Genomic DNA, 60,948 nt, shown 5'->3' with positions numbered 1-60,948 from the left:
CATGCTGTGGGGGTGTTTTTCAGCTGCAGGGACAGGACGACTGGTTGCAATCGAGGGAAAGATGAATGTGGCCAAGTACAGGGATATCCTGGATGAAAACCTTCTCCAAAGTGCTAAGGACCTTAGACTGGGCCGAAGGTTCACCTTTCAACAAGACAGTGACCCTAAGCACACAGCTAAAATAACGAAGGAGTGGCTTCACAACAACTCCGTGACTGTTCTTGAATGGCCCAGCCAGAGCCCTGATTTAAACCCAATTGAGCATCTCTGGAGAGACCTGAAAATGGCTGTCCACCAGCGTTTACCATCCAACCTGACAGAACTGGAGAGGATCTGCAAGGAGGAATGGCAGAGGATCCCCAATCCAGGTGTGAAAAACTTGTTACATCTTTCCCAAAAAGACTCATGGCTGTATTAGATTAAAAGGGTGCTTCTACTAAATACTGAGCAAAGGGTCTGAATACTTAGGACCATGTGATATTTCAGTTTTTCTTTTTTAATAAATCTGCAAAAAATGTCAACAATTCTGTGTTTTTCTGTCAATATGGGGTGCTGTATGTACATTAATGAGGAAAAAAATGAACTTAAATAATTTTAGCAAATGGTTGCAATATAACAAAGAGTGAAAAATTTAAGGGGGTCCGAATACTTTCCGTACCCGCTATATATATATATATATATATATATATATATATATATATATATATATATATATATATATATATATATATATAAATTTTTTTAAAACCGCAGCAAGCGATTTTCATGTTAAACACTTTGATTGGGCTCATTCTTCCGTTCTCTTTTTCTCCTTTCTCCCCCCCACACACACATATATATTCTAGACTGTTCCTTTGTGAGTGAGAATTACGCTAATTTAATGTCTCTCTAATAACTGCTTCTTTACCTAGCATGCACTAGGTCTAATGGCACTCATCATCCTCAATTCCTAGGCTTATTTCCTGTGATTAAGAACTTCCATGGCATCATGGTTGCTTCTATATAATTTTGTCCCAATGTTTTTCAATTAAAGTCTGTCCTCTGTCTTCAAGCAGCAGACTAATTAGTCAAGCACTAAACTGAAATGGAAGTGAAGCTACACTGATGGCTGTATTGTTTGGAAAATGATGTGGAATTTGTGAGTTGTGTTCGTACCACATTGTGTAATTACTAGAGGCCTTTGCTGCTCGGACAATCCGGATCTGAGTCAACAGGTTGAGGAAGACATATGGACGCTCATCGGGAGGGTGAGTCATGATGAGGGGGTTATTAAAGTAAATTAATAGCTGCTCTTAAAAGCTGTCTTTGGCATCTGGAAACAAATGCAAAGTGGAAGAAAGTTTGCTTATCTGTGACATGAGTTGTTTCTCTACTCATTAACATTAATCTGCAAGTAAAAAGAACACGTTAATGACAGTGGAAATCTGATTGATCATCCATCCTATAGTGCACATCTATGTGATTTTGCATTATCGCTTTCCAAAAAATGCTTTTGTTTGGATCAGAGATATTCATAATCAAATCTGTGTATTTTCTTTTATGCCTTTGAGTTTTGTCTTATGTTTTATAGCTCCTTGCTCCATTGTCATCAACTGTAATATGTAAATCTATAAAATATGTCCTGCTTGGACAAGTTAAAACAAAAGCCAATATATTGTAATTTAAAGGGGTCATATGATGCAATTTCAAGTTTTCCTTTCTCTTTGGAGTGTTACAAGCTCTTGGTGCATAAAGAAGATCTGTAAAGTTGCAAAGACTAAAGTCTCAAACCCAAAGAGATATTCTTTATAAAAGTTAAGACTCGTCCACACCCTCCTAAAATGCCTCATTCAAACAAGTATTTACATAACACTGCAGCCGCCATGTTGTGAAGACGCTGTGTGTGTTTTGTTGTGAAAGCGAAAATACGTTGTTTGGCCTTCCAAAAAGAGGACACGACTAGAAATCAGTGGTTAAGCTGGATTTACAACACTGTTCCAGAAGAGTTCAACCCAAATATTCAGATGTGTGCAGCACATTTTATGGAGGACTGTTTCCTTATCCTGGGAGAGTAGACTACAATGCTGGCCGTTCTGACTCACAGTCTGTAAGTACGTTTTCATATTTAAAGGATTTGCCGCTGATGATTCAAACGTGAATTCTGAGCAGTGTAGAGTAGCGCTTGTTGTTTGTCATTTCTCTGATCGCAAATGGAGACATGGTTTTATGTTTATGTGGCGCGGTGCAACACAGCGCATAAAAAGACAGTATAAGTCATTATAATCAGTAATTCATCAGTAATTATGTCCCAACTGGATGCAACAAAAGTCTCGTTTGTAATGGGTTTTATGGTTTTGTCTCATTGCCCCGGGACACGGCATCACAGTGTTAAGGGGCGATTTCCATCACATGCTTGAGGTATTTGGCCAATCACAACACAATGGATAGCTGGCCAATCAGAGCACACTGTGCTTTTCAGAATGATGGGCTTTTTAAAAATCAATGCATTTCAGAAAGGCGGGGCAGAGAGGAGAAACTATAATGTACAGTATGTGGAAAATAATGGGTTTTTTGAACCTCAAACCGCATAAACACATTTCATTACACCAAATACACAAAATAATGTTCTTTTTAGCAACATAATACGACCCCTTTAAGCATGAGCTGGAAAATAATAGTTTCAGTTGCAATGAAATGTTGTGTATGTATGTTGTGATTATCATTTGTTACCAGTAAAATAATAGCTATAATATTTGATATTATAAATAATAAGCATCATAATACAGTACAATGTTTCAGTTTTAACAGTAGCATCATTTTATAAAATGATAACTATTTTGATCAGAAATTGGCACCATACAATTAAAACAGTATTACATACAATTAGTGTTACATCTATTAACTGATGACAGTTACTGAAAATCTTAAAGAAATAATGTCAAAACTATCATATGTGAGGTGTTTCATATATCTAGACAGCTCTGTGGCAAAAATTATTTAAAATGACCCCTGTCATCATTCATTTCACAGTATTTTAAATATATTTGCTGTAGCGCAATCACTTCAAGGCCAAAGACACATACTAAACATACTTGAATGTGTTATTTAATAAAATGAGAGTGAAGTACCAAATTTTTTTAGGTAATTGCTTCTTTAGTAAGTCTTTAGCTCATAACAACTGGTACTTTGCAGACCCACATGTGCCAATGGTGGCCCACTAGGTGGTAAAATTGGAATAATCTACAGGGGAAGCTAGGTGAAGTCCAAATATAACGCAGAGGGTGGGTTATCATCATCATCGTGATAAATATAATTAACTGCTCCAGCAGCAACCAGCTCTCTGTCTTTCTCTTCCATTTCTGAGATGCGTCATATGGCTAGGTCAAATCCATACAAGTGCCAGGAAGCGAAAGAAAGCAAATTAGGAAAATGAAAGCAAGAAACGGCATAAAGCCTTGAGTCATTCTAGCAGTCAAATCCTGTAACTCTTATCAAGGGAGAGCTGAATCTTGCCGTTTGTCCTTCTGAAAGTTTTAAACACTGCACTGTATGTGTAATCTTAAAAAGTTTGACAAAGCCTCTAAATACCTACTTGCTATTGTTCCTCGAATCTTCACCAGAGAAAGCACTTCATAGAACTGTGTCTGTACACCACACCCCTGCTTTTCCTCATCGCCAAACATACACACTATCACTTCTCCTGTAACAAAGAATATACAGTACACTGTAAAAAAAAAAAAATCTGTAAAATTTACGGTAAAAATGGCAACTGTGGTTGCCAGAATTTTATGGTAAAAACATCTCGGTTACGTATTGTAACCCTCATTCCCTTGCGTAGGCCCCGTGGCCAGATGTGTGCAAGTGTGTCTGTGCTGAGTGTTCACTCTGTCACGGAGTAGAAGGTTTCAGAAGAGGCAAACAGGTCTACCTGAGCGGCTCCAAAACGACTCCAAATCAGCTGGACCATCTGGGGATGGAGTCCCCATTTTCCCAGGGGAGCACAGCTCGTGACAGCTCGTCAGCTGTCCGGTTGTACAGACCAGGAATGTGAATGGCATGAAGCGACCTCAGATGCTTCTGACTCCAGAGGAGGAGGTAGCAGGCTAGTTGCGATGGGAGCGTAGACAAGCTTGTCGGTTGATGTTGATGTACAGTGTTGTCCGTGCGGACTAGTAAGTGCATGCCTCGTAAACGCTCTTTGAGATGGATCAAGGCACACAACTGATCCTGAGACTGAGCTAGTACGAGCCAGTCATCAAGGTAATTGAAAATGTGAACACCTTGTTCTCTCAGAGGAACAAGGGCTGCCTCCGCAACTTATGTGAAGATACGGAGCGACAGGGACAGCCTGGAGGGCAGGATTGACACATGAATGTACGTGTCCTTCGGGACGATCGCTGACAACCAGTCTCAGGGACAGATGCAGCGAAGATGCATTCCTGCATCAACATCTTGAACAGTAACCGGTGAAGGGCCCTACCTACGCCCAGCTCCAGGGTGCCATTTGAGTAAGGCTGCTGCGGATGTGGCACGGGAGCGGGGGTGGTCGCATGGGGCCACCCTTGGCGACGAGCAGGCTGGGGCGCTCCGGCCGGCGGACAGGTGGAGGCAGCAGCTGCCTGGTGGACAAAATGTCGGACTGCTTCAGTCTGCTTCTGTGCAGCCGAGAACTACTAGCCCATGTTCTCGACCGCGTCAGAAACACAGAAAGAGACAGAAGAACAACGAAAGAGAGGTCAAAGTGGAATAAAAGAATGCAATGTTGGGCAATTCATTGCAAAAACATTTGACATTTTTGCAAAGTATGTATTGATTTGGAGAAGGGGGTGGGGGCCTTGGAGTAAAAAAGGTTGAGAACCACTAGCTTAAACAAATGTTTCACATGCTGAGAATGATAACCTAACATATAAGTATATAAACCATAAATGTTTAAGAATCACTTAGGCTATCTCTGGGCGATTCATGATCAGGTAGATCATGCCAGAAAACTACTTATTAGCCAAATTGCTTCATTTGACTTTTCGAAGATCATCTACTCTTCCCTGTGGATTACCTCTGACCTACAATCTGATTTTCTGCTGATTGAATTTTAGAATATTGAATCTGATATTCCAAATTTCCTCTTCATCTTGAAAACTTGAAGCTGTATTTTTTGAAAAAGGATATTTGCTGTATAAGATTTCAGAACCAGAACCAAAAAATTGCTGTTTGAAAATACGTCTATAAAACTCTGCCATAAGAATGTCAAATGTTTAATATTCATGTAAAAAAAAAAAGAAAGAAAGAAAATCAAATTCAGAGCTGTGTTAAATGCCACATAATATTCAGTTTTGTTAAATGACACTTGCCAAAAAATCAAATTTACACAATAAAAATTCAGTTAGTTTTGTCATATTGTAAGTTCCATAACAGAGCAGCATTTCATTGAGCCCGAGATGCGTCTCAGTGCTGCCTACTCTTGGTGGAAAAACGGAAGTGCAATCTTTCCTGCTAGAAAATCGAGGTATTAATTCCAGCACCCGATATTGTCATAAATGTCTTTACTGATGCATTGTCTGCGTTACTGGAGAAACTACAGTCATGTATTTGCAAAAACACATACATTGAGTCCCCCAAGGTCATATATGACCCACAAAATGCAATTTAGACTGACAGAAATTGTTATTGTGATCCATTAGGTGTCATCTTTCTATGATTATTAGACAACTGACCATCTGCAGCTTAAACCTATTTTTGGTTTGTAGTTGTGCTGCTGAAGGAGAGAGAGAGAATTACTTTAGAGGCCCTACAGATCCTCCAGAGAGATAGTCATAAAGCAATCAATGATCTTATTTTTGACTCAAGGTCAATAACTATGACTGACCTTGAGCAGAATTAATTTAAAGATACTAATTAATTTATAAATATGTGCACGATAATATTGACCTTTGTATTATAGCAAAAAAATTATTATATATATTTTAATGTGCTTTCATTATTTCGTTCATAAAAAGCAGATAGACATAAATATTTAATTCTTCTATCTAAAAGAATATATAGCTACCAATATATAAATCATGCTTATTTTCTTGTCTTGCTTTTTCAGAAGTGTTAGTATTTTATTTAGTATTTCCTGCTACATGCTGCACAATCCAGAGAAAATCTTTCATTTTGCATCACATATTCTTATATATTGGGTCCACAGGATAATGCATGTTTATCTCAGCATGTTGGATGCCTTGTGTACTGAATTTCATTCATAACAGCTTTTCGAAAGAGGACTTCTTTGTGACTGCCTGCTCTGTGGCTGATAGAAGCAGACTGTTTCTCAGACACAGATTATGTCAAATCCAAGATTCCATTTCATTGTCAGTTATAGCAGTTTCTTCCTTAGTCCAGGCCTTGGTTTAATCTGTGTGTGGAAAAAAAGCATTTCTCATTCTAGCATCAACTTCACACACTTCTGGTTACTGTTAATAGGTTACTTATTATTTAATATAATTTGAAATACAATTTGAAATATTTAAAATATTATTTTATACAACTGAACATTTTAAATAAGAAAACAATATAAAATATTTTTACAATATAAGACATTTTTTGACTGTGCAATTTTGTACAAACTTTTACCCCAAAAATATGACTGAAATCAGAGTGATCAATTTAGCAACATTCTTAATGCTGAATTCAGGTACTTTAATCTCTCAAAAAATGGAAAAGAATAATAACTTGTCATTGCAAGAATCTTTCACTAACATCCTTTTTTGTTTTCTCCACTGTGCTCCGCTGAATACCATGCAGTCTGTGCTCTGAAGTGACAGCTAAGTTGTTAATGAGTTAGTCAGTGATGCAGTAGTGAAATTATGACTAGGCCTTTCTCATGTTAATAATTCAGTCTCTCACTGTCCATGTTAAAATATAATGTATGTTAGAAAGGATTTGACAATATAAATGTGACAGAAGTTACAAATTAGAAGAAATCTGGATAAATGTAATTTAAGCTTTTCATAACAGCATGCATGTAATACAGTATGCACCTCTTCTGCAAGACTGTGTGAGTGCACAAGATGTCTCCACTAATTCCATGCATTTAATGAAGTTGATGGATGGGTGTCTTCATGCGTGCTCGTGAAAAGAATAAGGGAGAAGGTGATCTGCTCTGTCATGAGACGCTCTGTAATAAGGTCTGGTACGAGGAACAGATGGACATTATTTGAGAGACAGAACTGGAACTAAATGAGTGTAATGACAAGCCAAGTGCTTCAGCAGAGCAAGAGTGACGTGAAACTAATGGAGGAGGAGAAATGAAAGGAAAGAGGTGGAACAGTGAGAACGATGGAAGGGCTGACCATGACGGAACGACATAAATCATGGTTGCAAAGTAAAGAGAGAGTATTACGGAGAAGAGAGAAACAGAATAGCAACAGGATCTTTCTGTGATAGAGAAAGAGAGAAAGATGAACAACATGGGGAGAGAGGAGGGGAATAATTTGCTGATGGATAGATTCTCAGCACATCCATTACATTGTTGCCTGTTTCTCAGACGTCACACATTTTCTCCAAGGACTCCTCGTGCGCTTTCCCATCATGAAAGGCAATTACAAAACACCCTAGTGGAAAAAGAGGCTGATTTTCCACAGTGTTAACCTCCTTTTTTCTTGTCACTGCCGTTACCAGTTGCCTAACAGCTGTAATGTACCGTACATACAGTAAGTGACTTAGGATTTTATTGTATTTAATATTTTGAAACAAACAAACAAACAAACATATGATTAATTTTGAAATCTTTGTTTATACAGTTAAAAGTATTTATTTTTTGCAGTAGTATTAGATACAGAATTACATTATAAATGGATAAACAGATCATAGATAGAAAGATAGATGCTTGACTTAAAATTAAGTTTAGCTCATTTAGATTTGTTAAATTTAGTTGAGTTGGATTTTTCAGTTATCGCAACAAAATTTATGTAGTTGTAACTACTTGCAGCAGCATTTTTTACAAGTGCACTTTTCCACAAATACATTAAGCAACACAAGTTTTCAGCATTGATAAAAAAGCCATTCTTTTAATTTATTATATTACACATTAAATGCTTAAAACAATCAGTTTGAAGTACTTTTCATTTCAAACTTTCAATTCATAAATCATCCTGTACTGTACTCATGAGGCACAGAGGAACAAGTACATGCTTCATGTTTCTGACATCTGCATCTGTTTAAGTAATGAGTTCACAGAGTTTGTTTCACTGTGCCTCATTTCACTCAGGCACAATATAGTTGTACAATGGCTTAAACCGATTTAATTTGTTGAACAAATAGTTTGTTTAACCAAAGCTGACAACTCCATTATGGCTAATACAACATCAATCACCAAAAAATTAAACAAGCTTTTCTTTATCGCCAGCATCTTTTTTCTTCTCTCCATCCTCTTTAGATATCATTATGGCTCTCTTTCCAAAAACAGCTGCTCCCAGTAATCCCGGAACTGCTTCACTGTCTCATGGCCCTCACAAAACTGCTTTAAATCTTCCCATAGAGTCTGATGCATATAAATATGAACCAAAACCAAGCCTTGAATCTCACTTTTCACGATGTTCAGGTGAGCTGTTAGTGCCTTCTTTGCTAAAGAAGTGTCTGTCCCGTACAGGTCGATATTAAAGCGTAGAGACCCTCCATTAAAGGGAATAGGATAGGGAGGTGTGTGCAAGCTCATGAACAGGGGTTTCTCACTGGAACCATCTACAAACCACGTCAAGTTTCGCCTTGCCAAGATGTGAAGGTTACTCTCCATGAGCTTCAATGGCTGCCAGTCCTGGATGATAGCACCGCCTGGAAGCTGAAGTCTAGAAGACAAGTCTGAATCCAAGAGAAGGGTCTTAAGAGCTTCCAAGTCCTTTACTGGCACTAAACGACTGCTACTGTTAGACTCATCTGACCCAACCAGTTTTTCCTTCAGACCCGAGACAAAGCCATCAAAACCTTCAGAATCCCCCAGCAGGGAGAGAACAGCCTGGTTTATAAAGACACAAAGAGAAAAAAAAAATTATTAATTTGGTAAATAGTGGTATTACTATTACTATTCATAGCTCTCATGTGACGTCACGCCCTTATAGGAAAGCCCACCTGAAGGGCAAAACAAGGCTTTCCTCCACTGACCGCCAGTTTTTTTTTTTCTACAAGTATGCAGTAAATATAACAAAGTAAGATACTGATATTATAGGCCAAATTCAGTATATTGATGATGCATACTTTGTACAGGCAAGTGTATGAACCCTATATAACGTATGCATCATCAATAAGATGTGTACTGAATTAGATCTTTTAATATCCTTATTTTAATACATTTAGACACTTTAAGTGTTTTTCACATTAAACATTTTATAATGTCACGCTCTTTTTAACGATTGAAATATTGCGGTAGGTGCTTTATGTGGATTGCAAATGGCCAAAACTTGCATTTTGTTCACATATCTTAATTTTATTTTTTTGAGAGGTCATCTAAATATTTGTGGATTGGAAGGAAAGATGTGTAAACCCGACAGGCTTGTTCTGCAGTTTTTTGGATGTTTTGCCCTCCAAGTTTTCGACCCGGTCAGGTGACTGAAAACTATGAATTAGTGGTATGGATCAAAAAGTAGTGAGAGGAAGTGAAGAAAAAAGAATAATTCATTTAAAACAACTATCAAAAATAATAAAGAGAGATACAAAATGCAGATTACAAAGTATTTTGATTAGCAAACAATTTTTTTAATGAATAACTTACTTTTGCAGCTGATTTAGAACATATTAAAAGAAAGATATGATAAAGGTATGATGCTACTACACGTTTTCCATTTAACTTTTTAATACTTTGCATTTGTCTGTTAATAAATTAGGTGTCATAAATTATTTATTTAGTCTAGTGATCATTTATAAGTACACTATTATTAATTGTTCATTCATTTTTGTTCATGATACATTAAATAAAGTTAATTTATAGAACTCTCTTTTCCAGTTTTAACTCACCCGTCTGGCCAGAAGCGTGAACTTGCTCAGTTTTTCAGGCCCTGGGTCATCTCCTCTGGTGAGGCGCTTGATCTTCACATTAGGGTAGACCCTCTTTATGTAGCCATCAACAAATCTCTGGATCACTCCAGCCAGACCACAACCCCTTTCGTTTGGACACACTCTCAATCCCTCAACTATAACAGTTTCACCTCCATCAACCAGCAGGCCTGACTCCAAAGCCACCTAAAGGCACACAGAAATAATTATTGCAAAGGTTGAAATAACTGGAAAAAAACTGGTAAAGTACCAGTGTGATTATATGATTGCGATCATTAAATAATATGACAACAAATACCAGTTTACAAAATCAAGCAGCATAACACTGTTTTTCGTACTGGAAGCTGCAGGACTAACTAAAACCATTACCTCATGTTTCAAATCATGAGGAATCGATTTTCCTTAATCTTTGAGATTATAAATATTAATATACTACTTATAAACTCAAGTACTGTTAGTTAACAGTAAGAGTAAAAGTGGTCTGCTTTTCTTAATATTCAATATGCTAATTACAAAAATGTGCTCCTAGTAGCTTAATGGAGCTTTTAGGGCAGCCAGTAGAGCTTCAGTAGGGTGTAACAGTACAATATAATACTAGTGAGATGATAGAATCAAACAATTAGAATGGTGCTGCTGGCCTTGTCTGACCACCCTAGACTGAGTATATGAAGAGCAAAACTGTCCAGTGTTATAAATGTCAGATACTGCATTCAAGTATATGGGTCATGAGTCAATCATTTATGTGCACAACAGAGAACACACGCATAGATGTGGTTCAATTAAGCCACAAGATAAAATGTTGTCTTTCTGAGAACTGCAAGATTGGCATTTCTCGATAGACACATCATGACTTATTTTACCTATTAACCTTTTCTTATCATAACAGTTAGTGATTTGAATAGTCCATTAATTATAAAACCTGTATGTTAAATGTTAATGTAATTTCTTGGACATCCTATTTTGAGTTTATAACAGAATATATGTTAATGATAAAGTGTGTGTCTACTTGCAAAAATCAAAATAGAACTGAAAAATAAATGCAACAATCGTGCAATTTAAAAATGAGAATTAATATTTCCTCACAGCTTTTGGCTGAGGTTAAAACTAAAATCTTTTTCCTTTTGTATCTCTTACCAGCTTCCTATCTCTCCGTGCTATAATAACCACTCTTCCTGGCTCAGTCATCCAGGAGTGATAGCGATGTGGAAGGTAGTCATTGCCACCATATATGTCTTGTGAGATGGCCATCACGTCATCGTAATCCTCTGGTCTGGCCAGACAGAAGGTCAGTCCATCACTTTCACCCACACAGTGTGAAGCCATTGTTACTGTTGTAAAACACAGATATTGTGTGCGTGTGTGTGTGTCTAGTTCCAGTAACAAATAAAAACAGATTAAAACAACATTATATTAAAAATATAAAATACATATTATATTAAAAATTAAAAACCATTTAATTATATTACTGTGGATAACATTAAGCAAAAACTTATTTATATAATTCTAGTCTGGATGACAGTCTACTACTAAGAAGCAGCAATTTGGTCTTGCTTTGATCATGTGGTCTTGTCACATTAACCACTTATTAAAGGACTGTTAAAATGCAATTACGTCCATACATCCTACTCTCAAAAACGCATCATAAGCATGGCTAAAATAAGTTTCCAAGCGACGTTAACCTCAAATATCTTTATAAACTAAAAACGGTGCAGAAGATTTCTTCATTAATGTGCTGTTTTGATAAGAAATGTGTTTCAGTCTGCAGGACTTACCGCGTGGCGTACTTGTATCGACAGTCATGTGATTTTGACGATGTGTTATGTGACAAGTTTCCCCCCTCGGCCGAGCATGGACTTTAAACTCTTGCAGGCTTGTAAAACTGTTTAAAATCATGTCCCAGCCTTTAAACAATCTGGGCATTTCTTTTGTTTAGCTAACAAGTAATGCATGTCATCTTTAACCGTATGTCAGTAATCATCAAAACATAAGAGTGAATTTTTATATAGTGGGCACAAAGATCTTTCATACGTTTCGAGAGCATTAAAAAATAATTTAAGAGATAAACACACTAGCCTTCTCGAGATACGAAATGAAGCCATTTCCTGTGTTTTTCTTTTCAATAACAGTATCGTAGCCCCACCAAGCGGGTATAAGGCGACATTGCAGTTTAGTTTAATAGGTCTCGATTTAAAAAACAAAAAATCTCTAAAAAAAGTTTATGCCCGCAGGTTAAAATGTTGTGGAAACCTACAACTGCAAGCACTAAGAATAAACCAGAACAAGAGCTAGATAACGGAAGTGCATACGGTAAATAGCACTGATCATAAATGCTAAGATAGGTACAACAGATTTACAAAAAGAAAAATGATCATTTGTTTAGTGATTTTTTTTCTTTCTCTCTTTCCAACCAGGATAGTGAAACTATTCAAATAAATTTATACCATGCAATTTTAGTTTTAGCATAACAATAATGAATGAATTGACTTGCAGCATAGCTATAGAAATTGTTCAAAATTATTTTCAACTTGGCCTTGAAAGACTTGACTCATGACAAAAGACTTGAGACTTGCATGTCTGTTAGATTCTCACATGAAAGTTTATTCAGTTTTAGAAACATTTATTTACCTTAAACTAAAGAACAAAACAAAAAAAATATTAATTAATTTCTTTTAAAGTCTGCTTTAAGCTATTTTACATTACACAAATATGACAAGGTTCCTCTCAATCACACTGGAAAGACTGGACTCTAACAACTACTGAAATGTTCTTCTGAATTTTCTGTTGTTTCTGGCCTCAAGGGGCTGCCCTCCACATTTCTTTGTGGTACGGGACTCTGTCCTAACAGGTGGTAAACGTGTCCTTGATCAGTCATGGTACCTTGGGTCCATGGTTTGGGTTGGCCTTGGTAAGACTTCCACAGCCGGCCATAGAAAAGGTCTTTTTTGATCTTGGCATAAAGTTTTGAGGGGTCAAAGCCATTTGCAGAACTTTGAGAAGCTGGTGCATCATCTGATTCTTCAGCAAATGTCTAAAATGAGAGATTTACTGTTTAGAATGGTTTTATTATTGTTATTAAAATATGTTAAAACAGTATATATATATATATATATATATATATTGTAGAAATCATAATGTTGCCACATACAAGGGTCATGAGAATTAGCAGCGCTCAAACTTTAACCACAACCACGCACATTCTTAAGAAAATAACAGGAAACTGATACCTTAAATGCAATCACTGACTATAATAAAGTGCATTTGAGACTGAAAGGAAATGGCCCAGTTAAAAATTCACTATAATGCAGTTCTCACACTTTTACTCTGCAGTACCTTTTACCTTTTCAACTGTAACTGGTGTTGAAGTTTTTGTGAATAGTCACATTTAGCGTTTATAATATATAGCATATAAATGTAACATTTAATTTATTCATCAGATTTTTTTTTTAAAGTGTATCATTTATTTAAACTTCTTTATAGCTGATATGTCTTACCTCAGCCGGTGAGTCTGTCAAGTATGTTCGTATTTTAAAAGACTTCTTCCTGCAAGGTCAAATTTCCCATGATTTTTCTCTTGGATTTTGTAAATACGTTTTAAAGTGTTTAATATATAGGTTTTGCTTTGTTTTGTTCTTAAATATATAAGTATAAAAATATTAGTCTTTTATTGTTTTGTGTAAATATTTGTAAGACGTGACCCCTACCTTCTACAGCTGTTTTTTCTGCATAAATAGAAAAGGATGGTCAGGATAAAAAGGGAGAGAATAGTTCCAATGATCATTGCACCCAAATTTCCAAATAATCCCAGCCTTGGTTCTGGTTCCACATATGTAAAATCTATATAAAATTAAAGAAATAAAAAAATCACACAAAAAAAATCAAGAGTCCCAAAGCAATTGCAAGGTATGTGTAGGACTACATGTGTACACTTTACCTTTCATAATAGACTTGTTGACACTGACATCTTTCTTGCTAATATCAGTACACTGCTCAAGTTTACCCGAAGGAAATGTTATGAACGCACAACAGATTAGCACGCTCTCATTTGATGCTACTTTAATGAGAAGGGATGATGATGGATAAGGAGATTTTTTGCCCTCCATCTTTACTTTAGTCTCATATTCTTTCATTATGTAAATTCCAAAATGTGGGTGATACGTGCCCACTTTCGTGCGATTCGGGCCTCTTAGCATCTCCCAGTTGATTTGTGTCATGTTTTCGTCTCCTGAGAGGACACAGGTAATGGCCTGGCCATCTCCATCTCGACTGTGACTAATAGATACACCACTGTTTGATTTGCCTGTTAAATAACACAAATGAAAACACACAGAGATATTACATGGATCATTGAAACAAAATACTAAAAATACTGCATTATAATTTGTTTAGTGTTGTTACTGATGAAGAAAAGTTATTACCAGTAAATCTTTATGATAATAAACTTGTTATCTACTAAAAACAATAATGCATTACCTTCTTTAAACATCTGAAGCTATTATGGAAGCTTTTGTTTTCAATTTAGCTTCAGAAGTGGTTGCTGCAATTTATATACTGCCCTCAAAAATGCTTTAGAGAGAGCAGCTAATGACGCATGTATGGTGAAACTACCACACAAGCTGTGTTTAGAAGCGAAAAAAGAAACTTGCTCTACAGTAAAAATAAATAAGGTGAAGAAACAATTTTCACTCAGTCTCAGAATGCTACTAATAAACATTTACAAAGAAACAGCAAGTAAGTGAATTGGAACTGAATTAGAAAAGAAATAGTATTTTTTTGTCAAATATACTACAATAAACTTACACATTTTATTTACAACTTGGAGAAATCCTAGTTTTTTTGTACAGTGTGTTTACATTTGTTAATCTTTGACAAAAAAAAAAAAGAATTTTGAAATGTCAAATCAGAATCAATCAATGTGAAATCTAAAAGTGAATCACAATATAAAAAATGAAATATGCTATAAAAGCAACCCATTAATGAAAATGTATAATACTATATAATATGATAATACTAAGGTACAATACTAAGAAATATGATAATCAAGTGATCGATGACTTGTTTGTGTAAGATGTTATCAGTGAAAGTGCAGTTAGTAAGACAGCAGTCAGCAGTGCACGTGAAGGCGTTTGCTAATGCTTGTGTGAGTATATGCATGCTATAATGATCAAGATATATGATGTCTTGATTTACCATAGAATATTTTTTGTCATTCCATGGCTTTAACCATTCTTTTTCTGAATGCATAAATGAAATTTAGCGTCGTATGCTCAAACTAATAACCACAGACTTTTTGGTTGTCCATACACTTTTTTAAATATATACAAATGAAAATGTTTTTAGTTAATTTACACAATATGCACTTACCTGATTCCAGGAAGGCAAGGATGAGAAGAGCGCAAAGAAAGTTGCTGCTCATGGTTGTCGAGGTAAATCAACATAGGCTTTATGTAACGCCTGTTTCCTGCTTTGTCTGTTGTTTTTTCTTTTGTTTTTATCCTGTTGTTATAGTGACTTCACACTAGACCTCTCTACCTTTAAGTCTTACCATCAGCTAATCTAAATGAGCATTTACTTCATCTTCTTATTTTTTTTCTTTTTTTTTACTTTTATTGCCAACTCAGTCAGATCTTTGATGTCTCTAAAAAGGAAATGATGCTTGAACGTGGGAGTTTCCACCAAGCATATCTTTCTACCCATAAATGGCTGTCGCCTCAAGTTTAACAGTATAAAGCAAGTAGTGTATTATATGATATTTAAAAATGAATATGCCAAAACTGTAAGCAAAGCCATGCTCTCCACATAAGCTTAAAAAACACACACAAGAACAAGGGAAAAAAATATTACAAATGGTAACTTTTACGTTTTCAGGAAATGGAAACATTTAATGGAAACTGCAAGGGCTGGCCATATCAATGGAAAGATCCATCAAATATGTTAATGGAAAAATACACTGCCTTTAATTCTGAGAGGAGCTTTATATCATAATGTAATGATACCTTTCTTGAACTGTAAGTGATATATTGCTGAGCCAAGAGATTAAATAGTTTTACTACAAGGTGAAATCTGAGACGACCAGACATGCACACACATAAACGTCAAGCTAGGGCTGTGTTGACATGCTAGAGCAGTGCTTGCTTATTTTGTCTTACGCTCCCCACAGCCCCAAGACCGTTAAGAGGTTCCTTGTAATGTTTAATGTCATTTAGTATTATCATTTGCGCTTGTGCTTGTAAAATTACCAACACTGATAAAAATGATTCTGTGGTAAATACTACAGAAAAACAAATGTAATTTCTACATTAAATAATTTAGTTCAGACAAGAATTTAAAAAAAGAGTAAATTCTACATCAGTACTCAATTCAAGCTTGTAGAAATTAAAGTTTGAACTCATAAGTATATTTTACTTGGAATTGTTTGTTATGTTTACATGGATTCTTTGAGTAAATATCAAAGTTATGATACTGGTGTTCCCATGAAGGGGCATTAATAATTAATAAGGTTGAATTTTTCACTGTTTTTGAGTTGCATTTACACTGCTTTATGGTTGCTTTTGTTGTTAGGTTTAGTAACTTGCTGTTTTTTTTGACATTAATTTTCTACTCAAAATGACCAATTTATACTAAATATAAATACTATACTAAGTACATTTTAATCTTTTTCACTGCAATTTGATGTTCCTGTTAAAAAAATAACTGCATGGCCTTTTAAAATGTGTTTGTAAATCTCTCATTCTCATTAAGCAATATTATCACCAAATCTTGGATTTAATCATTTTGTCAACTTGTTGTCTTTCAGTTTTAGCACAGGTTTTGTATTTCTTTTTGAAAATGATTGATTGTAGGTGAAAGACTGACTCACTGTGTCATTTCATTTCCTTTCAAGACACTTTGCTGTAACTGATTACCACCTGAAAAAGAAAATGTTAAAGGAAATGAGAAAAAGTAGGTATAAGGAAATGACTGGATTAGATGTTAAAACTCTACAACAATTTTATTTTGTAGCAATACTATAACACTGAAAAATGTTGCATATATCTGTTAAATGTGACATCAAACTTTTTTTTTTTTTTTTTTTTTTTTTTTTGCAGATGAAGATTGGATTGTTTTTTTTTTTTTTGTGAGCCATTCAAATATTTCTTGTAAGTCTTGTTTGCTTAGAAATTAGTAACTAACTAGGGGTCAACTATGCAAATACATCTATATTTCCCCATTTATTTAAAAGTTATCAATATATAAAAGGAGCTCATACGACAATGTTTAGACCATGCACAATTTCCAGCGAGAAAAGCTGGTCATTTAGTGAGCGTGTAGGTCACTCTGTCCTCTTGCTATACAGCCACCGTCCCTTCTCTCCTAAAAATGGCCTTGGTCCTAATTTACACTCAGTCCACACCATGTGCTCTGTTGCTCGCTTTCTCACTCTCTCTTCTGCTTTCTTACACAGACACACATATGCATTTACACACAAACCTCTCCCCTGTTCTGACCCTCAACAAATCCATTTGAGTTATTTATGAGCCATTAACATCTGCTCCTCTTAAAGACTATTCAAAGCCTTTGGAAAAAATCTTTGGAACCCAATTGTCTATACCATAGGAAGACACATTCGTTTTGGTCACTCTGATATTGTTGTCATATCTATTCACAATGCTTTTAAGATTCATAGCTATGTGATTATGATTCATCTGATCAAGATTTTTTTGTTTTGTAGTGTGCTTAAAATAACATCTAGAATTAACATAGTCGATGTCCCCCTGTAGCTTTGTGCTTTGTTCTTAAATCCTGTCTGCTTGATTATTTTCATTTCTATTTTTATTAGACATGTGCATCCTTTTTCTGTATCCTCTGCTTCTTCCTCTGACCCATTTTCTCTCCTACCGTCTCTCTCTCTTTCTCCACCCCTCCCCCATTCCCATCTGTCAGATGGACAGGTGTACATAAAGAGGTTTGAGCATTGTGTGTGACACGTGATCCTATAACTAACACAGTTTATTGCGTATATGTTGCTTGAAATATAATTTATGCAATGCATAACTGACCATTTACTGCCACACAGATGTAGATACATTACTGCTTTAATTGATAGGTTTCGACAAACATTCTAACCACTGTCAGCATAATGTAGAATTGAAAACATCCGTGCACTGCTTTGGACTGCACTGTAAGACATTTGCTGTCTTCTTTGCACCTGCCGTTATATATATATATATATATATATATATATATATATATATATATATATATATGAAGTAGAAAGACTGATATAGCTTATACACACACACACACACACACACACACACACACACACACACACACACACACACATGCCTATGTACTATTTCTGTCTTTCTACTTTGTGTGTGTGTATTTACACTTGTTCATATTCATTCACAAAGGAAGTGTTGCATAATGCATCCATGTAACACCATATCCATCACCCTACTTTTCTATATTCTGTGGCTCTGGAATACAATAGCATGTGTTTTGTATGTACACTGAGGAGAAAGATGAAGCCAGCTTGTGTGCTCAATCCAGTTTCCCCCACCTCTTCTCCTTTAACCCAGCCTTACTTCAATATCCATATGGCGTCTTACACCCTGAACCCCCACCCCCACTTCTACACACATAGTCTGACCACAGCCCCCATCTACACCGCATTTTATTACACTGCGATACACTGTGCTTCCCATCCCCCTCAGTAACTCTGCATAGCAAGAAATAGAGTTTGGGTAAATTCCACTTGGATGTTGTCTAGGCCATTTCCATTATATAATTCTTAAAGGACCTTGTCATGAATTGATTTTATTCATTCATTCTTTCAGTTTTTGTAAATACATGCAGTACCATTTCATATCACAATTTTTGCAACTGTAATCCCACCTTATTTAGTATTGTGAAGGTCAAATATGATGATTTTATTTTGATTTGAACACCTCATTAATGTTTTGGACCAAATGTTCAATATAATTACAAGCATAAAAACAGAAAGGATAGGTGTTTATTTATTTATTTATTTTCGTGCCACAGTTTTTGCAGGATTCAACTTCCTCACCCCTTTCTATTTTTTATTTTTTTTTTTAGGTGGGGGGGGGGCACTCAAAAAGCAAGTCAAATATATTTTCTCTTTTCTCTTCATCATAAAATTAGACATTAATCAAGGTGCTTAAGTAAACACACACACACACACACATACATAGGCATGTCCGCTTTCAACCAATTATAATCCAATGTTTCTGATTATTCTCTGCCATCTTAAATGTCACTCTTCTAAAAGCAACCATGTAAGAACAAAAATATCCGGAATTAATTGATTGAGTCGTGATGTCAGAACTCATTTTATTTAATCTCACCTTGATTTACTTAACTGTATTAGAGTGCAATGCATTTCTGAAATGTTCATTGTAATCCAAGAACAGGTGGCATGGGTTTAATTCTTCAAACCTATCTTTAGCAGCTATCCATCTCTCTTTTTTTGTTTAAAGTATGCGTCCACCAATTTTACCAAACATTTGAGACATTCCCATTGTCCTCTATGTGTTTAATAAGAAATGCTCAACTATAAGACACCGTATTGTTCTTGTACAGCAGTAGCAGAATGCTAGAGGTCAGTAATGTGAGGCTGCAGAGACAGCTGCGAAGCGTCTCACGTTCTCCATTTGTCATTCCCTGATACACTGACTTTCGTGGGACTGCATTTGGTTCACTTATCTTACGCTATAATGCACTTCTCTTTAGCTGCTTGTTTGTTGCTTACCAAGCCATAATGTTTAACATGATGTGCTGGCAGTGCTTGGGTTCTCTGTAATATAATGGTGCAATCGTTTTTATGGATAATATAGGCCCAAGGACAGTCTTATATTTTGAAATGGTTAATATACTGTCACCGTGCAGCACAGGGTTCATATTTTGCGTGGGTTGATTTTTGAGTCCATCAATAATACAATAGCTCATCAAAGATCTAAAAACCCCATCAACAAAATCCTTTTGGAACAAAACCAATCATACGTAAACAACAAACCTGATTAGTAGCCTCTACCAAGCATCCTGAGTTAAAGCAATTAGTAGGCAAAGTTTTATTAAACCTGCAGTTGTAAGGATTCTCTTCTTGGTGACTAAGGCCTAGCTTGGCAAGCATTGTGTATTGTCAGCTGCTTGTCCTGGTATTTGTCTGTAACGTGATTTGTGTAATGTGTCACTTTGAAAGCATCTGCTGAGCTTTCTGATAATACACTTTGTGATGCATATTAAAAAAAAACTAATGTATGGCTCTCATTTTTCAGAATAACATTCACTTCCTTTTTTCTTAACACTTTGAATTCATTCTATGCCTTGTTTGTTTAAAGGTTGTTTTAGTCTTTTTCTTTTTTTCTTTCTTTTTTGTTTTTTTTCTTTGCTTGTTTGTTTATTGCTAATTGCAGTACAATATACAGTTAGGTAAACACACACACAAATATCTCTAACACTAAGTTTGGATTAACAGTTTGGAAAATAAAACAATTATTCTAATACATCAATTGAAAACATCACTTAGCGCATAACATCTAAACTATGCTATTTAGATACATTTTGTTCAATATGATACTGCATTGCAACTACAGCAAGTGGCTAAAACCTCACCAGTCCTTTTACAAATTCATTTGGTCAACAAAGTGTTAGTCACAGGTCTTCATATAAAGCTGTTTGTTATCTGCCACATTTTCAATCTTGCAAATGAATTACTGCATTATTAAAGATAAAGCTCATTACGCTTATAATGACAAACACTCTGAAAACATAAACACTAGTTAAAATGTTAAAAATGTTAAATGATTATCCACAAGGTAAAGTAATACAAAAACACAACAAAAGGTTGACATTAACCAAGAACCTCAAAAAGACTGCAGTGACTTTGTTTGTTTTCCATCACGTATTGCAGTCATTAAAAAAAAAATGAAAATTTTCCAAAAATTCCAAGTATATACAGAATTTCAACATTTTGGGTCTTGTCAAAGACTGTGTCTTGAACCTATGGTTTTGGGCTTTTTTTGTAAATGGCAAAAAGAAAACATGACTTCTACTGCATTCAGAATGTGATATTTGGGATACTATAAGTAGAATTTCTCGCCACACTTGACAGCAGAGACCAAGCTCTTAATTTAGATGTTATCTAGATTTTTACATAAATTATTTACATATCGTTTAATGTTACAGAAAAACAAACATTTGCATGCAGTAAACCTGTCCTATACATATTAAACATACACATGTCATTGTAGTTTAATGTAACAAAATGCAAAAGAGCATGTGCAGATGGACTAGCTTTATAGCCAGTGGCATATCATTACTAAAATAAGAAAAGGTTATTTCATACCATATACCTAGTCACACTTTAAACTGCTTCTGGATCATCCTGGAAGATCATTCTTGTTCATCCAACCATTTACAATTTCCTACTAACATTCATTGGTACATTTAGTATAGGCGAATTAAAACTTAAATTGAATGAATTAAATTCAAAGAATAGGGTATGAAATTAATTTTGCAAATAATTTGTGACATAGAGTTTATCAACCAGGATTTGTACTCAATTTAACAGTGTAATCAATTAAAAAAAAAGAAAGAAAAAAGTACAAACTACAAAAAAAAAAAAAAAAAAAACATAAAAAGCAATGCTAGCAAATTACAGTTTTTAGTTAAACCACTGTCTACACTTAATGACCACTGTTGTAATGTTGATTTTAAGAAGTGATCGTTTCTAGTTTTGGAAGCATTTCTAAATATATATTGTATATTAAAATATTCAAGCTGAGTTATATGTTAAATATACAAAGATGTAGGTATATAGAGATGCACACAATTACCACAAAATACTGCAAGCAAAAAGAGAAAAAAAATGATCAGCGATTCGATTTTTTAATCCTTTTACACAATTAGCGAAGTATAGCCTATAGCATCTAAAAATTTATATCATGGCTAAAAAAAGAAAAAAAGGTTTACCCTTAGCATTTTAACGTACCCTCTCTAGACTTTTTAATAGTTAAATCATAAATTAATGTGTCAATTATCACCAGTTCCAATTTGACAGGTTCTAAATGTCAATATATTAGTACAAGGTCTTTGTGCTCAGTGTAAATCTAGTCACATGCTCATTGTAAAGCCCTTCCCCACCCACTCACACAACATGCACATTTCAAAAACCTCTCATGGATTATAAGGTTTTTAAAAAATTACTGTATTTAAAATAGTTCTGCATCTCTCACAATCTCTGAAAAAAGGAACAGACAAAGGTAACAAAATATTAAAATATTTTCCATTAGTTGTCACATCACTGCTTGAGAATAAGCAGTCGTATTGGGTAATAAAAAAAAAAAATCTTAAAAAAAAAATCCGGAAAACAATTTATCACATAATCAAAATGCCTTTATAGCATTGAAACTGTATTCACCCTCTTGATTGACAGTTGGCCATGAGTTCTTTTTTCTTTTATTTTTTATCTCATTTACAAGCATTAGTTTCCCATCATAGGATATTTTCAAATATTCTGCACAAACACACAAAACATGACACCCAGTTTGTATCTAGGGCTAATGGGAAGACTCGAGTGAAAACAAACTCAACAGCCACTGCTGCATCAAGAGAATGGATGACATGGACATTCAAACCACCACCTTCTTGAGGTCTGTAAAAATCATGGTCCCTGCTTTGCTGATAGTGGTAAATATGTCCGTCAGCGGTTTCAGACAGGTACAGTGAGCCTTTTTCAGAAAATGGTCATTAAGTAGGAGCTTTATTATGTCTATAAAGTCAGGAGCACACCAATAAAAATATCCTTGAATTTAAAAACGTTACGCAGACAGGCCCACGCTCCTATTCTGATTACAAAAAAATATATAGCACGATCCACTGAATGACCATGACTGTTACAGCAACCCACACTGATGTTTTATGAAGATCCCCACTGTGCTTTGGAATATCTACATATCTACAGTATAAAGTGCAGCACATCAGAACAGCTAGATGAATGGTTAATCCAATCGGAGTTGGATGATTCTGACATGGCATGAGATAAAACACAATTTGCACTGGGATCTACTTGCATTTTACCTCCAAATACTGCATTAGATTTGTAGATTGAATGTAACAAAATAGCTTAGTGCACCACAGGTGAAAATACCTGTGTGATTTAGCCATTTCAGAAGCATCTGTGTATAGACACAATATTTGTTTTTTCTATGGAAAACAACATAGGGAGAAGCAGAGTTGAAGCTCTGATAGTGCAAATCAGCAATTTAACTGATATCAAATGTTCGAATAGTGACTTGGAATAAAGAAAACAAATCTCCCTGGTGGTTTTCCCCTCGTTCACAAAACATACAATACACAGCTGATTCTAATACACATAAAGCCCTTCATAAACATTGCAAAGCAGTCAGGAAAATGTAAAACAAAAGATGCCACCATGAAATAACATAAAAATCAAGATTACATTTAATCATTTTCATCATCAAGATTAGGTATAGAGCAGCGTGGCAAAGGACAAGACTGGAACCCACCCTTCTTATTTTAACCTCTCCTGCTCACTCTTTCCATGTGTCAAGCCGACGGGGATCAGGTGGAAGGTAAAGCGAGTCTGGGGTGAACCCTTGTTCTACGCAAGATGACACTTTCAAGATCCAGTTTCACTTACTCATAGACGAGCCCTGAAACTTTAACTGGCCCACAGTCACACAGGATAACAAGTGTCTGAGTATATTTTTGCCTTCGTATGACTTGGCACTCAAGGTATTACTTTAGTGCTGAGTCTGAGAATACAGATATCCTGCTCTGGGTTGGTCTATCAACGTTGTCCTCCTAAATAGTGGGTTGATCCTAATTACCAATACAAGGCCTCTCTTGCTAAAGACAAATACAGTGCTCCAAATAATTCCATGTCTAACTGTTGTCGTCTTTACCAAACAAAATGAACATTTACTCATTTTTATAGAACGGTAACACGATCTGGATCACATGTCCTCTCCTTGTCACCTATTCCTAGCATAGCCCCGGCTTCATCTCTCATCTCCCTCTGCAACCTGTCTTATTTTTCCATTCCAGGAAAAGAAAGTGAAAAGCCACTTCATAATTGAAAGAAATGGGTTTAAAGTTCACTCCTCGTGTGCCAGCGAAACAAGGGGCAGCATATCCTTTACATCACTCCACCATCAGGTGGTCACATGCCTCTAACCTTTTATAGTCTCGTGGACCTGGCACTAGGACCTGTGTAAAATATAGGGTTACAACCTCCTGCACAATTCACAAATACTCAGAAAGGCAATTAGATGTCCAAAGAGCTAAAAGGTGGAGCTGAAAGATAGAAACAATAAATAAAAGAGAAAAATTCTTAAAAGATTACTGGATTACCAAATGTCACACAAAAGAAAGTTACAGCTAAATATAGGCCCTAGGGAACTTTCCACCTCTAAGGTAAACCCACATAAATCTAAATGCACTGTGCTATGTACAACAGAAAACACATTTTGGGTCTCTAATCCATCATGTCGCATTTTGACGACTGCTTTGAGGCAAATGAAAAATAGCATCTCTTGACTCTAAAATTTTTTGTAGCTTTTTGAAGGCCGATATTTAAATTGAGAAAATGTAATTGTCATGGGAAACTGATGCATTGATGTTTCTTGTGCTTCACGACTGTCTATTTTGAAACCGATTTCCTCTGAAAGCTTGTAGGAGACATGAAGGATTTAGAGAAAAAGAACTTGAACAAAGATTCCCTTTTCAAATCACCCCCCTTCCAAACAAACATAGAAATTTATATATATACTGTATATATGTACACCTATACAAATGCAATAAACTGTCATTGGAATTACAGTTAATAATCTGTAAAATGCCTTGACTTTCAGAATCAAAAAAGACTGCCTGTTTGCCATTTATAAATACTGACCGCAATTCAAGTCCCACGTGCAGCTGTCCAAATGAAGGAGGAGAGGAGGCCTCCTTTTCGTCAGTGGATGTTGAGAGTTCATACAAGGGCACAAAATAAGTCCACCAAATGAAGTCAAACCAGACACATAATTAGTTTAGTGGATACAGATTTGGATTTGGAGTGCTTAAACTATGAGTTATATTATATATTTTCATATGTATATATTAAGCTATAAATTAACTGAATTTGAGTCTGATTCTGCCACAGTGCTTCAGGGAAAAGCACGCTGCAATCTGGGTTTGGGGCAAAGGAACTAAATATGGTTCTGAGGATGTCTAAAGGATTTTTCTGTTCTTCTTTTTCCATATTGATAATACTTCACTTTACTTTCTTCACTTCAGGCCAGTAGAAGGAGATTATGTGTCGTATATGATTTTGTCCATTCTTTTCTTCTGATAAATTGTGTCTGTCTTTCAACTTCAAAAAATCAATTAAAAAACTCTTCATAGAGATGAACAGTTGTCACTTGTTTTGCTCAGGTTTCCAATTGTCCTCATTTGTTTTCCTGTTTCCGTGGGTGAATCACAAGAGCCAGCGTAAGATTTTCAGAGATGATCATTATTTATTTATTTTATTATTATTATTATTTTATTTTATTTTTTTAAATTGGAGCGCCTAATTTGGACGAATTTCCTTAAAGGGGTGGTTGATTGCGATTTCAGTTTTTTAACGTTAGTGTGTAATGTTGCTGTTCTGCAAAGTTACGAAGCTGAAAGTTCAATGCAAACTGAGATATCGTCTTTTACAATTCTGGCAGTTTAATGGCTACAAAAACGGCACAGGTTCTGCACGATCCTCTTCAATAAAATCCTCTGCTTCTCAACCGGGCTCAAACTGATAAGCGATATAGATGATGCCGTTGTTTACAATACAACCGGAGCACATGCTGCTGAGGTGAGGGGCGGGACGTTTAGATGCACACTAGAGGTGGTTTAGCCAATCACAACACACTGGGCTAGCTAACCAATCAGAGCCCATCGACTATTTCTGAGGGAGGGGCTTCATAAAAGCAGGAAATGGTCAGTGCATTTCTCAGAGAAGGGACAGAGCGGTGTGGAATTAAGGTAAATTATGTGTAAAATAATGCGTTTTTTTTCTACGTACCATTAACACATGTTAGACTGCACCCCATAAACACAATCAAGCCTTGAAAAAAAACAGTGAACCACCCCTTTAAGATCATGTTTCTTCTGAATCACAAGTATACGATATAAAAAAATCACTACATAGTGATGTATCAGTTAAATCAAAACAAAATTATTTTTTATGAACTACAAGAACATTTATTTAAACATTTATATATATATATATATATATATATATATATATATATATATATATATATATATATATATATATTTTTTTTTATATATATTTTTTTTCCTGTCTTTTGTATTTAGATAGATCCAAATAGTCCATTCATAATTAAGAACTAAAATATAAATCAAATGATGAATCTAAAACAATTGTACATGTCTGTTTCATTATTAGTTATTAATCATATCTAACTGAATGTACTTCTAGCAATATTCCAGTGTATAATTGAAATTGCACTTCTAAATAAGGTACAAATACTAAAAGAATGTCATTTTAGCAAACAGGTTCAAGTACTTAAAGCAAAAACTTGAGACTGTAATCTAAGTGTATAAGCAAGTTCTTAGCCAGACATTTATAATTTGATACCGAGTTTAAAGCACTGCAAAGTACCTTTAGAGGAAGATTAATAAATTTTTCGAGGAGCGTATAAGAAAGGTGTTCAGTCCGAAATTACATTTACCCCATGTGTAAATTTTTAGTATTTTCAAGTTAATTAAAATTCCCTTTGAAGACCATTTCGATCTCCATATGGGCATCCTGTCATAAAGTCCCAGAAATGTTGTTTATTTTTCCTCTAAACACTCTAGCAGCTACAGTGCCACATTCTGAAAATGCAACAGACACTAAAAGTGAGATCCCTTTTTTTTTCTTTTTCATAAAGTGCCCTAAAGATTGTGCAGTTTTCTTTTCAACTCAGCATGAGTAAATATGCTTTCACTGTCAGCGATGCCAACAAATGAAAGGGCCTGGAACAATTTGGGTCCTTATTTTATATAATCTAAAACTGCTACCCTCTTTTCCAGTCCCTGTCCTGTCAGCGCCACTGTTTACAGTACTGCATATGGAAATAAATTAAATAACCTAAACAAGCGTCTACTACATTTATTCTAGTTTGTTCACTTACATGCATTTTATTTTAATTAGTTGTTGTTAAAATTAATTAATCTTATGAATGTTTTCATTAAGTGGAATTGAGATGAAGTTTTTTCGTCCCTTTAGAGTAGATATATTAGGTGTTTTTTCTTTTAGGTGCCATATGTGAGGGAGATGTTAAATTTCCTCTCTTTAATGTAGGTTTGGTGTCTAATTTTAAGGGAAGGTGTTTCTGAGGCTCTTCGACTAAACAACATCAGACTCCACGACACACTGCTCTGTGTACTCTTTCACCAGCTCCACTTTAAGGGTCTCCCTAAAGAAATCAGCCATGGGCTTCCACAGCGCAGGCTCCAGGAACACCTGACACATGACGTAACCCTTCAGAGTGCCAGTGTGGCACCTCAGGTGGCACAGCAGCTGTTGTATAGCCAGCGTCAGGTCTTTACCAAACATGTCGATGTTGAGGTAGTACCAGTCATCACCGATTGGCACATGGAATGGGAAGGTGCACAAGCTGGCCATGGTTGGGCGCCTGGCATCGTCAACCATCCAATCGATGTCCTTCTTCAGCAGGATGGCCATGTTGCTAGGCAGAGGCTTGAAGGGCTGCCAGTCTTGAACGATGGTGGCATTAGGAAGGACACCCTGCATTAGAACATCGCTTAGGAAGAGCTGATGCACCTCTGCAGGCTCCAAACGGATCGGGATGTTTGTGGTGGACAGACCCTTCCCAGATACAGTGATATTAGGCCCAAGATCAGCAAGGCGTAATTTAAGGTCTTCGGCACGGAAGCGCACCAGAAGGATTCCTTCACATTTGAATTAGGTGACAGAATGAAGACAACGTGGCTTTAGATGTTTTTATTTCAGATCTGAACCAAATGTACATATTTTATTGGAAATGGTTCTTACCTGTTTGGTGATGAGTCTGTACTTCTGGAAGTCTTTTGGCCCCAGTTGGTCATCTCTTGTCAGCCTGCTGACTTTAATGTCGGGGTACTTGGACTTAACCAGCTGAGAGCAAAAGCGAAGAAGTACCCCTGCCACACCTTTCCCCCTCTCCTGTGGGGCAACACGAAGCCCTTCCACCAGCATGGTCTCGCCATCATCGATAACACACACTGACTCCAGTGCAATCTGGAAAATGTGGTTGCATATAAAGCGAGTTATATCTATGATAGAGGAAAGAGAGAGTTTTATGGTGCTCTTTTGGAAGTTTCAATTTGGGATGCACAATTAATCAAAATGAAACGGAAATCATGATATGGCTTAGTGTGTTTATCACATCACACAAAGATGTGATGTAATTAAAAAAACATAGTCCATAAACATAGTGATTCCGAGTGTCCTATAGAAGTGTGTTAATTCATGATCTGATATTTTCGATGTCTCATAGCTACAATAAAAGCTCCATCTCTGCTCAAGCTGTGAATTTATCACGTATTATGTGCATCTGGGAACACAATGTGCACCAGGTTCACTTATTTTCACATTCACAAAATGTACAAAATGCTTGTGCGTTATGCTCAATTTGTAATGATCAACCTGCTTTCAACTAAACACAGAAACTTAAAAGTCTCTCAGCATTTCTCTGCCAAAATAAAGGCTTGATGGTTTACCCTTGAAAGTAAAGAAATTAAGACATAAATATTGCTTTGAATATAAATTAATAAATAAATCTAAATATTACTTTTTATTTTACTGTACAAATGTACTAGTGCAAAAGTAATATATTTATCTTTATTTTTATATAAATATAGAAATTATTATAAATATAAAAATACTTGATCTATTTAAACATTTATTATAAATGAAAAATGTAAGTTCTAATAAATCATTATTAGAATTATTATTATTATTATTATTATTATTATTAGGTGCGATTTGGTTTATGTAAAGAGTGTTCCTAAGCCAGTGTGGTGTCTTTGCTCTTTTGCATGAGGTTTTAGCAGCAAGTGTAATGAGATAGTTTCAGTTTTGGTGACCTGTATGTTCTTTACATGTTTTACCCAAAATAAAGTCACATGGACTTGAATGACATTAAAATGAGTAAATGATTTTCATTTTTGGTGAACTATTCCTTTAAACCACTGAGGATGGAACATGCACTGCAATAAGCTCCTCATATCCTCTTTCTTACCACTTTGCCTTGCTTTCGAGCCAAAATGACAGTGCGGTTGCTCTCTTGCAGCCAGGCTTGATAGCGGGAGGGCAGATAGTCCAGGCCACCATAGATATCCTTGCTCATGGCCATGATGTCATCAAAGTCCTCCTCCGTCGCCACTGTAAAATGCAGCCCTGTCTGAGGAGGGGCCTCAGGGAGTTGAGAGCAGGGCAGGCTGTTTTCAATCTTCATCCTTAGAGCTGCGGACACAGTCAACCATGGAAAGATAATTCCAATGAGATTTCAAATTCTATGATCTGTGACCCAAAAAGAGCTTCCATGTGACATTTTAACCTTCTCCCTTTGTAAATTGAGTTTCCTTTTACATTTCTAGGATGTCAAGATAACACCTTACAAAACAAATCACGTGAGGGTTGTTATCAGCTCAGTACAGTGCAAGGTTTGTGCCTATGTCGCAGTGTTTATCTTCCCGTGCCAACATGCCAGCAGGTTGGCATCAATAGCGGCAACTTGTAACCATGCCCAAATGCGAGACAGCCAACGCACATACACAGACATGTCCACCTCCTATTGCCAGAACCCTTAATCCTTTTTTTAATTCTCACTGAGCAGCACTGCCCTGGTTCCCAGTGGAAAACAAACACATTTTTTGAAAGGACTTGGGAAATAATGGTGCGAGACGTCCAGGGGAAGGTGAAGCGGATGGGTAGGCAGATGTGTGCAGGCACGCATACATGGCTAGTGAGTGTCGGGGATTGAAAGGCTGAAAATCCGTGCAGTGAGAGCAACACCGCGAACAAGTCACAGAGCAAACATTGTTTGCACCCCCTTGGGCCCGTACCGCTTGAGAAAGCCCTAGTACTTTTCCATTGATGCACTTCTGTAATGGGAAAACCCTCAGTGTCTGAAAGCTTATTTGGGTCTGGTAAACATGCATTGGGCAGGACTTTGTGAGGCTGTCACAAAATCTATTCATTCATGGTTCATTTGCCAATTGCTATGCGATATTCGATTTCCAAATTTCCATGTGACTGTCTCTCGTAGTCTTTCATTTGTCCTTCAATTTATAATGAGATAGTTCGCTTAAACTGATATTTCCATTGGGCTGAATCGATGTCTTCCACTAATTTCCCTAACCTAAGTCATGCCCTGTCTATGTCTGGGTAACCCTTATTAACCCCAAATTAATTTAGCTCTCAAAATAAGAGAACAAAATATTGAAGCACCAATTAGCAAATTCCATCAGGTTAGTGCAATCTGTGAGGCTATAACAGTCCCTTAATGAGGTCCAAACAATCTTTTTTAAAATGTATTTATTTTTTTGGTTCCTTTAAAGATGCATGAAAATATACTCAAATCTTATATAACTATAACTCTTGGCATTAGCACCACTGGTTAATTAATGTTTGTGAACATGCAGATATTGTGCATGACATCTTTAAATGAGATGTGTTACATAAATGCCAAAAAAATAAAATCCTTCTCTGCTGTTGTATCACAGGGCTTGTCATTTCTCCATGAGATAGACATTAAAGTTGCCTCAGGCAGAGTTATTACAATTACGTCACACTGAAGGAGAGAACTAATGTCAAAGCGTATAACATCAGAAGGCAAAAAGGTACTTTAAACATGCTTGGGGTAAAACAAAATATGAAGTCAAGAAAATAACCACATTGTTGAGTAGATCATGACAACCCAGGTGATGAAGACTATGTTTTTGAATTTAGTGAACACTTTTACCCAAAACCACTTTGACGTTGGTGTTGCTACCACTGCTCTATACTACTGTACGATACACTTTCCATCTGGGCTGGTAATGTCAAAAGGTTTTAAATTCAGTCAATGCAAAGAGTGATATATGTACTGTAGGGAAGCACTTAACCCTGGTTACACCAGGGGGATTATCTTTTTAATAACTGTATACTGAGCTTTGCTTTGAGTGTCTGTTAAATGAATGCTTACTTAAATTACCACAACCAAGAAGTGATTATTACCCAGTTAACACCTGCTCTCACTTTCCGTTCAAACTGTGATACTGCTATGGTCAAGGTGGCTCTCATGAGATTATTGCACACTGCACAGCTGTAAGTATAGACAACTTAAAGTGCCCCTACAATCTTTAACAAAGATTTGATGGTGTAGTGTCTGACTTGACCAGAAATTTGGTACTTCTAAATACTGGGCTTCTATGGAAAGAAGAGGTTCAGTCTGATTGAGCGTGCACTCATTGTAGACTTGAGTTTATTTTTCACTGCACACTGTGTTTTACTGTATGACCAATGCCTTTGTCAGTTTTAACAAGTTAGGCAAAATGTTATAGCTGTTTTGCATCTTAAAGGGATACTCCACCCCAAAATGAAAATGTTGTCATTAATCACTTACCCCCATGTCTTTCTTCTGAGTCAGCCACGCCACAAGGATATGTTTTCTACGTGAATTTACACTTTGATTTGAAAGAAAACAGCGCATCCTTGTGTCGCGGATGACACAGAAGAGCGTATTTCATCCAAAATATCTTAAATTGTGGTCTGAAGACGAACGAAGCTTTTACGGGTTGGAACAACATGGTGGTAAGCGATTAATGACAAAATATTCATTTTGGGGTGGAGTATCCCTTTAAATGCATATTATAAAAAATATGTCAGACACTGTATAAAAATAACCACATGTAATATGGATATGGGTGTGAAAATGAATTGGGGGAGAATAAGGAACTTCACAAAAATTTCACAAAGAATATGACCATCAAAAGGAGGCTGGCGGAAAGTCAAAAGGATGTAAATTAATATATCTTTAAGGAAGGTTACAAAATGTCTCTGTTCTCTCTGTTCTGTTACAAGCCAACTGTAGAATATTTACATAATCTGAACAGATAAAATCCTATTCAAAGAAAGCATTTATCCTGTTTACCAGCCCTTTGCTTTGAATAAGAACATCATGCATTCACCTGAGCATTAAACATAATATGAATTAAAAAAAAGTATATGATAATGAAAAATAATACTGGATTTGATAAACTATGATACAATATACTGTGCCATCCATTTTCTTGCATATAAGATAGCAATTAATTAATTTTATCACCCTATCTATTCTGCCCTTTTAATTCTTGTCTCGTTTTATGTTCCCTTCTGTCTCAATCTATCTTTATCTAGAGGACAATACATTGCAATGCATTAGGTTCCCCTCCCATCTATTTGTTTATCTAAATTCATTATATCAGATTATGGGAGCTCAGAGGATAACCTTGAAAAATAATGTTGCTTGTTCTCATAATATTAACATTTTAAATACCATCAATACAATTCAGCAAGAAAGATGTTTAACATTTAGATTTAGAAAGCAACCAATACGTGTGTTATATGCAAATCAACCTATGCATGATGTACTAGAGACTCAATCCTATTAAAAAATTCATTTCCCAATGCTTTTTTCATGCAGTCTCAATCTGGTGTATAACCTGTCTTTATATGGAGCACATATTTAGGTCAGTGGATAGTTCTGTCCTGTCACATGTGCATGATAACATAAGTGGAGTCAACACATACAGCAAGCTCTGTGTCAATATATAAAGAGAAAGGTGCATAACAGCATTCTAAAAATACAGAACAGAATAGTTCACCCAAAAAGAAAACTTGTCATTATTTATTCTCTCTCATGTCTTTCCAAGCCCGTATGTGTTATTTTGTTTTGCGGAACACAAAAGGAGTAATTCTGAAGAATTTTCACACAGCTCTTTTTGATACAATGCCAGTTCATAGTTCATTTAAACAACAGCCCATATGACTCATAAGCTATAACTTCAGAGCCATTTGACTGCTTTGATTTGATTTCCATCCTGCATATTTGAACTGGTGCATTACAAGACATATTAGATCCAACTGCATTTCGGCATCATTGACTTCCAACCTGGTGCAACATGCCAAGGTTAGTGTTTGGGGTAATCTCACACAAAGCTATCACATGACACAAGGCATACAAACTATTTTTATGGAAGGGTTTTGTCCTTTTTTGGAGCATGACACCCACGGTCACTATGAATGGATGGAAAACAGCTGTGTAAAGATTCTTTAAAAAAAAAAACCTGGAAAAAAAAACAACATTACAACATGACAGGTTTGGAACAACATGAGGTCGAGTATATTATGACCGAATTTTCATTTGTGGGTAAATTATCCCAGCATTCATCAATCATGCTTGACAACATCATAATGAAAAAAACTATTTGCATGCTTAAAACATTATTCTTGTCAGATAAAAATGGGTTCTGTCAAATTCAGACCATCAGGACTACATACCTCTCTTGTAGAAATACTAGAAAAGCTGTGTGTATGCAATGAATTTAAATTGTGCTCATTAAATGCAGGACTTCAGTATGTGGGGCAACATTAAAAACCCAAAGTAGCACCACAAAATGGGCCAAGCATGACACTGGCACATGCCTTGCACCACTGCAGCAGCTTGCCTGCACACCATGTCCATTAATAATAGGCCATGCCATATGTCTCTCCTACTTCTCGTGGTTATGTCATGTACACTGGAGGTATGGTGCGTCAGCATAGGAATTCACGTGCCAGTGGAAAATAACTATGATGGGCCTAGCTAGTGGCGACTTCACACCGGCACAAACGTACAAAACTGGCACAGAAGGATATAAGCACATTGCATCAGTTAATCAAAAATCACGCCTCGGCCTACATTCGACTGCAACATGTACGTCACGTATTCTACAAAGACAGCCATTAACATTTCTATAAATATGATATAAATACAACAGATATTCAATGTTTTTAACGAAGGGTGCATTCAGCATCTTTAAAGTCAAAGCTGTAACGTGTTCTCAGCATCACTGCAATACGACCCCCATTGATTCTCCCCGCCCCCACTCCCTCGAAAATTAAGGCAAAAATGTAACATAAAGCCTTGCTAAAAAATATTTCTCTTATAAGCTTGCAATACATATTGTATATGCATCCATATAATGTTTCGTTTGAGTTTACAATAAATCATCAGTGAATTCTAATATAAATATATATATTTTTTTATGCATTGTGCATAACGTTTTGACACGTCAAGCAGGGAGGAAATAGACAGGAATTCTTATCCTCTAACTTATTTACAAAACAGTTCCATTGTTATTATTGGATTACGCGCTAAATTTTTCATCATTCCACAAATGTTGCACTACCGGCATCCGGCTAAAAAAATTGAAAAACGTCGCACGCACAGAGAAGACCAAACGCTAATGGGCTACTCGACATGAATGCCAACATATAACGAAACCTATAATGGGGGTCTCCGGCAAACTCTTTGCATTTTATTCATTGCCCTGTCTTATGGTTATTAATTTGGGCCGTGAGACGCGAAAAGGAGTGAGAAAGACAATACACAGCAAACGCGTGATGTTCATGACAATTTGAAGACGCGAAAATCCAAGTACAATGGTTGTTCGAAGGCGTCGAGCGCTTGCCATACATAGATTTCACAAGCAGAATCATTTCTAGCGGACACGGTAGATTTCACTTACCTCTGCGTCGTGCGTTGGATTTGTGAAGGATACAGAGGTCAGATTGACAGATGCTGAATAGATGTAAGCTTTCGTTGCAATGCGGTTAGATTAAAGGCAGAATATTTAGATAATGCCGGTTCAGATTTACAATATATGAAGTAGCCTATGAGGTCACTGTGAAGCCCCTCCTAGAATCCCCATCCCCATCCCCCAGTAGGGAGCAGACAGCTATGCCAACCCCTTAAACCATCACCCAATCATGATCGATCTCTCTCTCCTCTCTCTTTGCCGGCCTCTCTCTCCATTTCTCTCTCTCACTCCCAGTATGTCCGAACTCTACTAGGGCTGTTCTGTTGACTCAGTGCATGCTTTGCTTCCCTTGGTTTTTGCAACTTAAATGGATACTGTACATACACAACCGAATTTGAGTAAATGTACTTTGCATAGCCTATTCAAAAGAGATGGTTCGCAGCAGGGATGCTCCGATCAGGATTTTTAAGGCAGATCGCTTTCAGACAGGTGTCCGCTACTGATCCGTGGCTGTTTACCACAAGCACAACATTTATCCATTATTTTGATTTCAATTCCAAACATTGTCAATGAAAATGCTTTTTCAGCATTGCAATTCTTTTTTCTTTTTTTTACACAGTACAGTAATACAATCGTTCACACACGTTTAAACACAATAAATATAAGCAACACATTATTCAGTGCTTTTTACTTTTGCATTTACTTCTAGATTTATATTGCTCAAGCAAGTGTCAAAACATTTAAACTACCATTGACAGAAATTGTCAGCTCTACTGCCTTTCCTTTTGCATTGAAATCTTTATTACAACTTGTAATCGTTGCAGTCGCTGGCGTACACAGCAGGTGCTCAAACAAGTATCGAAATGGATGACCTTTTCTAGGGCAAGGACCCTGTGTTGGATAGAAAGACGGCACATATTATACATAATAAACACTGTATAAAAATTTATGTTGCATTTTAAGTCTGGCATATATAGCAACATGAATATAGGAAAGTATACAAATATTTATTATATGTAGTTGCAATGTTTATTAAAGTACATTAAGGACACTAAAATAGTCAATATTGATGTGTTTATCTAAAGTCTTATACTTTAATAGTTTAATGTAGGAGGAACAATATAACATTTAGCTGAACTTTTGCTGGAATAGTTGAAATTGTTGAAACAGTTGAAATTGCTGAAAATGTACTCAGCCTCAGGCCATCCAAGAAGTAGATGAGTTTTTCTTCATCAGCGCAGATTTGGAGAAATGTAGCATTACATCACTTGCTCACCAATGGATCCACTGCAGTGAATGGGTGCCGTCAGAATGATAGTTCAAACAGCTGATAAAAACGTCACAATAATCCACAAGTAATCCACCTGACTTCAGTCTATCAATTAACGTCTTGTGAAGTGAAAAGCTGTGTGTTTTTAATAAACAAATCTATTATTAAGGAGTTTTAACTTTAAACCAGGAGTGTCAAACTCAGTTCCTGGAAGGCCACAGCCCTACTCCAACACAGATATCATCTCGTTTTCAAATAAGCCTTAAGGACTTGATCAGCTATAAGAATAGAACTTGACCTTGACAAAGACTCATTATCAGCGGGTTACATAAAGCTAGACAAGGCACAATAGAAACAATAGGGTTGTATATACACAAGGACTAATGACTAAACAAGACAAACTTAAATGTAGTCAAAACAAAGAAACATTGACAAGTCTGATCAAATAAACCAATGAAAACCAATTAATTGCGGTTCTTTGATGTCATACACAGATCAGATTGCGCAGTGCCTTTTCAAGTTGAACACACCTATGAACAGTGGAAGGGCGTGACCAGATCACATGAGGGAAATAGGAATCATATGACATGACAGGAACCCTGATTTTAACAATACAGTACATCAAAATAAAAGACAAGCAAACATGAACAAAACTGAAAACAGACATGGTAGCTCCTGACAACACACCAGCTTAAAACCAACAAAAATTCCAGGAAGGTGGTGGAGCGGAGATGAATAGGGGGCCAGGTTCATGAAGAAAAAGTGGGCCTGGATCAGTAGTGGTGGGCCTGGGCTATTCAGCAGTGGCACAGACTATAGAGGATCAGTTGGAGATGGTCAAATCAGTAGAGACTGAAAACATCAAGTTGGAGCAGGTGGAGGAGATAATAATGGAGCAGAAAACCACTGGAGATCAGGAGGCCATGGCAGAGCAGAAACAAGGAAGGCATTTTTTTACATACAATAATTGGTGAATCCCATGCAGTACTACCAAGAACACCCTGACACACTGTTTGAAGATCCACTGATGTAGTGCTGTGTTTTATGAAGGTACATTTGGGTTTACATTTACATTTACATTTAGTCATTTAGCAGACACTTTTATCCAAAGCGACTTACAAATGAAGACAATGGAAGCAATCAAAAACAACAAAAGAGCAATGATATGTAAGTGCTATAACAAGTCTCAGTTAGCTTAAACGCAGTACATGTAGAAAGGGCTTTTAAATAATATAATAAAGAGAATTTTTTTTATATATAATTGTATAATAAATGAAAAGAAAATAGATTGAATACAAAAAGATTAGAAAGGTAGTAAGATTTTATTTTTTTAAGAATAGAATTAGAATAGTGAGTGCTAAAGTTAGAGGGTCAAATAAAGATGGAAGAGATGTGTTTTAAGCCGATTCTTGAAGATGGCTAAGGAGTCAGCTGCTCGGATTGAGTTGGGCAGGTCATTCCACCAGGAGGGAACATTTAATTTAAAAGTCAGTGAAAGTGATTTTGTGCTTCTTTGGGATGGCACAATAAAGCGACATTCACTTGCAGAACGCAAGCTTCTAGACAGCAAATAAGTCTGAAGTAATGAATTTAGGTAAATGGGTGCAGAGCCAGTGGTGGTTTTGTATGCAAACATCAATGCCTTGAATTTTTTGCGAGCAGCTATTGGTAGCCAGTGCAAATTGATAAACAGTGGTGTAACGTGTATTCTTTTCAGCTCATTAAAAATTAATCTTGCTGCCGCATTCTGGATTAATTGTAAAGGTTTGATAGATCTGGCTGGGGCCTGATCTTCTTAATGTTGAATAAAGCAAATCTGCAGGACCGGACAGTTTTAGCAATGTGGTCTGAGAAAGTTAGCTGATCATCAATCATAACTCCAAGGTTTCTGGCTGTTTTTGAAGGAGTTATGGTTGATGTGCCTAACTTGATGGTGAAATTGTGATGAAACGATGGGTTTGCTGGAACCACAAGCAGTTCTGTCTTGGCAAGGTTGAGTTGAAGGTGTTGGTCCTTCATCCAGCAAGAAATGTCTGTTAGACAAGCTGAGATGTGAGCAGCTACCGTCGGATCATCAGGATGGAATGAGAGGTGGAGTTGAGTGTCATCAGCATCAGAACCTAATGATGCCATGTAGACAGAGAAGAGAAGTGCTCCAAGAACTGAGCCCTGAGGAACCCCAGTAGTTAGATGTTGCGACTTGGACACCTCACCTCTCCAAGATACTTTGAAGGACCTATCTGATAGGTAAGACTGGAGTGCGGTTCCTGAGATGCCCTTTGTCAGTAGGGTTGACAGGAGGATCTGGTGGTTAACCGTGTTAAAAGCAGCGGATAGAGCAAGCAAGATATGTATTTAAGATTTGGATTCCGCTTGGTTTAAACTACTTTGTTTATAAATTAAACAAATTAAATATAATGGTTAACCTCATGTAACTCAAGACAAGAACTGTCATTGACACCAATGAAACAAAATATGTAATACATAATATATTATTTCAGATTAGACATAACACAGACTGGAAAAGCGGACAGATAAGAAATCTCTGTAACATCTAAAACCACACAACCAAAACAATAATGCAAAATCCTTTTATCGCCATTAGGGCAGTTTTTTCTATTAGTAAGAAGTGCACCTGATTTCTTTAATATTTAAAAATATATATCAAAGTATTAGTTGAGATTAATTAAATTAGTTAAATGAGCGATTCTAAAAACAGATTTCAATGATTTAACACAATTCTGTCAAAAGGGGACAGTTTCTCTCAATTTCTCATTTCTCACAGCAATACAATAAAAATGTGTAAATAAATAAACGTCAGATTTAACAGAGAGTGGATGCAATGAAAGTGAATGGTAACTAAGACTATCAAATACAATCTTCTTTGTCATTATATGTATGTTCTACCATTAAGAAAAATCCTAAACTACACAAATTACACAAAAGGACTTCTGATTCCATGGGGTCGAGACATACAACATTTGGACAGCAGTGGTAAGTAAAATGAAAAGTAATCTATCCTCTTAAGGTTATAAAATAGCAGAATATGATGTGATATATTTATATGTGCAATATTGAATCAGATTTTCTTCAAATTAATTTCATATTAATCTTTAATCTTTATTACATCCTTTTTATGCTAGATGGACTGTGTTCCAGTTCATCATAAAAATACAGTTCTAAACTGACATGAAATGTGAAAATAGCCTTTGTTTCTTTGTTTTTGTCTTACAGTTATAATGCATTTGGGGATAGGTTCCACGAAACTAGAGAATGGCTTCATTGAAGATAAAGAATAGCATTTCGGTGAAAGAAATGCATTCAGATAATAGTTCTTTCTCTCTCTAAAATATTCTAACAATTTATCTTAAAGTATATGTAAAAAAAAAAAATCATATATGCTCCTTTTATCAGTTTCTATATATTTTATGAAATAATAAAATTTGTCAATGTAGACATCTCTCCTTTTTGGCATAAACAACCTCAGCTGAACATCAACGCTAGTTCTAATGCTGCCTTCACGTGCTATAGGAATGATCGTAAATACGAGTTTCCTTATCGGAAATTAGACGTGAACGCCTCTCAAATCGTATTTTCAACTGGGATATTCGGAAATAATTTTGATACCAGAGTTTCCGAGTTGGGCGGGCCATATACTTTAAACATGGTGGAGGGGACAACCATTGCTGCTGTTTATATGATTGTCAACCAATGGGATGCTACACTTTATTCTTTTCGGCAACAAAGCACTTGAATATGACAAGCTCGTAATCACGACTTCACAAGTGGGAAATATGAAATTTCCGATAGCACGTGAAGGCAGCATTATACACACAAACACTTACATCATGTCACTCAACCACCAGCAGAGGTCATAATCATCACGGAATTGATCCCATTTCCACTAAAACATATCTGTAACGTTACCGTATCTTTAATTTTCATGCTTTCTTTTGTATTCCGTTTATCTTCTTTATCTTCGTATGTTTATATTCAAACTGTCTTCTCTTTATTTTTGATTATGATGCTAGAGTTGGATTGAAGATACTGCAGACCGTATCAAGAATGCAGTATTCATGCTGAATATGTTGCGTATAGCATATATAAATACAAATTCATGAATGCTGCATTCTTGGTCTTAGAGTCATGTCGAACTAATGTTAATTCAAATAAATAGATGTTGTCAAAATGTTCACAAAACTAGGTGTAAAGACGGCCTATGATTAAACTCCTTCTAAATAGCTACAACGGGGGTAATAAGTCCTTCCTTACTTGTTAAAAAAAAAAAAAACTCTTTAGAAGGTAAATCCTGATATGCAGACTTTTGGAGAACCTTGAACGTTTTTTAGATTTTGTCTATATAACTGTACTCTATGGGTAGCGTGGCCGAGCGGTCTAAGGCGCTGGATTAAGGCTCCAGTCTCTTCGGGGGCGTGGGTTCGAATCCCACCGCTGCCAATACATTTATTTTTCTTTCATGTGTGACAATGACTAGGTCAAAATAGTTTGCAGAACTAACTACTATTTACAGTTCTCACGAAAAATACAGATGTCTAAATATCTACATGTGGATGTTACAACACAGGCGGAAGTGCTTTACTGTACTGATGAAATGTCCGATCACAGTTGACAGATCTCGACAGAAATCTCTCAGTATACTAACTTACACACAAAACAATAATAAAAAAAACAGACTGAATTTAGGCTCCACGTGTTTTTGCAGTTCATTGCCCCTTTTAAAAAGCACAACAGACAAATATGCAGTGTGTGAAAGTAAAATGAACTTTTGTGTGAGGTTTGAGCGGTCTCTTGTGGCTCCATGTTTTACAACTAAACATACATAACAACATACAAGGCTCTATGTATACACTTACTGTTGTAATACCACTGACTGTATAATATTTGAACGAAAGTGAGTTCTATTAACGAACGGCTTGTCTTTTCTAACGTATTTTCATACATCATATTTTGAATCTACATGTTGAATAAAACAAATGAGAACGGATCTTTGCAATCGGAATTGTGCAAACGCATTTTAGTTCCGTGGTTTTTGAACCTTCCGGTGACTCGTAGCGAGATACGGGTATTAACTGCGTGTTGTGACCAAACTAACGTCAGTGTTACGGAAGTTTATAATGTGAATTCTCATCTACTTTATTATAAATAATTATATTTGATGGATGCCGTGGAATCCTGCCTTAACGAAGCTGTGTGAATAAAGTGAATAAACTGGCGCCGTCCTACAGTTTATTTTGTAAGTAACGTTATCTGTCACACGGTGTGGAAGCTATCGGTGCTTTTTAAGATAATAAGCAGCGGCTTTAAGAAAACTCTAAGAGGCAACATCTTTTTTCGTTCATTTTTTCCGTTCAGTGAGTTAAAATATTCAGTGTTTGTGTTAAGACGGCAGGCATTTGTAACCGATGTTCATACACATTTCTGCAACACTTCTAAAACAACTGTTTTGTAGTAGTTGCTCAGTTACATCCTGCATACCACATTAGGCTTTCATGACATCCCATAATCCACCTGATCAAAACACGTATAAACCTTGATTCTACAGAACTTAGAACAGGTGAATTTCCACCACTTAGATCTCTAAAACATGAAACGTTTCTTTAAAGTTGAACATTTCTCCTCCAAGTTTTTCCTCAAAGGAAAATACATTTTTAAGCTTTGTTGTTGTTAAATGTGGACATGTTATTTTTCATACAACAGGCAATTTCCAAGTACATGGGATATGACTTTTATGTAATCTGCAACTATGAAACCTCCATTTCGTCGGCGAACTGAACCAAAACGCTTTGTGCCTAAGAGCCCTGAGGAAGAGTCGACAGTGAATGTCAGATCCCTCTGCAAAGGATGGATTCGCAAAGATTTGCAGAGCTTTTTGCAAGCTTTGAAACAGCAGCAGAATTTTGAGTCGGAATTAGATCTGACTGAGATTCAGAAGAAAGTTCCCCACCGTTCTCTCAAAGAGGTAAGCGCAAAGACACCAGGATACCTCTTATGTGGATGAACATGCACGTGCCCATTGTAATGCAATTGTTATGACTGTTTGGTTTCAGATCGAAGACCTGATAATGACCCTGAAGTCACGAGTGCTACAGAAGGTGTACCTACAGGTGCAGAGTCAGAGGAGAGAGGAGCGCAAAGCTAAAGTTCCCATTGAATTGTGGGCAGAGCTGGTACAGAAAGTCTCTAGACCCCATGAGAAGACTATTTCTTCTGCCTTTTCCCAGGTCTGTATGGGACAGTTGAGAAATTACACCAGACACCACACCAAGAACTGTACAGGTTTACCTCAATAATTTCTCAGCCTTAGTCTGTTGGGTGTAATTAGCTACTGTAATTTAATTACTTTTCCATTGAAAAAGTAAAGTAAGGGATTACTCTTATTTTTCCTTTAATTTAATTACAGTTACTTCTTATGTAATTGAACTTAATACTTTGTTTAGACTGTAGAACATTTATACACAATACAATAGTGGATTTAACATCAAAAATTAAAGTCTAACCTTAAAATGTATGCTTTTTATGTACCCTTCTCACTTTCAATTCTTTGGTAAGTAAATAAGAATACTGTTAACACTTTAGTGTCCAATTCTCACTGTTAACTAGTTGGTTATTTGCATGAATATTATTGGGATATTGACTGTTTATTATTACTTAAAAAGCACATATGTGACCCTGGACCACAAAACCAATCTTAAGTCGCTGGGGTATATTTATAGCAATAGCCAAAAGAACATTGTATAGGTCAAAATTATAGATTTTTCTTTTATGCCAAAAATCATTAGGATATCAAGTAAAGATCATGTTCAATGAAGATATTTTGTAAATTTCCTACCGTAAATATATCAAAACATATTTTTTGATTAGTAATTAACATTGCTAAGGTGCTTTTATCAGTATTTTGATTTTTTTTTTTTTTGCACCCTCAGATTCCAGATTTTCAAATAGTTGTATCTCAGACAAATATTGTCCGATCCCAATAAACCACACATCAATGGAAAGCTTATTTATTCAGCTTTCAGATGATATTTAAATATCAATTTCGAAAAATTGACACTTAAGACTGGTTTTGTGGTCCAAGGTCACATATTAGTGTGTCTTATTCTGCAAGACCTTATTCTAAATCCTACCCAATTCTTAAACTTAACAACTACTTTACTAAGTATTAATAATAAGCAGTAATTAGGAGTATTTTGAGGCAAAAGTCATAAGTTATATTTGAAATAGAAATGGACCCTAATCTAAAGTGTGACCAGAATAAGTTACTAGTAGTTACTTGAAAGAATTAAAATCACCATTTCATGTCTATCCTTGTAACATTAACTTGTTGAGGTTGATATAGGATTTAGAAAGTAATTAGTTATAAGAAATTAAATACTATTTGGAGAGAGTAATTTGTACAGTAATGTAATTACACCGTTGAAGATGTAACTAGTAACTAATTACTTTTTTAGAGTAACTTACCCAACACTGGTCTGACTGCACAAAAATTCAAACTAGTTTTGAGTTTGACTGAAGATGCTAGAACAGTCACTGCATGGAAGTGGAAAAATTGTGATGGATAATCTTTATATTTAACAGTGAGGTTATATTTACTTACTTCTGATACATAATACATTGATGCTTATTCTTGAACCGTAAGTATGTAATTTCAGCAACTGATTCTGTCATTCTCTTATGATGCTTATGTATGACTTTTATGTATAGCACACTTATAGAGAGCAAAGTACATAACACATGTCAGTCACTTAGAGTGTACAGTATTTGACTTATTTTATTGCCTTTTATCATCTTAATGACTCTTATAGCAGATCAAATTTCTGTTTGTTTTTGTTTTGTCATCAGATGCTTGTGATTGCTGCCGTTGAGCCCTGTGGCATGATGCACTCTGAACCTCCAAACCCCATCATCCAAACACCCGCTTTCTCCAGTCTTCACCCTGTCCAGTCCACTAAAAATCCCTCTCGGCCTTCTGCCTCAGCCATGAGCCCAAATCCCAGTGTTTCTGCTCCCTCAGTTGCATCTCTTATTCAGCCTGACTCTAGTTCTAATGCTGTTGACCATCTTAGCCAGTTAGATAATGCATCAAGCAGTTCACCTCTAGTGCCTAAAACTCCTGAAACACCCACACCAAGATCCTCACAGACGACGAGAAGCCCAAGCCATCTGCAGTCACAAGCAGAACCATCAGTGTCCAGTCCTGTTTCACCATCAGTTTCCCCAAATAAGCAAAATCAAGTTCAGTCGGAACTGTTAGATCATGATTACCCATGCACACCAATAACGCTGAAGTGTGTCGTGAATTTTGACAAGATTTATCAATATTTAAGTGACATCGACTCTAAAACCTGCAATTCAGCTCTTACTTCAATGGGTAAGTAAATTATACATTTGCATATAATATTCTATTGAATATTTGAATAAATTACACACTTCATGAGCATTTTACACATTGTTCCAAGGATGTGGAAGTTCAACTTAAACGCATAGTTCACCCAAAAATGACAATTTATTTACTTACCATCTTGTCATATGATGTTCTTTATTCTGTGGAACACAAAGATATTTTGTAAGTTTTTAGTTTTTTTTGCCAACGTCGATCAGTGTTGTTTTGGACCCTCCTGATTTCACTTCTTCTACATAAACATTGAAACATTTTTCCATATAAGTCATTCATATAGGAATGATATGAGAGTGAGTAAATGACAGAATTTTCATTTTGGGTGAACTAGTATCCCTTTTTAGATACTTGAACAGCAATCTATTTTTTCCTCATATTTTCCATATTCCATCCTCAGAGAGTGCAGTGCTGTTGGATATGCTGATGTGTTTGCCTGAGGAGCTCCCCTCACTGGACTGCAAGGAACTTCAACATCATTTTCTCCAGATATACTCACAGCTCACCCAACCTGCAAAAATGCCAGCTTCCTCTTCAAACACTGACAGGGACATCCAGCAGGCTAATGTAGCCGATTCGACTGCATTAACACAGAAACTCGGGACTACTGTGGGATCCACTAAAGAGCCCTCCAGTGAGTCATCTTTCACAGAACCAGCAAAGGACAAAAAAGACTGGGCTACAGCTGAAACCTGTCCTCTCAATCCTTTGTTAGTTCCAGTAGCTTTGTTGAAAAGATCGTCCCTAGATTCTGAGAAATGATATGCTTAGCCGGTCTCAGTTGAATTCTGAAGAGGTTCAGCCTAATTAACATACTTACGTTTACTTTGTTACAGGTTCGGATGTTGTTTCTGTCTTTTGTTTTGAGGATGTGTGCATATAAATTATTCATATTGTTTCACTAAACTTGTGTTGATATTTCTGAATGATGATTCTGTTAAAAGTTTGTTATAAAAATAGCCAAGACATAAAACATAAAAAATAAACAATTAAATACTAAACCAAGTGTCTACATATTAAAATTGTTAGGAAAGGTAAATGTACAACCTTATTTTGCCATTTGTATGTTATCACCAGTCTGGTGCTGTTGAGAAAAAAAAGCACTTCCCAAGGTAAACTAAATTGTATCCAAGGATTCTTGTGGAGCTCGACTCAAAGATTCAGAGGCTCTTTTGGTTCCAAAGTTGTCATGTGGTGCAACAGGACTCATTGGTCATCATGTAAACATATTACTCACTTGTGTAACGCTACTCAGTTGAAAAGGTAATGCTTATTAAAGCGATTGACCCAGTGTTCCCCAAACCTTGTTCCTGAAGGCAAACCTAGGCTACTGTACACATATTGGATTTTACTCAACCATTTCAGGGCTGCATTTCCCAGAAGTTAATCGTAGCATTGGTGACAACGGTTCTATGATCAAGTTAGGTTTCCGATGCTTTTGGGAAGCAGCCCAGGTCTTGGACTCTACTAATGAGCTAATGAGTGGAATCAGATGTGTTTGATTTAGGACCCCTAAAACCTTTTCGATTGAGTAGCATTACACAAGTGAGTAACATGTTTACACGATGACCAGTGAGTCCTGCTGCACCACATGATATCATTTGCAACATTTCTCAATTATCATTTACTGAATATCAGTTTCTTTTCCCTGATTATCTGTACGATGTGTGGCTTCCCACCCAGCATGACCTGTGTAACTCACCATCCCTCACACACTGTTTGTTATGCGGCTGATGATAATATATCTGAGATAAAGCAACTCTCTTTGTGAAACACTAGATTGTAAAATCAAATACATAAGTATTCAATTCAGGCCATTGAAACAATTCTATTATGTTTGTCTGCAAATCCATCAGAACATAATGATCCTGCAATGATCTTTGCAGAGCTCGCTGTCATCAACAGAAACATAAATTTTCCAATTTTACATGAAGTTTATCTGTCCACTCACTGATGATTGACAGATGTCGATTGATGCTACGGGATAACAACCCAAAGCACAGGAGTAAATTATTCTGCAGAAGAAAATATGCCTTCTGGAGTGGCCTGACCTCAACCTGATTAAAATGATTTGGCATGATCTCAAGACACCAGGGGGGTATTCCAGAAAGCAGGTTATGTGATATACCCGGGTATGTTTAAGAGTAAGTAAGTGGATAACCTCAACTTTCGGTTCCAAAAATGGAGGTAACTTTCAGGGTATGTTAGTAGTCATAGCAACTCACTCTCTGAACTTAACCTGCTCCGGAGCAGGTTATGTTCCAGGGTTAGTTCACTTCAGCGAGCCTTCAGTGGGCGTGACAGATAGTGCACAGCATTATATAATATTACAATATGTAATATAGCTTATTATATATATATATATATTTTGATATGTTAATGATGAAGCACTAATATAAGTAATAAATAAGGTAACAGTATTCTAATATGATTATTTCTTTTATTGCCATATATAAGAGTTATCTGTATAAATTATAAAACACTATGACAAGGTAATGTTTAACTTATAAATATTTATTTATTTTATTTATTACATGTTATATTATCTCACACATGGATTTTCTATAATGTCTAAATTCTAAATCAAAATACATATCTGATATGACTTAATATATAATTAGCATAAAACAAAAAATATAATTCACATTCTCAAGGATTAAAGATTACATGGAAAAAAAATCACGGTCATCCATTAGGTGGCGATATGCACTAAGCATGTAAACAACTAATGAACAAAAGAAGAAGAAAGAAACAGCTTGGCGCGCTTTTTCTTAGCGTCCGTTTCCATAGTGACTCGTCGATTCGTCGCTCTGTTGAGAATGTTTTGAGTCTTAACCAGGAACATACTCTGAGTTGAATGAACTTACTCCCGGACGCATTTTTGGAACCACATACCTCGAGTAAGCAAGGTTTGGGGTTAATCAACCGAGAGTTCAGGGTTTAGTTCACGGTAAGTTAACCCTGCTTTCTGGAATACACCCCAGGCCTCCCGTGAATATTGCTGAAACAAACAGTTTGATAAAGACACTTTGTATGCAATGAATTACCTCTTCACCGTCTGTTTGTTTATTACGAGAAGAGCTCTCGGGAATGCTACAGTTATTACTGCTATGGCTGCCACTATTCCCAATCCAGCATAAAATCCATCTTTGTGCACTTGTAAATCGCAATCCACTCCCAAGTACCAGTAAGAATCAGACTATGGAGGCAACTAGGGGGAAAAAACGTAAGTGTTTTTACATTTTCTGAGAAATATCTACACATATTTGTTACTATTGCTTATATTATTGCTTTTGTTTAATTTTTTAGACCATTCCAGCTGCTTGCACTGGTCTTGCACCAGTATTTCTTGATCACATGAAATATTTTATCCTGTCAGAATGATGCCAATGAACTTTGATATTGATTACACAGAAATATACTTCTGTATTCAAGCTAGTCATTTGGCAGATGTTCTTATTTAAAGTAGCAGTACTTACATATGGGGACAGACCTTTTCAGTCTAGATCTTTAACCACATCCCCTAAAGAGGTGCCTCTCTTTGTCAGAGAAGACGAAAAAAATTCATAAAGAATATAGTTAAATGAAAGTACATACATGCAGGATGGACCTTTTCTAGTAACTTCACAGGTGCCGCTGTTCTTGCATGTTTTTGGATGAGGATGATCTATATGATATTCAGTCACATATGCCACCTTGTCTTCCAACAGAACTGGATCAAAATACTGCAGGAGGTCTTTAGGAAAGTCTTTTGCAGCCTTGACACACACCACTTTAAACACTGGAAATAAAAAAGTGTAACAGCCATCATAAATAAAAAATCAAGCATACAAACAAATAAATAAAAGTACAAACAATTCACTGATTTTAATACAATGCATGTTAATTTGCCCTTGTTCTTGGGGCCTATACAGTAATTTTTTAGCTTCTCCAAAAGTATTGTTGCTCAAATTAGCTAGAAATACATCAGCTTCTCATAATCTATGCGTACAGTGAATATGTGACTATGTTATGAATTAGTGTTCACTTGTCATTTATGGCTTATGACTGAGAATGTGAAACTAAGTGAGCTTTGTCTGAATTTCTGACTTTCTCCATTATAGTCCTCAAAGATTATGTGATACTAGATAGATACCTAAAGTTTCTTCACACACATTTTAATGTTTAAGTACAAAGGTCATCAGGGTAAATTGGCTGTGGCAATTTAGTGTTTCCAGTTCTGCTAACCTCCATATATTTGGATTGTGTTGGAAGCCAGACTGCCCAGAGAAAACATGAAAGCTCCACACAGAAATTATTTACATTGTTATTTCAGTTTGTCTTAGGTTTTGGTAAATTCTGAAAGGTCATTCAATACAAGAACACAGGGTTTTTAGAAATCTGCATATACTATCTATATTTCTGATAAAAAGGTTCTAAATAAAGATATCAAATTAGTTTGTCAATATCTCCAGTGATGGTGGAAATAAAAGTTATTCTGGACTCTGGTTCTTGAAAATATATTTACTGATTAATTTTTCAACCTCTTTTCAACCTTTTCAACCTCAACCTATTATTTGTGAGTTCAGAACATTTTTATGAAGACAAAAGATTACCTGGGCAGTCAGGTCAGTTAAAGATTATAAATCAGCTCACATTGTCACCATATTATATTTTATAGTTATATGCTGCGTTTACACTAAGTCATAATACCATAATTTTGAGATGACAACAGATGACGTGCTACTCAGAGCTGTTCAAGTCCTTGGAATTATGCATTTCTTTGGTAACACTATCAATGCCCAAATAAATGAATCTGCTTGGTGTGGTGGTACAGCCATAGGGCCGTGGTCAGTTCATGTAGTACAAGTCGTAGCTCTCAGAAAATTCCCAGTTTGTAAGTTGTAATTATGAGTTTTACGATGATGTGAACACTTTTTACAAGTAGCAGTTTTGTAATTACGACATGGCGTTAAACAACCTATAGATATACAATCGATGGAGTTGAAGTGTTGTTGTTCAAACAGTTGTTGGAACCAGGTTTGGAAATCGACCACAGCTTGAAACATGAAAAAACATGAAACATGAAAAAAATTAACCATAAATTCAATATAAAGGGGTAAAAATGACAAATCTATTACGGCTGTTGCAATAAAAATGAAATGTGAAAATGAACGAAAAGTGTCAAATCGCTAAATTTCATTTAGATCTTCACCGTTGCAGATTGCTTTCACGCGTTGAGCCTTAATTGACCCTTCATAAACAGCTTGATTGACAGGTGATCTGACCAATCATAACGTAACATTTTTTCAGACAAACAAACCAGACAGGAGAGTAGATTAACTTCGGCAGACTTAAACTTGAAAAATTGTGTGTATTGACGTCTTTCCGCGGTTGAAATAAGATACATTCTGATGTTCATTAATGTTTATTCTGTGCTTTAAGTAAATATGAAAAGATGATCAGTTCACTTGAAATGAGGCAATACAATGATTTGTCAGGACACATTAAAGAGCCACAAAACTGTACTGTTTGAACATTTGAAAGCTGAGACCATGATTCATGCCAGAAGTAACCTGCTCTGTCTTGTCTGTCAGCGTTTTGTCAGTTTCCTCTGATGTATGCTTCGTGATGTATTTTTCTATGTGTGAGAACATTATGTGTAGTGTGAAAGTGGCATGGCTTGTCGGACATAGCAACAGTAACTAAGGAGGGTGGGTTTTTGAGAAGGGTCAATTACACACGTTTCTGTTGAGCTTATGAATGCAATAAACTCAATCCAATCAATGTGTATCGATTCAGTGCTGAAAACGCTGCGAGATCATGAATTCTCTCTTTAAAAACAACCAAGTGTAGATATGAAGTAAATAAGAGATTCATTTCACAGCTTCACTGATTATACTTTAACACCAAACCAGATCACAAACTAACACTCAGTAAATGAATGATCAAATAGTTCAGCTCATTAACAGAACACATGAATGCCACCTAGTAATTTAAATTGTAGGTTTTGTTTGAATGTTTACAGATTTACAGATTAACTGAGAGAAATGAAAAGCAATACTCATGTATCCTCACTCTATGAAGAATGAAACATGGGCCAACGGTTGGTTGAAATTTAAAATGCTTCTATACAATGACAAGAACATGTCATACAGTAGACAAAAATAAAGTAATTACACCATAAATGCATGTAATTAACGTCCACTGATAGGCTATGGCTCTTTGGATAGGTTTAAAGGCAAAGAGCACTTTTAGATAAACACGGTAATCATTTTAAAGTTCTTAATTAAAGTTCTTTATGAACCGCAGGATTGCTTGTAATAAAGATTTAAATGCAAAAGAAAAGGCAGAAGAGCTAACTGTTTCTGTCGATGGTAAGTTTTAATTTAGAATGTTTGTGATAATGTAAGTTTTTTTAAATGTTTTGCTTTAGCAACTTGATATATAAATCTAGAAGTAAATGCAAAAGTAAACAGCACTGAATAATTGATGACAGATTGTATTACTGTACTGTGTAAAAAAAGAATCACAATGTTGAAAAAAGATTTTAAATAACAATGTTTGGATTAATATCAAAATAATGGATAAATGTTGTGTTTGTGGTAAACAGCCACAGATCAGGAGCGGACTCCTGTGTGAAAGCACAGTCCGTGCTGCTTCTGTACCACACATGGACTACATACTCACTGCAAACAGAGTATGTGTGAACCTCACATACAGCTCACAAAACAGGCTTGTGCTGTGTAAGCTATTGCGCAACAATTGCACTATTGTAAAAACAAAAATACAGTGCATGATCAAACATTTAGGTGAGATAAAATATATATTTTTGAAAAATGTCTAAAAAATGCCCCCCTCCACAACTCAAATAAAAATAAAAATCCTCTCACAAGAGGCACCTAAGAGAAGAATTAATTTTCAAAAATGAAATTCAGGCCCTGAATAAATGTCTAAAAATCTTGATTGGATCATCACTATAAATAATTCTACATGATAAAAAGAAGGCAAACAGGTAAGTGGGTCAGAGTAAAAAAGTGAGCAAAACTGTAGTGGTTTCTTTATTTTGAGCATATTTAAAGTAACTGTTCATCCAAAAAAAATATAATTTGGTGAAAATTATTATTTTTTACCCTTAGGCCATGTGGGTGATTTTATTTCGTCATTTAGAGCAGATTTAGAGAAACTGAGCATTACTACATCACTTATTTACCAACAGACCCTCTGCAGTTAATGGATGCCATCAGAATGAGGGTGCAGCACATCAATTATGTCTTGAGAAGCGAAAAGCTATGCGTTTGCAAAAAAACAAATCCATCAAGGCATTTTAATTTAAAATGTCACTTCAAGCCAACATACCAGTCCATAATCCATAATAACACTTCCTTCAATGAAAAGGTCCATTCATTTTGTCCTCTCACATTAAATTCCATTGACATTTTTGTTTAGAACTATTTTGGACTGTTCCCTTAAACAATTTTTGATTTTCAGATCAGATGACTTCTTTACATGGAGAATGCAGTATTAAGGATAGAGGCCTCAGTGGTTTGAAGATAAAAACATCTTCATTATGGATTTGTTTATTACAAACAAGCAGCTTTTCACTTCATTGTACGATAACTGATGGACTGGAGACTTATTATTACTTGTGGATTGTTGTGATGTTTTTATCACCTGTGGGAACTCTCATTCTGATGACACCCATTCACTGCAGAAAATACATTAGTGAGCAAGTAATATAATGCTTGCAGTTCCATGTATGTGTTTCCACTCTTCTTTGGCCTTGTGGGGGAGCAGTTTCAAACTACTGAAATAGTCCTTCCCCATTACATGATACATTGGACTGTCTGGGTACAGTGGCAGAGAAAAGAATGTTGGCAAAACTGGAACTCAATTCAAATTTAATTGAATTGAAACTGGAACACTTCTGCATATCAGCTCTCGATGTTAGTCTTGTCTGTTTTTTTTAATTTCACCTGGAGCACAACTAATCTTCTGTGCCTCATTATTAATCTCAGTTATCATTGTTAATCTCAGTTAGGATTGATTTAGTGCATGCATTTCTACACAACTTTTACATAATTTCACGTAATCTGCACAATTTTCATGTACAGGTTTCAAGTAAATGCACTCTTTATTGCTGCATAAAAAATCTTTTTGTTAGTGTTAGGGTTAGCTAGTGGCTTGGTTATTAGTTAATAAGTTAATTAGGATTAGTTAATGGTGTTACTTTTGAGTATCTTTGCAAGCATAATCAGCATTTTGTCTTCAAATTGCTGAAACTAAAAGAAGTGAATTATGAGGCCAGAGTTATTAGGGGTACATCGAGGGAGGGAATGAGAGCGGGAGAGAGATTAATGTGTCCATGCAATCACCAGTAGGCCAGCAATTAGATAATAGGTTGAGCTCAGCAAACAGATGCTTTTAACTGCCCTTATTGATTGCTCTGACAAGGCTCTTTTTTTCCATCCACCCTCTGCGTTTTTTCTGTCTGCAGTTTTTTCACTCTCTACTTGGCTTGGAAATACATGGATGCCATGGCTGGTGCTGATTTGGCAGGAATAACAGAATGCAGAACCAACAGAGAGGAAGATGGATTTACACTGTATTAGCATTTAAAATGGTGCACTTTTATTCTCCATTTAAAGACTAGAATGTGCCCTGGGACAAAATACACTAATAGCAATAGGACTTGGCCACTTTACCATAAGTTTTTATTCAATAATAACTTTTTGTCAATGCACATTTTTTGACTGAGCGGGTGATTTTGTCTCCCACACTTTTAATGTCACACAGGCTCCAATGCTGAGATGCACCTGTTGACTTTATATATGTTGACAAGTACATATGTTAACAAAACTATGTAAGTACTGCATGTTAAAATCAGTACTGAGCTCCACAAGAGATTTACTCCAACAATCAGATAAAATCAAAGCTAATTTAAGATCTGTAAGTGTTCTCCTAGTTCAGTAGGCCCAGAAGTAACCTGCTGATTTTTCAGCATTTTCTGGGATGATATTTGTGCTAAATCTGTGGAATAAATAAATAAATAGAGTGTGACAATCTGAATGGAGAACCTAGTTAAATCATTAATCTAATTCATCAAAAAGTTTAATAAACATACAAGCAGTGAAATGCCATACAAATTTAAGTGCTTCAATTAAGTGGATATTTGCAGTGCTTTCTGCTGAGTTCTGTTGGAGCAGATTCTGTTTGAGCCTGGTCATTAGCAATGGAAGTGAGAAGGAATAAAGTAATGTAAACCTGCATGCTTATATGTCTGAAGAAGAATATCTATGATATATTTACAGAAAAACAAGGGAAAATAGAGAGTTCAACTCTTACACTTATTCATCAGTGTTATGTGTAGTACATTGAGTTTTTAAAAGAATATTTAAGTTGTAGGCCTTATGGGTCTTTTATGGTTATTTTAGAAGGGGAAAAAACATCAAAAATACACCATGTGATTTGTTTCGCACACTGTGCATTCATTTAAACGGCGGTACAAAACAAGACATACAGTGGACCTGACAAGTGCACTTAATGCTGAAGACTGTACAGACGACGTACCCCACATAGCACTTTAGAGCTGGGTGGTTGAGAACGAACAGTGGGTTCGTAGTCTCGCGCGAACTCCACAATATATTTTTTTTTTTTAGTCGATTATGCTTATTATAAGGAGTCTCCCCCTACCGACACAGCAGTGCAGTACGACTCTTCTCCTAGTTCCGTCAAGAGACTTGATCCAGCGTTAAAATCAGACAGGCGAGACTACAATTCACTCCCTTCACGCTACCCCCAGCCCAGTTGTCCTGCTTTTGCTTATCGCTTTACGGCACGGTAACAATTCTGGCTGTCTTCATTCAAGGACAGGCAGAGGAGGGGAAGAGCCTGGGGGAGAGGCGCTGAAGCAAAGCCGGCTTGTGAACTGGAATCGCCAGGTACAATTTAGGCGTCTTTGTGGCTTCTGTGTGGTTTTACTTGGGCACTTCATATGTTCTTCAGCTGACTGATACAACAGGCAACACTGTGTAAAAATAATAAAACATACAGATGATGAGATGAGAATGCATGAAATCGGCGTCAGAGTTGGAGCGCATCAAGTCGGGGCATATTTACATTTCGTTTCATGTACAACCGATGAATGCAGCTGACTATTTATTTTATTATGGTTTATATATACAGAAGTATGTTGTTTTTCATGTTGTTATACAGCCATGCATACTTAAAGTGTTTGTAGCGTTTTTAATTAAGAATATAATAAACATTAGCGGCTTTGATTATTGCAATTTTATGTAATTTTACAGGCCGAACCGATTTTTGTTGCATAATTGTAATATGAATGACGGCCTTCATTTTCTGTTTTATAGTAGGCTACGCTAAAACGGAACATGTTAGAAACATGACAAATGCTGAAATGATGTGCATTGTGAACAAATATATATGTGTGTGTAAACAAGCATGCAAAAACGAATAATGTTGTAAGTATTCGATATTCGTGCCTTTGATGGTCATATTTGTGGAGCTAAATAATGGATGTAGGCTAATTAGACGTGCTGGAGAAATACACCGGCGCACGCGCACTCGGAGGCTCAGGTTCCCTGAAATGAAGTCTTGTTTACCTTCAGCACCTGCCTACTTGTAACCTTCCCGTCTCCTCTGGTTTTTTACCTCTTCATTAGAGCGTCAGTCGGCCGCTCGTGAGATTTAAATCCTGCTGGTGCGTAACGCTCAGATTGCGTGCGAGTCTGATATCTATTTACTGAAGTTCACCGCAAAGCAAGGTATAACATTCTGTCGGATTTCCCTCTCATAGCTTTCATGTCATATTAAACCAGATGAATTGGTTCATTTCGTTTGTTTAACACGGGTTCTTGTGTTTTGTTTATACACTTAATTTTAGCGCTTTCGTCCCTGCTATTCATGTTTCCATCATATGTCTTAATATTTTAATACAATATTACACTACCGATTTGAAAAGATGTTAAAACATTACTTGGATTTCTTTTAACACAATATCACAATTATGAGAACTTAGGGATGGATTTTAAATCATTTCACATCTAGCTTATTTGCGTGGGTGTTAGCCTATACCATTTCTCACCTTTACACTGGCAGTTTAGTAAGAGATAATCCAGGTGTAATATCTGTACACCTAGCAAAATGAAATATATCTGAAATATTCTTTTTTATTATTATTGTGCGTCCTCAGTATCACTTTCCATCTGTTAGTCTTTTGCTGTTTCCCTTTATCTATCATAGCCAAAGTTGAGATGACATCATCCTCCAGGCAGTGACAGTGACAAACTGGTGTCACATTTTCCTAAAAATTAAGTCCCCACACTGAGAAATGACTTAACTATACATTTTATGTCCATCCTTCTGTTCATCTTTTGCCATTGTGTAAATAAGTAACCTACAATTAATCAAAACTGAAGCACTTATGCTTAGTTGCAACAAACACCTTAAGTTAAGAACAACTTTAGTAATAACTGTAAGAGTATATTACATAGGGTTTTCTTAAACTTAACAAGAGCATATTTCTGGAAGTCTGTCTGATTTATTTACATTACAACACAGGCATATTGATTTAAGTTAGACAGCTCAAAATATACAGCATAACAAGAATGACCCACTTGGTCTCACAATTACGTAGAGACTTCTGACTCAGATGTTGATGCAGTTATGATAAGCTTTTAGACTTCAAAAGCTGTGCTCCGCTGGGAAAAGTTAATTATAGTCATACAACTGCCTCAGAGAAGAGCAATTAACGATAACACTCCATTGTACAGTCATGGCCAAAAGTTTTGTCAGTGACATAAATTTTGTTTTGCAAAGTTTGCTGCTTAAGCTGTTGTGGTGTTCATTTACATTGTTTCTAGATTATTGTGATCAGTGATCAGATGCATTTTAAATAATTGCTAAAAGCTTCTTTGGCCAAAAATGGCCAAAAAAAATAAAAAATATTCAGTTTTTTGATCCTGACACAAAATGACCAGCTAACATTAATTGACTAATCATATCAGCAGCACATGTGAAAGTGTGAATGAGTACTAGTCAGGTGAAATCACTATTAATCAAATTGTAAGAGCAGACTGATTGCTATAAAAAGAGGGAAGAAGCGCTTCCAATCATTGTGTTCTTGTTAGCAGTGGTTACCTTCAAAGAAACACATGCAGCCATCATCGCTTTGCATCAAAATGGCCTCACATGCAACGAAATTGCTACAAAGAACATTGCACCTGAAAGAACCATTTACCGGATCATCAAGAAGAGAGGTTCGACTGCAGTGAAGAAGTCCTCAGGACATCCCAGAGTGTCCAGCAAGCACCAGTACCGTCTCCTCCTGAGGAGTCAGCTACAGAATCGTGTCACCAGCAGTGCAGAGCTTGCTCAGGAATGGCAGCAGGTTGGTGTGAGAGCATCTGCACGCACAGTGAGGCCAAGGCCAAGACTTTTGGACCACGTCCTGGTGTCAAGAAGGACAGCATAGAAGCCACTATACTCTCCAAGAATTATTATTATTATTTTTTTTTTAATTGTTTGGAGAAGAAAAGGTGAACGCTACCATGAGTCCTGTGTTGTGCCAACAGTGAAATATCCTGATACCATTCATGTGTGATGTTGCTTTTCAACCAAGGCAGTGGGCGCTCTCATAATTCTGCCCAAAAACACTGCCATGAATAAAGAATGGTATCAAAACATCCTGCAAGAGCGACTTCTTCCAATGATCCGTGAGCAATTTGGTGAATATCCGTGGATTTTTCAGCATGATGGAGCACCATGTCACAAAGCAAGAGTGATAAAGAAGTGGCTCGAAGATCATTACATTGAAATTTTGGAACCGTGGCCAGGCAGCTCCCCGGATCTCAATCCCATAGAGAACCTGTGGTCAGTCCTCAAAAGGCGAGAGGACAAGCAGAAGCCCACAAATTGTGATCAACTCAGAGGACTAATAAGGCAAGAATGGATCACAATCAGTCAGGATTTGGCCCAGAAACTAATATTCAGCATGCCAGAGCCAACTGCAGAGTTTATGAAGAACAAGGGTCACCACTGTAAATATTGACTCATATTTTTTGCCAATAAAACCCTTTAAAACTTATGATATGCTTATCTTTTTTTTTTTTTTTCAGTATACCATAGAAACGTGGGAAAATAATCTACAAATACTGACGCAACAAACTTTGCAAAACACAAAATCTGTCACTGCCAAAACTTTTGGCCATGACTGTAGCATGCACACTTCCTCATCAATTAGGGATTGTTTGAAAGCTTAAAATATTCTGGTTGTAATTGTAATTATAGCGTCTCTACAGTTGGCTTCTGGACAGCATGAGCACAAGTGTGTATGTGTTGGCACGTGTTCACTACTGAGCACTCTCATATGAAATATTAGACGGACAGACCACGAAACAGAAAATTCCATCGTTCTCAGTGGTGCTCATCGAACTGTCAGTTTTGAAATGTTTTGGCCTGTTGGTCATGTCTCGCTGAGGGTACCAAGAAATTACAGCATGAACAGAACGTCATTTAGGTTTGCTGGTAGTATTAATTTGCTCAAAATCTTTGCTTCCACTGTTAGGGAGATGGAAATTCTGACTAATCTAAGTAACTGTGTTTACTCTAGACTTTATGCATTTTTTTGGACCTGCTTGTGGTCCTTACAAAATTAACAGTTTACTTTACTGAATTGCAAATAGAGATTTTAAAGGTTTAATTCAGTCCTTCATTAACAAAAAGGAAGCAACAGTCTTGGAGATGGAAAAAAATATTGAAATCAAGTACAGACCGATCCTACAAATAAGAAAGTGACATGACATACAGCCAAGTATGGTGACCCATACTCAGAATTCGTGCTCTGCATTTAACCCATCCAAGTGTACACACACAGCAGTGCTCTGCATTTAACCCATCCAAGTGTACACACACACCCAGAGCAGTGGGCAGCCATTTATGCTGTGGCGCCCAGGGAGCAGTTGGGGGCTCGGTGCCTTGCTCAAGGGCACCTCAGTCATGGTATTGCCGGCCCGAGACTCAAACCCACAACCTTATGGTTAGGAGTCAAACTCTCTTACCACTAGGCCACGACTTCCCCGATGCAATAGGTATAGACAGGCTCTTAATTTACATGGCAACAGAGTTCAACCTGAGATAGATTAAGGTTGGCTTGCAATGATTGTGACAAATACAAAGAATGAAAGGGACAAATATGTGAAATTATGGTTTAGCACTAAAGTTTCTCGTTAAATTGAAAAAGCCAGGCTATCATACTACCTCATAGTGGATAGTTAGACACTGAGAAAGCTGTGTGTTTAATGACATGATGGTGTGCACAACAACATGTAATCCCAAGCTGAAAGTAAACCCCCCAGTGAACTTCATACATGGATTCCAGGATCTAATTTGAGTCTGGCTAGTCTCTCCCCCTCTGCCTTTCCCCGATCCCCGCTTATAGATACCCTTGCCCCTCATTTCCGGCATGCAGCTGTCTTTTAAGATATTAATAAATCCATTGAGATGCTGTGACTGATGAATTGCATTGCAGTCCCCCAAGCCTCTTTTCACTATTGAGTCCAATATAATCTTGCTTGTTATTTTAAGATCAGTTTCTGTGAAACCACCAATAGATTATGTAATGAGAAGTCTAGTTTAATGCATTTGGCACCAATTCCTAAGATATCTTAATAATCCTGTAAAGACTGTATTTCATTCTTCAGCTCAAAAAAAAAAAAAAAAACAATATTTGTGAACTGTTTTTCCATAACATGATGGTAAAAGTTCACTGTATTGACAAAAAGAAAACTTATAAAAATATATAAATATTTATTTATTTATTTATTGTAATGCAAAGAAGAAACAAAGTCATAATGGCTTATTTTTGGGCAAACTGTCTCTTTAATTGTGTAAAGGTGGATTGCCAAGATCACTTAAGTGATGCTTTGTGTAGCATATGCATAGCAGATAAAGGGTTGGATGGACAGAGAGGCAGATGGACCGGTAGAGAGAAGTGACACCCTCAAAAATAGAACCCCACACAGGCAAAGGAGGCGGGGGAACAGAAATAGCCTTGTTTAGACAGACACTCACACAGCTGCAGTCAAATTCATGTGCTCCTATCCCTAACTGTGCCCCCAGAACTAATCCAGTCAGCACAGCAACCAGGCAACATGTAAAACATAAACATCCACCTCACAGGTGTGTTTGTGGGTCTTAGAAAGTGAGCATTAATCTAACAACCTACAGCTGAGTTTCTCTACGCATCAGTCCCTTTTTGGTTAGTCACACTGTTATATCCTGTTTGGCCTTGAAGTCTGTGTGAACATTCATTCAGTCACACTAAGTTACTTTAAATCATTGTTTTATTATACATATTAATTAAATTTAATGGATCACAAGTGTATTTTGTTGCATTTGTCTTTTGTCTTTAATTTACAGGTCATACTGAGCTTGGCTCAGAACAGTGAGATCACAGTAGTTTACCATCCAACTAAAGAAAAGACACCATGAAGACCTCAGACATTTTCCTTCTTCCTGCTGTGCTCCTCATGTTCCTCTTCCACTGCTGTCTTGCACAGAGTGAATCCGACCTAGTAGTAGCAACAAGGTTGGGCCGTGTGCAGGGTGTACGCTTGCCTGTTCCGGACCGGAATCATGTGATCGCTTTCTTGGGCATCCCATACGCTGAACCTCCTATTGGGAAGAGACGTTTCAAGAAAGCAGAGCCCAAAAAACCCTGGAATGGAATCTTTGAGGCTAGAGACTACCCAAATGCCTGCTATCAATTCATAGACACCTCTTACCCAGGCTTTCCAGGTATCGAGATGTGGAACCCCAACAGAATGATGAGCGAGGACTGCCTTTACCTTAATGTGTGGGTACCTCCTACCCCTAGGCCCCAGAACCTCACAGTAATGGTCTGGATATACGGCGGCGGCTTCTATAGTGGCTCCTCCTCTCTTGATGTCTATGATGGCCGGTACTTGGCTTACACCGAAAAGGTAGTGGTTGTGTCTATGAACTATCGTGTTGGAGCTTTTGGATTCCTCGCCCTCAATGGGTCATCTGAAGCACCAGGAAATGTGGGTCTCCTTGACCAGAGGCTGGCCCTCCAATGGATCCAAGAAAACATCCACTTCTTTGGCGGTAACCCAAAACAGGTCACCATTTTTGGAGAAAGTGCTGGGGGAGCATCAGTTGGCATGCACGTTCTGTCACCGGACAGCCGCCTGTTCTTCACTCGTGCCATAATGCAGAGTGGTGTTCCTAATACCCCCTGGGCTACTGTTAGCTTTGATGAGGCCCGTCGGAGGGCCAACTTGTTGGGCAAACTTGTTGGCTGCAGCGAGGGTAATGATACTGAACTGGTTGACTGCCTGAGGAACAAACATCCACAGGAACTAATTGATCAGGAGTGGCAAGTTCTCCCCTATAGCAGCCTGTTCCGGTTTTCCTTTGTACCTGTCAT

The 60,948-nt window shown here is 36.5% G+C and overlaps 5 protein-coding genes and 1 non-coding gene across 9 annotated transcripts in view; 3 read left to right on the top strand and 3 right to left on the bottom strand.

The window, feature by feature from the left end:
• Nucleotides 1–8,004: 8,004 nt before the first annotated feature.
• On the bottom strand, nt 8,005–12,146 carry nat16l (N-acetyltransferase 16, like). Of its 2 annotated transcripts, none has more exons than XM_019066945.2 (4): nt 11,775–12,146; nt 11,137–11,369; nt 9,964–10,188; nt 8,005–8,968 (listed from the first exon to the last, which is right to left on the bottom strand). In XM_019066945.2, exons 1-4 carry the CDS (start codon nt 11,920–11,922, stop codon nt 8,399–8,401), a joined length of 1,176 nt encoding a protein of 391 aa, XP_018922490.2. In that variant the 5' UTR covers nt 11,923–12,146; the 3' UTR covers nt 8,005–8,398. The 2 variants fall into 2 exon arrangements, with proteins under 2 accessions (XP_018922490.2, XP_042583405.1); XM_042727471.1 differs by having other exon boundaries at nt 11,137–11,330; nt 11,775–12,144.
• Nucleotides 12,147–12,575: 429 nt separating this feature from the next.
• LOC109049472 lies at nt 12,576–18,190 on the bottom strand. The gene is made up of 5 exons (XM_042727472.1): nt 15,364–18,190; nt 13,934–14,299; nt 13,704–13,836; nt 13,494–13,542; nt 12,576–13,030 (listed from the first exon to the last, which is right to left on the bottom strand). Exons 1-5 carry the CDS (start codon nt 15,413–15,415, stop codon nt 12,749–12,751), a joined length of 882 nt encoding a protein of 293 aa, XP_042583406.1. The 5' UTR covers nt 15,416–18,190; the 3' UTR covers nt 12,576–12,748.
• Nucleotides 18,191–26,927: 8,737 nt separating this feature from the next.
• Nucleotides 26,928–34,988, bottom strand: LOC109049228 (histidine N-acetyltransferase-like). The gene is made up of 4 exons (XM_019066943.2): nt 34,807–34,988; nt 29,295–29,518; nt 28,067–28,291; nt 26,928–27,964 (listed from the first exon to the last, which is right to left on the bottom strand). The coding sequence occupies exons 2-4, from the start codon at nt 29,508–29,510 to the stop codon at nt 27,398–27,400; spliced, it is 1,008 nt and encodes a 335-aa protein (XP_018922488.1). The 5' UTR covers nt 29,511–29,518; nt 34,807–34,988; the 3' UTR covers nt 26,928–27,397.
• Nucleotides 34,989–40,464: 5,476 nt separating this feature from the next.
• On the top strand, nt 40,465–40,546 carry trnal-aag. The gene has a single exon. It is a non-coding gene; the product is annotated as a tRNA-Leu (tRNA).
• A 624-nt stretch (nt 40,547–41,170) lies between these two features.
• LOC109049226 (snRNA-activating protein complex subunit 2-like) lies at nt 41,171–46,312 on the top strand. Of its 2 annotated transcripts, none has more exons than XM_019066938.2 (5): nt 41,171–41,342; nt 41,807–42,068; nt 42,157–42,330; nt 43,949–44,477; nt 44,902–46,312. In XM_019066938.2, exons 2-5 carry the CDS (start codon nt 41,853–41,855, stop codon nt 45,261–45,263), a joined length of 1,281 nt encoding a protein of 426 aa, XP_018922483.2. In that variant the 5' UTR covers nt 41,171–41,342; nt 41,807–41,852; the 3' UTR covers nt 45,264–46,312. The 2 variants fall into 2 exon arrangements, with proteins under 2 accessions (XP_018922483.2, XP_018922484.2); XM_019066939.2 differs by lacking the exon at nt 41,171–41,342 and adding an exon at nt 41,420–41,663.
• Nucleotides 46,313–54,154: 7,842 nt separating this feature from the next.
• Nucleotides 54,155–60,948, top strand: part of LOC109049471 (acetylcholinesterase) — an 11,568-nt gene continuing 4,774 nt past the window's right edge. Inside the window, exons 1-2 of one of the 2 annotated variants that reach the window (XM_042727470.1) lie at nt 54,155–54,421; nt 59,919–60,948. The exon at nt 59,919–60,948 is cut by the window's right edge and continues 449 nt beyond it. In XM_042727470.1, the coding sequence (XP_042583404.1) occupies nt 59,987–60,948 (962 nt within the window). In that variant the 5' untranslated portion in view covers nt 54,155–54,421; nt 59,919–59,986. Of the gene's footprint in view, nt 54,422–55,133; nt 55,265–59,918 lie in introns of those variants that run through there. The other variant, XR_006155166.1, reaches the window with a different exon arrangement.

This window comes from Cyprinus carpio, chromosome B7 (genome assembly GCF_018340385.1).
Source record: "Cyprinus carpio isolate SPL01 chromosome B7, ASM1834038v1, whole genome shotgun sequence".
In the NCBI taxonomy this organism is placed as follows: Eukaryota; Metazoa; Chordata; class Actinopteri; order Cypriniformes; family Cyprinidae; genus Cyprinus; species Cyprinus carpio.
Note: the sequence above shows the minus strand (reverse complement) of the source record. Positions and strands in the feature narration are given on the sequence as shown.

Excerpts from the sequence above, each read along its gene's own strand:
- LOC109049226 (XM_019066938.2), top strand. The coding sequence starts at position 41,853 with ATGAAACCTCCATTTCGTCGGCGAACTGAACCAAAACGCTTTGTGCCT. Across the intron at positions 42,331-43,948 it reads TTTCTTCTGCCTTTTCCCAG|ATGCTTGTGATTGCTGCCGT; the intron begins GTCTGTATGGGA and ends TTTTGTCATCAG. Across the intron at positions 44,478-44,901 it reads TTCAGCTCTTACTTCAATGG|AGAGTGCAGTGCTGTTGGAT; the intron begins GTAAGTAAATTA and ends TTCCATCCTCAG.
- LOC109049472 (XM_042727472.1), bottom strand. The coding sequence starts at position 15,415 with ATGAGCAGCAACTTTCTTTGCGCTCTTCTCATCCTTGCCTTCCTGGAA. Across the intron at positions 14,300-15,363 it reads CCTTGCCTTCCTGGAATCAG|GCAAATCAAACAGTGGTGTA; the intron begins GTAAGTGCATAT and ends GTTATTTAACAG. Across the intron at positions 13,543-13,703 it reads AGAAAAAACAGCTGTAGAAG|GAAGAAGTCTTTTAAAATAC; the intron begins GTAGGGGTCACG and ends TTGACCTTGCAG.
- LOC109049228 (XM_019066943.2), bottom strand. The coding sequence starts at position 29,510 with ATGAAGATTGAAAACAGCCTGCCCTGCTCTCAACTCCCTGAGGCCCCT. Across the intron at positions 28,292-29,294 it reads CTCGAAAGCAAGGCAAAGTG|ATTGCACTGGAGTCAGTGTG; the intron begins GTAAGAAAGAGG and ends CACATTTTCCAG. Across the intron at positions 27,965-28,066 it reads ACAGACTCATCACCAAACAG|GGAATCCTTCTGGTGCGCTT; the intron begins GTAAGAACCATT and ends TTCAAATGTGAA.
- nat16l (XM_019066945.2), bottom strand. The coding sequence starts at position 11,922 with ATGCCCAGATTGTTTAAAGGCTGGGACATGATTTTAAACAGTTTTACA. Across the intron at positions 10,189-11,136 it reads CACGGAGAGATAGGAAGCTG|GTGGCTTTGGAGTCAGGCCT; the intron begins GTAAGAGATACA and ends GTGTGCCTTTAG. Across the intron at positions 8,969-9,963 it reads TCACGCTTCTGGCCAGACGG|GCTGTTCTCTCCCTGCTGGG; the intron begins GTGAGTTAAAAC and ends TTTATAAACCAG.